The sequence below is a fragment of the Vicia villosa genome, unplaced genomic scaffold, assembly GCF_029867415.1.
Source record: "Vicia villosa cultivar HV-30 ecotype Madison, WI unplaced genomic scaffold, Vvil1.0 ctg.000077F_1_1, whole genome shotgun sequence".
Lineage (NCBI taxonomy): Eukaryota > Viridiplantae > Streptophyta > Magnoliopsida > Fabales > Fabaceae > Vicia > Vicia villosa.
In genome coordinates, this window is record NW_026705001.1 from 793,220 (window position 1) to 865,308 (window position 72,089).

General features: G+C 33.6%; 5 protein-coding genes, 1 long non-coding RNA gene and 1 pseudogene across 6 annotated transcripts; 3 read left to right on the plus strand and 4 right to left on the minus strand.

The window, feature by feature from the left end:
- Positions 1-4,031: 4,031 nt before the first annotated feature.
- LOC131623658 (uncharacterized) lies at positions 4,032-6,320 on the minus strand. Its single transcript, XR_009290281.1, has 3 exons — positions 5,940-6,320; positions 4,992-5,747; positions 4,032-4,323 (listed from the first exon to the last, which is right to left on the minus strand). It is a non-coding gene; the product is annotated as an uncharacterized LOC131623658 (long non-coding RNA).
- A 1,261-nt stretch (positions 6,321-7,581) lies between these two features.
- On the plus strand, positions 7,582-8,529 carry LOC131623747 (uncharacterized). Its single transcript, XM_058894769.1, has 2 exons — positions 7,582-7,587; positions 7,825-8,529. Exons 1-2 carry the CDS (start codon positions 7,582-7,584, stop codon positions 8,527-8,529), a joined length of 711 nt encoding a protein of 236 aa, XP_058750752.1.
- Positions 8,530-10,726: 2,197 nt separating this feature from the next.
- Positions 10,727-19,887, minus strand: LOC131623703 (uncharacterized; annotated as a pseudogene).
- Positions 19,888-37,321: 17,434 nt separating this feature from the next.
- Positions 37,322-38,764, minus strand: LOC131623659 (probable vacuolar amino acid transporter YPQ1). The gene is made up of 5 exons (XM_058894667.1): positions 38,326-38,764; positions 38,183-38,203; positions 37,942-38,000; positions 37,710-37,800; positions 37,322-37,606 (listed from the first exon to the last, which is right to left on the minus strand). Exons 1-5 carry the CDS (start codon positions 38,371-38,373, stop codon positions 37,556-37,558), a joined length of 270 nt encoding a protein of 89 aa, XP_058750650.1. The 5' UTR covers positions 38,374-38,764; the 3' UTR covers positions 37,322-37,555.
- Positions 38,765-40,988: 2,224 nt separating this feature from the next.
- On the minus strand, positions 40,989-50,602 carry LOC131623704 (uncharacterized). Its single transcript, XM_058894720.1, has 10 exons — positions 50,548-50,602; positions 50,317-50,374; positions 45,606-48,229; positions 44,729-45,487; positions 44,295-44,651; positions 43,718-44,203; positions 42,951-43,625; positions 42,078-42,865; positions 41,839-41,954; positions 40,989-41,312 (listed from the first exon to the last, which is right to left on the minus strand). Exons 3-8 carry the CDS (start codon positions 48,201-48,203, stop codon positions 42,122-42,124), a joined length of 5,619 nt encoding a protein of 1,872 aa, XP_058750703.1. The 5' UTR covers positions 48,204-48,229; positions 50,317-50,374; positions 50,548-50,602; the 3' UTR covers positions 40,989-41,312; positions 41,839-41,954; positions 42,078-42,121.
- Positions 50,603-60,345: 9,743 nt separating this feature from the next.
- Positions 60,346-63,693, plus strand: LOC131623748 (uncharacterized). Its single transcript, XM_058894771.1, has one exon. The coding sequence runs from the start codon at positions 60,346-60,348 to the stop codon at positions 63,691-63,693; it is 3,348 nt and encodes a 1,115-aa protein (XP_058750754.1).
- Positions 63,694-64,847: 1,154 nt separating this feature from the next.
- Positions 64,848-67,742, plus strand: LOC131623749 (uncharacterized). The gene is made up of 4 exons (XM_058894772.1): positions 64,848-65,448; positions 65,533-66,374; positions 66,531-67,460; positions 67,689-67,742. Exons 1-4 carry the CDS (start codon positions 64,848-64,850, stop codon positions 67,740-67,742), a joined length of 2,427 nt encoding a protein of 808 aa, XP_058750755.1.
- The last annotated feature ends 4,347 nt before the right edge of the window (positions 67,743-72,089 follow it).

The following is a 72,089-nucleotide window of genomic DNA, read 5'->3' on the forward strand; positions in this document are numbered from 1 at the left end:
TTGTATACAATTTTTTTTATTATTGATCTAAATATATATATTTTTCTTTTTTAACCTTTTATTTAAAATAAATATATTATGTAAACAAATGCGCATAACAGAGCAGAATCCGTGCGTAAGCACGGTACGCGTAGGTTTGTTACTAGATGAATTAATGAAGTTTTGTCATCAGAAGGAAAAAAAATCACATGCCAGAGAAAAGGTCGTGAAATTGAGTAGGGTATAAAAAAGTGATAGAGAGAAAAACATTGGGAAAAAATAACAAACATATAGAGGAAAAAAGCGAAATAAAATAATAAGACAAGATATTAACGTGGAAATTCCAAAATCGGAGAAAAACTTATGGTCGTTGTCGAATGGCAACCAGAGAATAACACTTTGAAAATTGTTACAACACATAATATACCCTCAACTATCTTAGGTCCCCAGTACACCCAAACTGTCAAAAATAAATATTTAACTACATCTCACAACACTCTAATACAAAAGGATAAGAGAACAAAGAAAACCAAATACAAACTTAAAGTGTTTTTGACTAGTGCATCTTTTAAAGAAAAACTATATATATATATATATATATATATATATATATATATATATATATATATATATATATATATATATATTCTTGGATTCTCACTTGTTAGACGACGAGATCTTATCTAGAGGATGGTGAATAAATCCCCTATTTTAAAATTACAAGATTGATTTTTTTAAAAAGAGTTTATACTTTGCCTAGCGGAAGTTTCGCGTTTAGATCGAAAGTCGTCTAAACCAAACAAATTATTGGAACTCAGATACGCACAACTGTATATGGTATGACAATGAGACCATTAATGTTAACAATTGAATTCTCAAATTAACAGCTCAAGTAGTCACAAGCCAATCAATATCCAACCAATTAAACACAAAAACATTAAAGTGTCAAATTATCGAACACTTGTTTTTTTTTCTTCTTATAAGCATCTCTCATACTTTAGTTATGTGTGGAATCCAATATGTGAAAGAAATGAAGTAATGTGATTAGTTTTTAGCATTTCCGTCAAGAAAAAAGAATACTTTTGTTTCTTTGTGATGTACATGTGGATAATATAAATAAAAAAGACTTTGCGACAAATCTGTCGAATGAAGCTAATTCTACTCAATTTTGTTCGTCTAGGTCGAACATATAACATCCTAAAATCTTAAAACTCTTTATTTATAAAAGATAAATAATTATTTGCTCAAAAACAGGTGTTACACATGCTCAACAAACAATATTTTTTTCAAATAAAACATAAAATAGCAACGAAATTCAACTTCAAAACATGCTTTATAATATCTCAATAAAATCAAATATTTGATTTATTAAATAATCCAACAATAACTCAAAAACGTCTATTAAAATATCCTAAACTCAGTGTTACAAATCAGAGTACTAACAAAAACTAAATAACGTGGAAAGCGGCAAAATAATAGAAGAGTCCTAAAGGCCCTCCTCTAGCTCAACACCACCTACTCCTCTACCTGATTATTTGTACTACACGAGAGTACATAACACCACAAAATAATAAACAGGGGTGAGAATAACTTTTCAGAAGTAAACGGTGCATTAAACAGCAAAAATAGTTTATAATAACATCAATTAGCATTCTCACGCAATAATTCACAACAACAATAACAACAACAATCACAATGTAAAAGTATAATGCAATATACTTTTCCTCCAAAATGCACGTGGTACCAAAGTTTTGGATGTCAAATTCATGATATTGAATTATCCACAACTCTCGTTCCTCTCTGGAACAGTGTTCTTTCTGAATATGAGACCATCATTGGTTCACTCTAAATCGTGACGTTTGAAGTCCACAACACAAAACATTGCCAACTGAGCCACGTGTGTGGCTTGTTTACTAAATGACTTCATTTTATTATATTTTTAAACGTTTCAGAGATTCAAAAAATAGCACCATGGTCGTCTTCAACCTCACGCTTCTTTCAAAGATTTGAATTTCTATCTCCCTCAATTCTCAACCAAATTAAATGATCCAAACATGATTTTCACTCGATTTTTAACAAGGAATATGATGGTGACCTTTGATTTCATTTATTTTAAGTGTATCTCAAGATTATTCGTATGAATAACTAAGAACCATAATTCTCAAAAGTAAAATTAAATGATGATCATGATGAATACATAGTAGATGGATTTCTGATTCCCAGAAGTCATAAGTTTTCTAAGAAGTTCAGTTTGAGGAGCAGAATCCTTTGAAATTCCGGTTTCTTTTTTTATTTTAGACTTGTGTTCTTCTTAGTGGGAGACATTGTTGAAGAAAGTTAAGTTAGCTGAAGTTCTTTGAAGGAAAATATGGGTTTTGCTCTGAGAATGCTTAAGGGTTTCAAATTTGCAGAAGCGAAAGTGATGAAGTGGGGAAGATGAGGTATTTATAACAGGTCTGTGGCAGTTGGAAAGTTACCTATCAAAGAGTTAGTGGGGAACGTGTTATCTCCCTATGGGGAAGAAAGAGAGGTTACTCTTTTCTATTTCTTGGAAACTGATTGTTTTGATAGAAATGATGGGAACTGCTGCACGCACGTCTAAATGGACGTTTTGGAAAAAGGTGTAATCATTACTCATAACGTCACAACAGTAAATGATTATAATAATAGGTTTCGCCTGTCGAAGTTCCATATGGTATTCAAAAATGAGCATTTCTCTGCGTAACAAAATACACATTTTTGATGGGCCAATTTGTTAACTGATAATTTCGACAGTAGTTGGGTCGAAGAGTAAGACAAAATATTCTTTGTGATTTGGGCTTCGATTGGATAGGATGATACAAAAGCCCAAGTTATCAGGATCGAATAGTCGTATCTGTTGACATATTTAAAATTTGAAGTTATTTGGATATAACGCGTCGAAGACTTGGCGCTCACAGGAAGAAAGAATTTGAAATTTGAAATCAATCAAACCCTTCTTCGAAGATGTGTGGATGTCTATTATTCAAAAGGATCATACAAATGACGAACGTGGCATGTTTTTGGATAAGGTCCGTTAGGGTCGAATTAGTATAAATAGAAGTTTTAATGTTAGGATTCGGGGTGTTCATTTTGTACAAATTACTCAAATACTCAAAGTATCAGCGTTAGAGAAAAGAGTTGCAGAGAACATACGTATAGAAAGACCGTTGTTTTTATTTCAAAGCCATTTACATTATCAGTACAAAGTCTTTTACACACTCTTTACATTTCCTTTATTTCCCAGTCGAAACCTTTATTATTCAGGATCATTTACTTTATTTAATTGAATTACTTTACATTATGTTCTTATCATTTATTGCTTTCAAGAAAAACTTTAGTATTCATTAAGAAGTAATATTGTCGAAACATGAATTATATTGTAACCTTAATCATAAACAAAAAAACTACGACACATGTCCTAGGATCAATCTATTCGATCATGTAAGTTATCGAAGTGTTTGATTTGGAAGACTAGCGTTTGTTTACCAAATATCACAATAAACAACACTATCATCGAATTGAGATTGATCAATCAGCTATATCATATAATTTTTTTTAAAATAACAGTATGACTTGGTGCTAAACATGGTTGTGATTGGTTGATAGTGTATAACTATTTTATATTGTCAATGTATATCATATTTTCTCTTTATCTTTTTCCATATATAATTATATATTTTTCTCTGAAATAATAATATATTGAATTAAATTTCATTCTTTGTTCATTTCTGTTAGATATTTTTAAAATATTATTTGGAACTTTAAATTGGTCTAGTGGTAAAGCAAGTATATTTTATTATAAAGCGCCCTTACCGCTGAACCGTTGCATTGCTTGTGATAACTTATGAACATTATAATATTATATACGTTCATTATTAGATGCAGAATTAAATTAAAATGATGTTTCTCTTCACCAAATGGCATCATTTTCTCTATAAAATAGAGACACTTGAAAAACATAAAAGGACATGAAAATATAACTATATACACCTATTTTTCCACCATTTCAATTACTTTAAAATCATCCTTTACTTTATTAATGCATGAGTAAAGTGTATGAAACATATTCTGTAACATATTATCAAAAGATACGTTTAGTGTGTTTGTGCAACTCACATTAAGAAATTCAAAGTATTCTGAAGGGAATTCGTCGTTAATCTCAATTGCATTCAATATACTATAATTGGTAAGGGTGTATTGCTCCTAAAGATTAGTGTGAAATTCACACACTTTGAATTTTTCAAATACAATCTTCATCAACACCTTCTTTATTCAAGAACTGCCACATATTCACCACCAACAACAATAAATATCCAACAATTCCTGTGATCAATGGCAGATATACTAGATCAAACATATTGAATATTTAATATATTTCAAAATTAATTTTCTTATATCACTTATCTTTTCCATATCTAATTAGTTATTTTTCTATAAAATATTCAGAATGTTGAATTAAATTTCATTCTTTGCTCACTTTCTGATATGTGTATGTAGTGAAGAAAGATATACCATGGTTTAAAATTGCGGTTGCGGATACGGTTGTGGGTGTTGCGATTGCGGCTATTGCGGTTGCTGCGATGCGCATTGCGGCCGTTGCGGCATGAGTTTAAATTAGGAAATATTTGAAATACACCATTAAAAAACACTTAATGTTAATATCTTACATTACAAATCACATGTAAATTGAGTTTATGGGTTCTCAAATGTTGAGTTATGATGAAAATATATGAATAAACATGAGTGAAGATGTTTGATACGAATTCTAGTGTTGTTGGACGTGTGATTATAAATCACACCGCAATTGCGGCTCGATGCGGAGGCTACCGCATCAGTAATATTGCGGCCGCAATTGCGGTTGCAGACCCGCAATTTAAAACCATGAGATATACAAAATATTTATCACTAAATGCTACAATTAGACACTCACCACAAAAAAAAAAAGTGAATGAAAATATGACTAAAAGAGAAAAAACTTAAGCTTTTCTCACCATTCATCGTCTATGGCTCTTCTTCCATCTTCTTTTTATTAACTTCCATTTGTTCAGTAGATGACTTTATTTGGATTATATTGATGTAATGAACTTAGAATCATAAAGGAGCTATGATGGAGTAAGGAGAGGGACTATGTAAACTTGATATCACTTGTTTTAAATTGGATTTGAGCAGGTAGCGATGGTATTTGTGTTGCAATGGGAGCATCAACCTCAAACAAAATTGTGGATTCAAATGAACATATAACCACTTGCTCTTGTTTTTCTAGCCATCTGGCCAATGATCTTACAGTTAAGTATGTGTCACCATTCACCAATTTAGCTTCAAGCCAACTTGGTGGAGAGATTGAAAGATTTCTATGAACATACATCATGTAAGTCAGCTTTATGAAATAATCCAGATCTGGTTGAAATTGGAGAAAATCACCAATAAATATGATCAACTGAAATGAAAATTAACCATGGAAGAAAACATAATTAATCAGAATATGATTTCACCATATGGAGAAATTCACAGTAATATGTGTATATTCTGTTTCATGAGCAATTAGTCTTAGCAGCCTCTACGCTAATACATGGTATGAATACACTGATAAACACATCATAACATGCCAGAGAAGCACATCTACATACATACAGGAGAGAGTACAGAACCTGAATATCCTTGTTTCCTCCTCAATAAGCAGTATGTTTTATATTTATTTACAGGTCCGGGGAGGTTCGGCAGCGGAAATATAAAATCTGCATCAAAATCTAAAATAGATATTAAGGTAGACATATGTTAGATCTCTTATTATTTTAACACTATGAAGCTACATAGATTTTCTAAATCATAGATTTCAAGGCTATCTTTGCTAATCCTACATATAACTTAAGCTATATAGAATCAAATTTTCTCTTGCAAGAATAATTTTATAAGATAAATATCTAAAATTAAAAGGATACAAAAAAAGTCAAGAAGGACGCATCCTCCTGCATCTACCAGCCATGGTAGATTAGGTCTGATTGTTGACCAATTAAAGCTGCTCACAAGTATGCCGCATAAAAAGATAAAGTATATGCTCATTAAATACAAAAGAATAAATACACACCTTTGCTGTATTTTCAATTCGCAAAAGTTAGTTTGGTGCCAATACTTAAAACAAAGAAGGTAGTATGAATTATGAATCAGAAGCTTACCTTGCAACATAAGTGGCATTCCCAATTAAAGCAAAGAGAAACATCAAAGGATTCAGGCCCTACAAATCATAAAAGACTTCAAACTCTTCCCTCTAAGCATGAACAATGCTTCATGCGACTAGAAATAAAATATCTTTTACTACTCTAATAAGGGTGAATCTGGTGAAGGGATTTACAGTTGCTAATGATTAACACAAACATAATTTATAAAGGATCGCAGCGTTAATAGTTAGAGCCTCTAACCTCAGCATGTCCCCTTCTTAGGGGTGTACAAAATATCTGGTTTTGATGTCCAAATCCATAACCAAACCTAAACCACTTTTAAATATCCGGATATAATTGAATGATTATTAACCGGTTTAGTTATTAATGGTTTGGTTATCCATTCATATAATCCGGATATAATTAAATGGTTATTAACCGGTTAAATTATTTTGGATTCGGTAATAATCCGGTTATTATCGACATCCAAATATTTTAATTCTCAAAATAATATTATTTTTTTGAAAAAAAATATTTTCGGAAAAAATAATTTTCAAAACTGGATTTTTTTAAAAAACCGGTTATATAATCATAACCAAATTTATAACCGGTTTTATAACCAGTTTTGATTAAAATGTGGTTATGGTTATAAATCCAAACCATTTAAATGGTTTTAAAATTGTTATAGTTTGGTTTTTGAAAATAACTAACCATGCACACCCCTACCCCTCTGATCTGCAAAATTGTTGAGATATGCATTAATATACACAACCAGTTGAAGGTTGTGATCCAACAAAGAATAGACTTATATCATGTAACCTTATATTAGGCTACTGGAAAGTAAATATATAACTCACATTTAACCAAATTTGAGGCATCCTTCCACTCAAATATAGAAATGTCATTGCCCAACCAAGGAAAGTCCCAATGCTACTGTTTCCTGATGCACCATTTTCCAACAACTGATCCTCACTAACCTGCAGGAATTCATGACAAATACCGCAAAGAATATTTCAGTTTATTTTTGCTTTAAAATGATTGAAAGTTTTAACATAAATAAAACAATCACGAACCAATAATTCCAAAAGATCAAGTTGTTGGTCTTTGTTTTGGTTAAAAGATGTTTCCTAAAAGTACCAATTAAATAAAAAAGGGTTAAATATATTTTTGGTCACTATAAATATCTCAATTTTGACTTTTAGTCCCTATAAAAAATATATTGACTTTTAGTCCCTATGAAAATACTTTTGCACTTACTTTTGGTCCCTCTACAGGGACTAAAACTGAGTGCAAAAATAATTTTATAGGGACTAAAAGTCAATATTTTTTTATAGGGACTAAAAGCCATTTTGAGTAATTTTACAGGAACTAAAAACATATTTAACCAAATAAAAAAATACATGATTTCGTCAACAAAATAATAAACATGCAGGTGAATATTCAAGTACAATGATCGATTTTGCAACACATGTAACTGAGCTGTGACTTGTACCTGAAAAAGCTTTCTTCCGACATAAACCACAAATTGCTGTCTTATGTTTGAGACCATGGGATTAATTCCTTTATCTAGTGATTTATAGAGACTGATAACACCAAAAAAAACTTAATGTGGATACCTGAATAAAGCCTTGATGCAATTAGATTTAAATGCTAACAATGTCATGATCAGGAGGTGGCGATTAATTGGGGCGTTTTTCGTGAATTATTGGAAGAATGTGGAGAGTTAGGTTCGGATAGAGATGGGGCGGAATGGCTTTCTTTGAGGGGTGATGATTTCTCGGTGGCCTCATGCTATGAAAAGTATGCTAGCTACCGTATTCCTTTCGGTCCGGTCGGTAGACATGATGTGGCAAAGACTTTGGTTTGGAAGTCGGAAGTTCCTTTCAAGATAAGGGCGTTTGGTTGGAGGCTTCTTGCAAATAGGCTCCCTACGAAAGATCTCCTCATGATTAGAGGTATTTCGTTATCTCCCGAAGCTTCCTTGTGTGCTTTATGTAAGATTGATCCGGAAAATCGGGATCACTCTTTCTTTTCTTGTTCTTTTGTAAAGGATATTTGGAGGGACATAGCGATGTGGATAGGTAAAGAGGGGTTAGAAGAGGAAGAGAGCCATTCAAGTTTTATGGAATGGCATTCCTTTTGTAAATCTAAGAAAGTTTTAGATAGGAAGGTAGACATTATTTGGTTAGCAACTTCATGGGCTTTATGGTTAAGTAGGAATGGGGTTTGTTTTAGGGAAGAGCTTTGGAGTTTAGACAATGTTGTTTGGAACATCAAAGCTTTGGTGTGGAGGTGGTCTTTTTGTGGAGAAAATACTCATTCCAATTTTTCTTATTATGATTTTGTCAAAGATCCGATCCGGTTCTTATCATAATTTCAATTGGTTTGTATTTTTTTCCTTTTCTGGCTTGTGCCCCCCTTTTGTATACAGGTTGGTGAACCCTTAGTTCGCCGGTTTATAATATCTTGTTTACTAAAAAAAAAAAAATATATAAAGTAGTAGTAGTAGTAGAACTAGATGTTAACCAAACATAGAGTAGACTTGATCTTCAAAGATGGGGCCGATTGTCAAGGAAAGGCTGAACCAAGCAAGTTCTCTTTCATAGAATCTAGAAAAAGAGAATTAGGTGTCATGCTTTGGGCTAAGATGGATCCTGATGTTGGTGTATGAGTCTTGCTGACCTAATGAACTCAAAATATAAATGAGTATACAAATAACTTTACTAGACATTTTGTGTAGCTTTATGCTTATTCTCCTCATATTACCATAAAAGAAGTCATCCGTAGCAAGACGCGCAACAGTATTAGAAAAGTAGAGAGGATGAAGAATTCATTCTAGAATATTCTTGAATAGAGAAAAAGAGAGAGAATTCTGTTAAGATTTGAGAAAATGTTACATTGGAATAGCTAGTACAATATTTTCAATAGAGACATCTAACTAATCTGTTTTGATTAACAAAACAGTCACGGACCCTAACGGATACACTAAGGCTTATTGCCAGTTTCAAGAGAACATGATAAGTTTGTCCTAGAACAGGAAGCCTGTATAAGCCAAACACTAACCATCATTGTTTCTAAGTAATCCTACAAGATTGAAGATAAATGATTCATTTTGAATATAAATAAATTTTGAACAGCTTTAAAGAGAAAGGTTTATTACTGGTAGAATAATTCTCTTCCAGTAGATATGCTTGGAAGGTGTGCTGGAAGAGGAACAGGAGAACTCATAACAACGCCTCTACTGAAATCATCAAATTCATGACTCTGTTCAGCATCACTGACTTTTTCAACATGTCCAGATTTTCTTGGTGCCTCAACCTGCTTATTCATGCAATGATATAAACATGTCCAAATTGTTTGCAAGAGAAACATTGAATTCGTCTCATATCACGACCTTTACCTCTATTTTGAGCAGTATATGCAACTGTAGCAGGCTCATAAATGACAGCATCATGAGACATGGGTCCTTGAGTAGCAAGGTGTTGTTCCTCTTTGAGAAGTTCATCAACACATCTATCTAAAGAAGGAACATGATTTCTATTCAGCAAAGCACCTTTGACAACCTCAAATTCTAGACGAAGATTCATGAGAAATTGATCTCGCCTACTAGTATTGTAGACCTCTTGGACATCCGCGAGAGAACTCTTGGGAACATCAACATGTATAACTGCAGAGTGTTCTGTCCACAAATTTAAAAAACCATAATAATATTCTTGAACAGAAAAATTACCTTGTATGTAATTGGCAATCTCTAGCTCCAACTCAAAATGTTTGGCCCATTGTCTAGGTTATAGATACGCTTCAAGTAGTTCCACATTTCTTGAACAGTGGAAAAAGATCGCAAATTATTAAAAATGTGACGATTAATAGTACCGAGAATCCAAGTGATAATTTGAGCATCTTCTATTTCCCATGCATCTAAGTCAGTTGTCTCTAACAGAGAGACGTCGTCCAAGTGACTCCATAATCCTTTCACTTTGACATACATTCGAAATTGAAATTCTCAAACAGAATAATTCTTCCGTTAAAATGAACACAAATAAGATCTAATTCGTTTTCGGAAACCGTAGAAGAAATATTGGCAATAACAAGGACTTGAACATAAAAATCAGAGGTGCAACACCTTAACGTAACAACCAATGGATTTTTTTTAATACTAATTCTTGATCAACGTGAAACCAAGAAATCAAAAGAAACGTAACAAACTACTTGCTTAAGAATACTAATGAAAGTTATGAAACAAAAAAAAAACGTGTGAGCCCTATCAAATACTTGTCGATACCGATACGAGATCACGACCAAACCAAACACGATTTGTAAACAAAGAGGAATAGCGAAATTGCAACTTGTGAGCACTCCCAAGAACGAATTTGAGAAACAATTGTAAGTATCAGAGATCACAATCACCAGCCTAGAAGAGATTATCTAGAACCGAGATTTGCCGAGATGATTTCTTGAGCGACCCAGTGGGGTGTCGCCCAATAAAGTCAAGATTAACTTAAAACTCACATATTAGATCGAAAACCTACTGATACCATGTCAGTAATTCTTGGTTTCATGTCTTTCTCAATATTATTTCTTGTATAAATAGAGTTTAAAGGTCTATACAAATCAATTTTTTCCCTTATTCTAGTAACAATCCCTTATTCTAGAAACAAACTAATTCTTATTCACAATAATTGTAAATACCATAGCATATCATTATCATCATTATTAAAACTAAAAAAGATTTAAATCTAAAATTTATTTGTTGGGAAGGTGGTTGATATTCATCTCCAAAGCATGATCTGTCGTCTTGCCCAAATTCAAATTCTGAAAGACACAATGAATAAAAAAAAAGTTAGTTTGATAATGTTTCTCTTCAGCTAACTTGTTGAATGACATCAAACTACAAGAAAGATTTGGTACATGAAGGACATATGTAAAAATTAGATTTGGAGACAATACAATTGAGCCTTTACACACGACACCTAAAAAAGAGTTATCTGCGACTTCTATTTTAGAACCTTAGCGCATGTGCCTTTTTGAACTATAGACCACGAGTTAGCTGATTCAAGAAGTTTTTACAATTTTTTTATTTGTTCCAATCCAAAGTGAATGGCAGCAGTTGTCATAATATAGCAATTTTTATAATTTTTTATTTGTTCCAGAATAGCTTGTAAAGTGAGAGGTGTCTCTATATAAATTATTTTAGGTTCTACGTGAGACTTGAATTTTTCCAATTATAGTCTAGTCATCATTTCTTTTTTTTCAACAACTAAGTAACACTGAGCTAACTAAAGAGGCATATGGCATGCTAAAAAAAATATTATAATGTAAGTTGTTACGCAGACCTTAACAAAAATCTACCACAAAGATAGATGAATGAGAACAATTAAACAACAACTCAAGTTATTATTCATCCATAAAGCAAAACAAATTACTATGTGCCACCACACAAAATAATAAGCCTCACCTCCAATCATGTATGAATGCAAGCTTAGTCACCAAATGTAAATTTTTATAACTAATCAAGAGTTTAGATCCAAGTCTGACACACTCATACCTGAATAAAAAATTAATGTGAGACTGTAAGAGCTACTTATATACTAACCTTATAATTGTGAATTTCAAACATCACACCAACATTTTCCTTCATTATGAATTACTGTGCTCGTATTCTTGTATAACCTTATTCACATCTGCAACATCATAAAATTTAGCATTGTCCACTGAGATGTTTTGAAGACTTGGTGTGTATAATATTCCATCAAGCCAAAAGGTTTTCATCTTTGGGCAATTTTGAATGAATAAGCAATCCAATACTTGAAGCTCAACATAGGAAGGGTAAGAGCTTCGACAGAAACATTTGAGGCTGGGAAGCTTTCTTAGTTCAATTATGGCCAATGATGGGAATATAATCTTCTCAGCCTTCTGTTGTTGTTGTGAACAATTGAGGCAATTAGAATTATTCTTTATGATGTCCTCTATCTCATCGCAATCAGACACTGTAATCGATAACAAATGTGGAAGGCTTGTGGCTATGGAAATATCCAAAAACACATATTTCAAAGCATTGCATTTTGTTATATCTATATATTTAACTCTCTGAAAGGCTAAACTCTGACCAAGATTTTTCCAAATGTACTTCAACTTTGGAAGAGAAAACAATTTTATAATCTCTAACTGGTATTGCATACCATCATCATTCGATTCAAATATCTCTTCTAAGAACTCACATTCTTGAAAGTAGAGATGCTTCGTGTGGGAGATTATGTGCATCATGTTTGATGGGATGAAATTCAATAGCTTGTGATTGTTTACAATACATAGCTCTGATACTCTTTTGATGTAGTCAACAAGCTTTGCGTCAATATCACTAAATGTTTCTAATTTTCCCAACTCCACCTGCACACAACATACAAGCACGTGATGTCGTATGTATTCAAAATAAATTATAATGTTCAAGTTGGGAGACTTCATGTGTGTATACCTTGAATTTCTCAGAATTTAGAAGATAATATATAGTCAAATTAAGGTCACCAAATGTGTGCATATTAGTCCACGTGCCATCAACTTGATGAAGGTTAGGTGTGTTTACAATAATATTTTCACGGGGAAGTGTTCCCATATTACAACACTCTTGAATTGAGGAGACCATGATGTTGTAGTCATATGTTCCAGAACAAAAACACTTGATCTTCGGAACATCAAAAAGAGCCAACACCCTTAATTTAGGAAATGTAATTTGAATCTTACTATTGATTTCATCCTCTCCAATGGTACACCATGGGAGATCATAGTCATAATCAATTGAACAAACACATTCCAAATTAGGAAGACGCCTAAGTATTAACACCTCCAAATTGGGAAATAAATTCTTGAACTTGTTTCCTCCTTCAATATTTCCATCTTCCTTTGTTATTATCTTCTCCATAATTTTACAATCCTTGACTATTAGATTATGAAGTTGCCCAAGACTTTTGGCCATAGAATGGGAGAACAAACTCTTCAAATTGTGGCAATATGAAACCCCAATATATGTTAGCTTATGGAAGCTTACAATCTCATTAAATGCGTTGATATTTATTTTTGAGATATTGAGGTATCCTTCAAAATACCGCACGGCCCCATTCAACATATTTGATCCTTGTGATTCCACCTACAAAATATTCATAAATGTATGTTCCAAAACGATTAGTGAAACAATTATGAACTAATGATAAAATTTAGATATTCTAAGATGTGACATACAAATGCTTTAAATCCTCGTATAGTGGAATTGATGTCTCTCTTATGCATATAGTCTATCCAAAGTGAACCAATCTCCATGGCGACCTTCTCAAGCTTTGGTGTATTTGAAAATCCTTGTGAAAAAACATCTACATTGGGACAATCTTTAATTTCCACATCTTGCAATGATGGGAAAAAGAAATTATAGGAACTTAGGCAAAAGGCCTTAAGGTTTGGTAGCTTCCAAAAAATGAGATGTTTTAACTTGCCCAACACAATCTTATTTGAAGTTGCTTCTATCTTTTCTTGAGATACTATTTCTTGCATGTTCTCGCAATTTCGTACTTCTAACTTCTCAAGTTGTTCAAGACTATTCAAGGATGAATGAGAAAACAATATGCTAATTTGGTTGCAAGTATGTATAAGCAAAGAAGTTAAGTTTGGAAACAAGGACTCATCCATGAATGGATGACTGCTTATCCTTTCGTGATCATCCACACATCCAACCTACAAAATTAAAATCAAAAAATCATTTTGCTAAATATGCAGTTTCCTTATATATGTTTGAGAAGGATAAATAATCAAGAAAAATAAAATCTCAAATCTCACAAGATTTGGAAGCTGTATCAAGTGAAGAACCTCTAGTTGATTAAAATAGTTTATCCTCTCTTTTCTTTTTGCCATAACGGATTTTAACTTGACACACTTTCTAATTTTGATGGTTTTCAGATGTGACAAAACTAGGAAATTGAATTTTTCTTCGTCAAAAAATATTACATCCAGCAAATCACATTCCACAATATTTAGTTCCTCAAGAGCAGGCATATGACTTTTTACTTTCTTGGTATTCATTTCAAAAAGGGAATGTGTAACATCCTGTAATTCTGGAATTACTGACGCCTCCTGCTAACATACCAAATATTAGTATGAATCCTTCTAGTCTTATATATAGGTCAAAAGAATTAACTTCTCACACCCTTTAAATAGTTAACATTTTTTAATATTTAAAACTATCAAACAATATTTTTTATACTCAAAATAATTGAGAATAATAATACTTTTACTACTATATATAAACACAACTTGGACTGAAACTTAGTCCATCCCAATATTATAGTGTTATTAGTTAAAAACAAATATTATATAGGATTAAAGACTAAATTCACAAGGGTTTAAAGATAATGCAAGGAAATTTCATACCTTATTAATTCTCTTATTTGTGGTTCTTTTACGACTCAACTTGGGTAGAAATGACGCACATTCTATAGGGGTCCAAGTAGAAGAGCTTGAATTATCTTCTATATTAAATGAATTTGTGACTTTGCGATTGTCTTGATTTTCAGGGATATAGGTTGGTAATAAAGATATCTCAAACATAGGACAACCACCAATCTCAAACTTCCTCAAGGATGGACATTCTAACTCAACAGAGTCTAAATAAACATTCACAAGTTTTGGAAGATTCAAAAGTGATAAATAACATAGTTTACCAAACCCGTTCATTATCACATGTTCTTTGATATTGTCATCCTCTTTATCATCTCTTCTCCAAACCACTATGTTCTCGATCATTTCACAATCTCTTACTTCTAACTTCTCAAGATTTGAAATTGCTTTAACAATGACAGAAGTAAATACATATTTCAAAGAGTTGCACCTTGAGATTTTTAGAAATCTTAAATTATGAAAACCTCTGACACTACACGGAACATTCCCCCAAACATATAGCAAATGATCCATGTATGATATATCAAGTTCTTTTAGCAGAGGAAACAAAATACCATTTTCGATGACTTCCGGATTACCTTCCAAGTCAAATACCATCTCAATGGAAACACAATCACGTAGCAGTATTGTTTCCAATTTTGGAAATTGTTTCATCCAATCAAAAGAAAACAACTTGGCACTAGCTGACAATGGTCCATGACCAACTGAATCTGAATGATTGGTGGTATAACTCAGTCCCTGGACACGTGTAACAAAATTTAACTTCAATTCTTCATTGCATTTTAAATGGCACAAATATTTAACAAAAAAAGTCATCAAAAAAATGAATAATAACTAACAAAATATATTTACTCACATGATGAATTGATTGAGAGTTACTGAATCCAATCAACTTTTGAAGACACTTCAACTCCATTTTTTCTAAATATGAGAATTCCATCATTGCTTCATTGGTTTCACAATGATCAGGTACCTGAATTACTGTCCTCATACTAACAAGATTCTCTAGACACATCGATTCGATCAATGGTAAGTTAGACCGTGGAGCATAGAAATCTATGACACACTCAAGATCGGAGCAGGAGCCAAGCCTTAAATCTTTCACACATTGGAGACCATGCTCATCTAATTCAGATATGACATTTTTCAAGTCCTTCACTTTCTCTAATATGAGAATTTCACATTTCTTGATGAGTTGCATGATCATCATACTACTCTTAACAGAGTTGTAACCTAAAGCTCTTAACTGTATCATATTTGACTCCAAATATCCATGGCGTTCATAAGGAGCAGAAGGAACTACATAAACCCAAAACTTTTTTAGGCTTCTAAAAATTAGACCGCCATGTAAAAAATCGAGTTTACTTAGTTTGATCTCAAGAACTTTTAACTGGACCGAAAGATTTCTTAAGTCTTCGAGAAATTCTTTGTTTAGCAACCAAGGAAAATTGTTTATGCTAAAATAAAGTTCTTCCAACAATGTTAGCCTTGTGAAAATATTTGTAGCAATGAAGTTAAGATGATTACATCCTGTCAAATCCAATAATTTGAGATATATCAGATTCCCAATTTCAGATGGAAGCTCTTTGATATTGGAGTTGGCAAAGCTTAGGATTTCTAGTCTCATGACCTCATTACCAATTACAGATATATCTCCAACGTGACATCCTTCAAGTTGCAACGTGCGAAGGTTTCTCGAGGCATGAAAAAATGATGATATTATTGGAATGCACAAATTTGTAATATTTACAACTTTGAGTTTAGTCATTCCGTGGATGAAGTTATCTGGCAATGAGATAATATCACATTCTTCCCCTTATGTTCGCACCTGTATAAGTTCTAGTGTTGGACATTCTAAGTTATCTTCTGAATCAATCTTTGCATCCAAAATGATCGACATTCTAAGCCATTTTCCTTGTTTTTGTTTAACCTGCTTCAATCTGGCATTACTCTGCACCCATATCCCATGTTCTTTTGTGGAAGAAATTTTGAGGACAACGTCACGCACAACATCATGCATCTTTACACACCCTTGCTTTTCACTGTCTAACAATAAGAAACATTTTTTCAGATTGTTCACTAAACAATTTACATGATTTCTTATTTTCCAAACTGCATCATTTTCCTCAAACAACCCTAAGCCCATCCCATGACGTAATAGATTTTCAACAGAAATGTCAAAGTCCTCTGGAAACAAACCACAAAGAAAAAGGAAAGACATGTGTTCTTCACTACCCAAAAATTTTAAGCTAACCTCAATACGTGAATATAAATATTCTTGTATGTCGTTAGAGAAGGGTGATGATTGGGAGTATCTCAATTGTTGAAGTGCGTCTTCCCAAGAAATCTTTTCCTCGGCGCGAAGAGCTCTCGCAACAGTTGCAATAGCAAGGGGCAAGCCACCACATTCATTTGCAACCTCTCTTGCTATTGGTTCGATATCATGTTTGTTTACAATATTTCCTGCCATTTCTTGAAATAGGCTCCAAGCTTCATCCTTTTGCAATACAGAGACTTGTACATTCTCTTGGCTTCCCATCTTTTCACACACTTTTACATTCCTCGATGTGAACAAGATTTTTATACCCTTCTGGTGACTTTGAGAAGAAAGTCCCATTAACTCAAAGTTAAGATCTTGCCACACATCATCAAGGACTATTAGCACCTTTACCTTCTCATTGTCAAATTCCTTCAACTTCTCATGTATTTCCCTACCCCTTCTATCTATATGACTCTGCGAGTTAAACTCCATTCTTAAACCATCAGCAATTTGTTTTTGGATTATTTCATAGTTAGGGTTTTGGGAAACTGAAGCCATTGCAACATTTTCAAATAATTTATTTTCTACAATTTTGATTAGTTCTTTTACCAATGTGGTTTTTCCCACTCCGGCCATCCCACAAATGCTAATCCTTTTGAATTGATCATCCTTCAGCTTCTCTATGACTTTATTCATAATTTGATTTCTGGACTCTAGACTCTTAACATCATTGTTTGTGAAGGTTGACCTAAGTGCTGGTGGAGGTTTAGGATATGATAAAGATGGAAGTTTGCTTCCTTCCTCTATCAATTTTGTAATATCTTCTATTTTTATAGTGGCTTGCTTACCTTGAGAGTAATTCAATGCCAAATCTGAACATTGTCCACCAAAGCATTTCTTGTTATTATTAACTCTATTTTTGTAGAAGCTTTGTAACTCAACTTCAATTTCTTCCACACGTGAAAGCCAATTTGAAATGTTAGGTGGAATTTGATTTCCTTTTGAGTTTTCTGCAACCATCCATGCTTGCCACGTTTGTTTCCAAGCCTTCAACTCCTCAAGTTTCTCCTTCAAATTGGCTGTAATTTTTTTGTGTTGGATCATATATTTAAATTGCTTCAAGGTAGACTCCACTCCCAGCTCTACAAGTTTCGAGATAGCTCCTTTTGCTGGATCAGTAACAAAATCCATCTTCTTTAGCCTTAAATGGCGGTGTTCCTAAATTATCATATCATGCATGTAAAATAATATCAAACAAGAAAAAATTAACATGCATATATAGACGTGCGAATGATAAATTTTGTGCGAAACAAATAAACATGCATGCATCTAAATAGATGTCAAGAAATAAAGTTGTATTTTTGAACAATAAATTAATTGAGTGTGTGAGAATATGGCAGATGAGATAAAAAAGACCGGTATGGAACTACAACCTGCATTGAGAGAAGACTTTAGAAGATTAATTTTGACAAGCTTCCAAGTCTTTTTTCACTCTCTTTAGCTTACACGCAAACAAAAAGAAACAATACTACTTATAAATGTATTTCTTCTCATCTACTAGGCCGAAAAACATTCTACAAAACAATATGAGGGAAGTGCTCTCAACAAAACCTAAAGGTAAAAACTTGCTCTCAATTTAACATTGATAAAAAAAAACACTGTTTTATTTACAAAGAAAAATCATTATTTTTTCTACACAAACAAATTGCAATTTTGTATCTTAGCAGTTAATAGGAGATCATACAACCTAGATTACAAGTCAGTATATTAATTTTAAAACGATCACATCCGTTGATTTAAGAATATTATTTCAAAATATTATATTATTGGAATATGCACATGTTATGTGATTTAGGGGTGTTAAAAAATATGGTTAACTAAATTCTATACTTGAACTGAACTGCATTACACCATAAAAAAAATTGAACCACTTGAATGGTTAATGAATTGAACCATTTAATATAAATAATTTATATTCAGTTTAAAACTAGTTCAGAACCAATTTTTTTTATAAACTGGTTTAATTAATTAAATTATTTTTTCATAAAAAGAAAAAAAATAATAATCTTTTTAAAAAATTTTAATTAAAAATCAGAACATAAATAAAAAATATTTTTCAAAAAAATGCGGAAATAAAAAAATTCCAAAATACAAAAATAGGGAAAGAAATGTTAAAATAAAAAAATTGAAAATAATTTGTTTCCTGAAAACTAATTAAAAAAAATGGGAAATTTTTTTCTAAAAAATTAAAAAAATTACTTTTTCTGAAAAATTAAATTTCAAAAATAAAAAAACTTATTTTGTTTAAAATAAATATTCTACAAATATTGTTTTTCAATATAAATTTTTTTATATTTTAAAATTTTGGCTTTAAAACTATGTTAGGTATATTAGGTGCTTAAATATGTCTACAAGAGATTAGGTGCTTAAACTCATTTGTTATAACGGGCCAAGCATAGAATCATTGTCAAAGGGAGGTAAGAAGAGTTTCTAAAATTCTCAAAGATGAATTTGACTTGGTATCTTGCAAAGTTTATTCAAAGTCTTATAAAGCTAATCAAACAAACAAAACATCCAAACTGCATATTATTATATTTTTTAAACAACTGTAGTCATGGGAGCGTGTAGAAATTAAACAAATAAAACATGAAAAACAAAACATTGACAACAATATGTTATTTCAGTATGAAATAAAGAATGTTAAAAAATCTTACCAGAAGAAGAAGCTCTTCAAGTTCAGAAATGAGAAATAATAGATGTTGCTTATTGCAGTAGTAGACAACTGATATTCAAAAAAAATTACTAATGATTAGATCTAACTGGCCCATAGTTTACTAATAATAATAATAATAATAATAATAATAATAATAATAATAATAATAATAATAATAATAATAATAATAATAATAATAATAATAATAATAATAATAATAATAATAATAATAATAATAATAATAATAATAAATATTTACCAATTAGAACAGATACTTCAAAGAAAGTATATATTATAGAAATTGTGAACTGTTATAATGATACAACTTGGGTGAAGAAGATAACATAAAGGTAAGATGATATATATAAATTTAATTAGATTCCAATACTTTGTCCAACACAGAAGTAAACTATGGCCAAAGTAAAACATCAGATGTGAATGAAATGTGTGGAATGGTATAATAAACTTTTGTGGAATCCAATTATGTGAAAGAAATGAAGTAATGTAGTTAGTTTTTAGCATTTCCTTCAAGAAAAGAAAGCATACTTTTGTTTCTTATTGATGTACATGTGAATTTTATGTTGCTTTATTTTGCAGTTTATATACTTTTCTTGACACCAAAACAATGGAATAAGAATCACTAGTATATGATATCTACAAGTGACATGAAACTAATTTCTATCATGAGCTAAAATCCTATCGGTGAATTTTCTAAACACACAAAAGGGTGAATTTTCTGTATATCCAACAAAACAAAAACATCCAAATTAAAACAAAAAATCAAATAAGAAACAAATTAGGAAGAAGAAAAAGAAGGGTAAGTATTGATATCATACACAATTTACCCGCCTTCCACAACAAAATTTTCTTCAATCTAACTCTCCTATCTTCAAAATAATAAATCATTTAAATCTTCAATAATAGAATCAAAATTGAAATTCAATAATCATGGTCCGTTTGTTTCAGTCTTTGTTAATGATTTTTATAATGTATATATTTTTTTATTGAAAATATTTACAAATTTTTATCCATAAAAAGTTCATTCGAAAATTTTGTTTAAATAGTTATTCTAAAAATAGATATTTTATCATATCATTGAAACTTTTTTTTGAAATTAAATTTTTTAAAAATCACTTATTTTTAAAACTATTTAAAATAGTGTTTTCGACTACGTTTTGATTTTTAATAACACGTGTTTATGATGTCAAAATTAGTCTTTTAATTTAAAAAAAAATTAAAAAAAAACCTTTATATTTTTAAATAATATAGATTATGATTTAGTTCATCTCTCTAAATATATTTTTAATCATATAGATTATGATTTTGTTTAAATAAAAATAATATTTGTATATGGAAGAAAATCTATTATTGATCTATATATTTTTATATACAAAAAATAATATTTATAATTCAAATATTTTTTATTCAAAAAGGTATATGAGAAAAAATCTATTATTGATCTAAATGTTTTTAATATACGAAAATTTACAATTGATCCAAATATTTTTGTAAATGATACCTAAATAAAAATAATGTTTGTATACGGATAAAATATTATTTATCTTTATATTTTTATATACGAAAAATGGTATTTATGATCTAAATTTTTGTATTCCAAAATGGTATACGAGAAAAAAATATTATTGATCTAAATATTTTTATATACAAAAATTTACTATTGATCCAAATATTTTTGCAAATGATATCTAAACAAAAATAATGTGAGAAAATGGGTGATGCATTGACAGTATAAAATAATTTTACACTGTCAACCAATCACAACCATGTATTCAATTGAATCACTCTTTTATTTTAAAAAAAAATTATGACATGACAGATGGATGGTTTTTTATTGGATGACAATGTAAAACTATTTTACACTAGCAGTGCATATCCATTAAACCCAAATAATATTTGTATATGGGAAAAAATCAATTATTTATCTATATATTTTTATATACGAAAAATGATATTTATGATCCAAATATTTTTTAATCAAAAATGGTATACGAGAAAAAATCTATTATTGATCTAAATATTTTTATATACGAAAATTACTATTGATCAAAATATTTTTGTAATTGATACCTAAACAAAATGATATTTGTATACGGGAAAAAAATCTATTATTGTTTTATATTTTTATATACGAAAATGGTATTTATGATCCAAATATTTTTGATTCAAAAATGGTATAAGATTAAAAAATTATTATTGATTTAAATATTTTTATATAAGAAAATTTACTATTGATCTAAATATATTTTTGTAAATGATACCTAAACAAAAATAATATTTATATACCGGAAAAAGTTATTATTGATCTAAATATTTTTACATACGAGAAATGCTATTTATAATCAAATATTTTTCATCAAAAAATGGTATACGAAAAAAAATTATTATTGATCTAGATATTTTTGTATACGAAATTTTTTATTATTGATCTAAATATTTTTTTTCTTTTTCAACCTTTTATTTAAAATAAATATATTATGTAAACAAATGTGTATAACAGACCAGAACCCGTGCGTATGCACGGTACGCGCAGGTTTGTTACTAGTTGAATTAATGAACTTTTGTCATCAGAAGGAAAAAAAATCACATGCCAGAGAAAAGGCCGTGAAATTGGGTAGGGTGTAAAAAAGTCATAGTGAGAAAAACATTGGGAAAAAATAACAAACATATAGAGGAAAAAAGAAAAATAAAATAATAAGACAAGATATTAACGTGGAAATTCCAAAATCAGAGAAAAACTCATGGTCATTGTCGAATGGCAACTAGAGAATAACTCTTTGAAAATTGTTACAATGCATAATATACCCTCAACTATCTTAGGTCCTAGTACACCCATACTTTCAAAAATAAATATTTAATTACATCTCACAACACTCTAATACAAAAGGATAAGAGAACAAAGAAAACCAAATACAAACTTAAAGTGCTTTTGACTAGTGCATCTTTTAAAGAAAAACTTATATATATATATATATATATATATATATATATATATATATATATATATATATATATATATATATATGTGGATTCTCTCTTGTTAGACGACGAGATCTTATCTAGAGGATGGTGAATAGATCCCCTATTTTAAAATTACAAGTTTGATTTTTTTTTTAAAAGAGTTTATACTTTGCCTAGCGTAAGTTTCGCGTTTAGATCGAAAGTCGTCTAAACCAAACAAATTATTGGAACTCAGATACACACAACTGTATATGGTATGACAATGTGACCATTAATATTAACAATTGAATTCTCAAATTAACAGCTCAAGTAGTCACAAGCCAATCAATTTCCAACCAATTAAACACAAAAACATTAAAGTGTCAAATTATCAAACACTTGGTTTTTTCTTTCTTCTTATAAGCCTCTCTCATACTTTAGTTATGTGTGGAAACCAATCATATGAAAGAAATGAAGTAATGTGATTAGTTTTTAGCATTTCCGTCAAGAAAAAAAAAACTTTTGTTTCTTTGTGTCATACCCCAAATTTGTCCTACCCTTCTAATGTTAACTGGCTTATACTCCGCATTCCTGTGCATATCATCATTAGGGCATTAACATAGATCATGCATCATTAACCAAATAACATGGCACTAGGATCAAGGATTTCGAAAGCCTAAGGCTTCATATTAAGTTTGAGGCGTTCATGGAAACTAAAGTCTTATTTTTCTGATGTTTCCAGCGGTGAAGTGGGGGGATCAGGGTTTATTTCCCTATGGTTGACCAAAGGTAATGTTTTCACCTGTTGTGTTTGGGCTTGAGGAAGCTTCCAACTAAGGATTGTCGAATTAGGTTTTGGGACCATTGATAAACCATGGTGCAAAAGGATGAACTTGAAGATTGCATGGTACTCATGGAGCCATTCGTGCTAACATTTGTTGCTTGATGCGCAAGTTTGGTTTGAATCGGTTAGCATGGAATTAAAGGGCTCATTAAAGATCAGGTTTATTGGAATTGACCACTGATGTGTGGAGTGGATAAGGTTCTTTAGTAGTTGCATGGGATTATTGATGAAAGTTACAAGATTCAAGTCCTTCATAACATTATTGCAATTATTTACCATTAATTCAAGATCTATCCATTTCATGAGTCATTGGTTTGCAAAAGAGATTGAAGTTCTAATTGAAAACCAATTCATAATCCAAGGACTATTCGAGCATCCACGGTTCAAATGTTATTCAGGTGTGTTCATGTTCAAAATTTTCATCTTTCACTCAACAATTATCCGAGACTCATTCAAAAGCCCATTCAAACTCATACAAGATTACAAAGAGGTTCAAGAGTCTCTATTCATTACAAATATCACATCCATACAAAATCCATCCATAAATCCAATACAAATTCACATTTCAATTCAAAGCCCGATTCCCATCACAAAATCCATATACAATTACATCATTTATCATTCAAACTCCATTACAAAATTACAAAATCGTAAACTCATCCTAAAACCCACTCCCCATGTTAATCTTCAAGTTCTCTTCATCTTTGAGACTTTGTTCCCATTTGTCCCATGCTGCCATTATTCCAAACCTGCATCATCATGAATAAAAACCATCATAAACCAGTGCACATGTTTATAAGCCATGCAACATTCAAAACAAAACCAAATTAACCACCTTCTAGTCGTTATGCATATGGCCATGAGAAAGAACTTCCAGCATCTATAACTAACATACTAACAACAAAAAACAGCACATACCAATACAAAAAACCACACTAACAGTCTCTCTAACTATCCTATTTCAAGCCTTACTAACAGTTTCACAACAGTTTGGTAACCAACCATAAGCCAATCCAATCTCACCTCAAATTACCTACATCCATACCATTACAAACATATCTAACACCCTGCATCAGTTCAAAAACAACAAACACATACACTAAACTCTTTCTTCACATCCCACCATCAATATCAAAATCACAATACACATACATATTCACATTATTCTGCAGCAAAACAGATTCAACCAACACAAATAACTAACATAACCGAAAATAGAAAATTCCCTAACTGCCCTAACAACCTCATAACAGAATATTAGAAAACTCCAACAGAATTTCTAACCTTCAAATCCAACTTGCTGCATAGTTCGAAACGGATACTAACATAAACCAAAATCCAGTCACAGCAGTAGCATACACATATATAGCACCAAAAAACCATATACATATCAATAAACCAAAACTGAAACAGTACCTAGTCCTTACCAAAAATAGAACTCCAACTGAAATAACCTTCCTAACAAACCCCTGTAACTAACTTGCCAGCTCACTAACTAACTTCATAACAGAAAAATAACGATAACTAACTTCAGAACCGATTCAAGACAGTTGTTCATTTGAAACCGCATCTAATTCATATCAGTTCACACTACTCTACTAACCTACAATACATTCAACCATACACAGGTTCATAGACCATTTACATCATCCAATAACATACACCAAAATTCTTGCAGAAAAAAAAACAACAAAATACCTACATCCATTGAGCTATTTCACTATTGAGCAACAACCAAAACCACAGCTTGCATTTGAATAAAAACCAAACTGGAAACACACATCAGAAGAAAAGAATTAGAAGAACTCCATAACCCTAAGCTAACTCCCAACAGTTTTAACCACCAACTAACATTCCTAACAGTTTTAACCAGCCTAACAGAATCACTAACTCAGTTCCAACTCAGTCTAACTAACTGAGTCAACAGTCATAACTAACTGAGTCAGTTCTAACCAATTCTAAACCTCTAACTAACTTTCATAACTACTAGCAACTAGTTCATAACAGAAAATGAAAAGAGAATTGAAACCTGAACCTCTATATAACTTGAACTTCACTTACTTCATGATCTCTCTCCATTCTTCTCCCACCTTCACTCTCCTCCACCACTCTCATTCATCTCCATCATCATCTTCTTCTCTCATCATCTTCTAGACGCTCATCTCCACACTGCAACTTCATCTCCACTCTCACTCTTTGCAAACACTCACGCCATCTCTTCCACCTTCAACATTCATCTTCACTCACCATCATATACTTCAATCTTCATCTTCCTCAGAGCACAATCATCACCTTCAATTCACCAACAATCTTCAGTCCTCACCATCACGAACCTCCAGAATTAACTACAACAACTTCACACATCATCTTCAATCTCCATCGAGAGCCTGCAGAAAATCGTAATAGAAACTCAGAAGAGGAGATCACAAACTTTATCATCTTCCATAACAATCATCACTTTCGGTAATCATCATCTTCGCTTCAATCCGCGGCAACAACGATTCAACCTTAACTGCGTAACATCACCATCATCCTCGCTAATTCTTCTTCCACTACCATCTCTGCAAATCTTCAATATCGCGGTTCATTCCTCAACAGGATTCGATCGAAGCGTCTTCGCCATTCTCGATGAACAGAAGAGATTGAGATAGGAAAGATCGAGGGTGAAACGGAGAGATGCGAGGTATTCTGAGAGCAAGCGAGTTGAGAGAGACGAAAGATACGGAGCAAGTTGAGAACCGTCGGTGATGGAGGTCGTCGAAGATTTCGCCGCCGCCGTTCGTTCTGAGAAGAGAGGAAGGATAATTTTGTCTTGAGAAGCTGAGGCGTCACCAGGTTACAACCCTAATCCCCTTTGTCATTTTGATTTTTCTTTTTATTTTTTTATTTTTTTATTAAAATCTGAATTGAAAATAAAAATCTAAAAATGGATCCATCCCATAGTCCCTGGGCCTGTACATGAAGCGCTATCCACACCCCACTCTGGCCCATGCGTTTTTTGGTTGAACATAGCTCTAAAAATCATCCATTTGGGCCCAGCGGAAATACTGGCTACATCCCCTGGCCCATTGTCTCTCCTTTTTTGTTAAACAAAAATCTGTAACAAAAAACCTCTTGGGCCATTGATTGGGCCCAGCGCCAATTACTGACTGCACCACCATATTTCTTTCACACCACCCTGTTTCTACTTTTTTTAATTACTAGAATTTAGGTTTAATTAGACTTTTTTCTATTTTCTTTTAGGTTATAAAATACTGATTTTTCTACTATCATTTTTAGGCTTTGATACAATTTTTGACATATAAAAATGTTCATAAAAAATATTAGTTTTTTAGGCTAATCATTTTAATTTCTTTTGTTCAAATTAGAATTCAATTCCTCTCATAAAAAAATCAATAAAAAATAGTAGTATTTTACTCCATTTTTTGCACTATATTTTGACTTGTTACTTCATGCTTGTGTGTAACTTTGTACCATTGTATCATTCTTCATTTTTGTTTCTCATTGTGGCTTTAACTTTCATGTTCCTTCATTCCTAACCTTTAGGTAGAAACCATGACAACATTAGGTAGAAATTCCTTTCATACGTAGGCTAGTTTCTTTTTCTTTTACAACACTAAAACATCTAAAAATATTCAAAATAAAATTCCCATTAAAAATACAAAGAAAACACTTAAAACACTAACAATCAAAGTGAAAATGCTTAAAAAGGGAATGGAAGCTTGAACGTCCCTTGCTTTAGGGAACGTTCGAGTGCTTGGATCTCCCTTGCTTTAGGGTCCCATTCAGGCGTAAGTTCCCAAATTCTAAAAAATACAAACCATAGAGTAACTCGAGTTTCCCTTGCTTTAGGGATTTCCTCGAAACACTCAAACTCTCTCTCTTTCTCTCCTTTCTTAAGGGCATTGTTATCTCCGCTCCATTGCATCCTAGGTCGATCCCTTATGCAAGAGCGCGAGCGTTAACTCCGCCCAACTAAAAAACACAAAAACAAACAGAAAACCTTTAGCCGAACTACGGCGCTCTGATTCCTGAAAAGGATACGTAGGCATCAAGTCGCGGGGCTTGAACGAGCACACTTGTAAATATTTCCTTCTTTTCCCCGTATTTCTTTTTGCATGCATTCGCATTTAGACATAGACATAGTACACACCCTTTAGATAGAAACAAACATAGGTGGATACCATTGAGTACGATGGGCGCGAGGGGTGCTAATACCTTCCCCTTGCGTAACCGACTCCCGTACCTTGATTCTCTGGTCGCAAGACCCTGTTCCTTCCTTTGTTAGGTTTTCTGATATTCCTTTCCCTTATGGGATAAATATATTGGTGGCGACTCTGTTCATTTTTCGCGAGCGTGCGACACTTTGTGATGTACATGTGGATAATATAAATAAAAAAGACTTTGCGACAAATCTGTCGAATGCAACTAATTCTATTCAATTTTGTTCGTCTAGGTCGAACATATAACACCCTAAAATCTTAAAACTCTTTATTTATAAAAGATAAATCATTATTTGCTCAAAAACAGGTGTTACACATGCTCAACAAACAATATTTTTTTCAAATAAAACATAAAATAGCAACGAAATTCAACTTCAAAACATGCTTTATAATATCTCAATAAAATCAAATATTTGATTTATTAAATAATCCAACAATAACTCAAAAACATCTATTAAAATATCCTAAACTCAGTGTTACAGACCAGAGTACTAACAAAAATTAAATAACGTGGAAAGCAGCAAAATAATAGAAGAGGCCTAAAAGCCCCCCTCCAGCTCAACACCAGCTACTCCTCTACCTGATTATTTGTACTACACGAGAGTACATAACACCACAAAATGATAAACAGGGGTGAGAATAACTTTACAGAAGTTAACGGTGCATTAAACAGCAAAAATAGTTTATAATAACATCAACTAGCATTCTCACGCAATAATTCACAACAACAACTGCAACAATCACAATGTAAAAGTATAATGCAATATACTTTTCCTCCAAAATACACGTGGTACCAAAGTTTTGGATGTCAAATGCATGATATTGAATTATCCACAACTCTCGTTCCTCTCTGGAACAGTATTCTCTCTGAACATGAGACCATCATTGGTTCACTCTAAAACATGACATTGTCGGACTGAAGTTCTAGCTATCTCCAATATACATGAATGCATAAATCATAACAATAATATTCAATATCTCATACTTAACAACAAATAACTTTCATATCTCGTACTCAACAAGGTTCTCTATGAACCCACAAATTTGCCAATGCAAGGCCAACACGGTAGTTCTCTATGAACAACTCAACTCCGCATATTATACAATTATATCTCAATACATAATCATATAATATTCCACAACTCTCATCAATAAAGAAAAATTATTAACGTTTTAGCTCAATAATACTCATCAACATAGTAAAACTCATCATTACTTGAGTAAAGCCACCAACAGGATAATAATAAAATTCTACAACCTTTATAGGTTTATTAGGGTCAAGTCAAAAAATGTCAGAGTTCATAGGTGAAGTGTAAAACAACTCAAACATAACTCTAAACACCTTGAACATAACTTATACAACTCTATAACAACTATAACAACTCAAATGTAATAAATATGACTCTTAAACTTATTTAAAGGCAACGAAAGGCCACCAAACTCAAAATTATTCAATTATATCTCAATTAGCCCTAAAGATCATCAACTGGGTAAAAATAAAAATTACGCACAAGCCACTATGATGTCAAATTACTTAAATCTTCACTCAAACAACTTAATAATATTCTTATAAGTTATCTGTCTTCTCAATTTTAACTCTTTTTTTGCGTATCAACCTTAGATAAATAAAATCTAAATCTTAATTAGCTATATAATATCATAAGCCTACAACTTCATTCAAAATATATCAAACTCATCTCTTTAAATCAACTCTAAAACACATCAACTAACTCAAATAAAGTTATTTATAAACATATTTAATTCCTTAAATTGCTAAAGGGTTTCCCAAAACTCTGGACTTAACTCTAAAATTGTCTAACTTCAAGATAGAACATAAAATTATGAAACTCTCCATTTAAAATATCTTTAAACCCTCTTTAAAATGCAACTGAAGACACCTCAAACAGACTCACGAAACTCAACTTACGCATGAAATAAGACGGTCAATCTCCTTTTATGTCTAGTTGCAATTTTTTTTGCGTTTTTCTCTCTAATTTAATTAATTAATTAATTAACAATATATTCCATAAATCACATATACCAATCAAATAAATAAAATTAATTAATATAAATTCAATTAAAATTAAATAACTAAATTTGGGGGTTTACAAAACACACCATAGTCGAACACCGAATTGAAACACTAAATCATTAGCTTCTAACACACCTTCTCATTCATGCTTTCAAGGCTTTTCATCCCGATGCTTCTGTTCAACTCATCAAACCGACTTTCTTCAAAGGCTTAGTGAGTATGTATGCTAGTTTTAGTTTTGACTTGCAATACTCAAGTTCAAGCTTTCATTTATTTATTTGAACTCTAAGAAAATGATACCTCCTTTCTATATGATAACTTCGACCATGACACATTGGATGTTATCTACAAACAACTTCATTTTCTTAGGTTACATGTAGCGGGGAAAATTGAGATCAAAGCCATTGATTGACTTAACTCGTTATGTTATTGAAAGTCGCCATCGCGTTTTATTGATTCCAAAAAAAAAGGGAAAAGAGCGAAATAAACCCAAAGAAATTTTTCAAACCAAAACTAATAAAAAGAAGAGATCTTAGGTACGGGGTTGATTATGCAAGGGAAAGGTATTAGCACCCCTTACATCTATGGTACTCCACAGGAACATTTTTGTAAATCTGTGTTAAAAAAAAAAGAGAGCAAAAGAGAGTTTGTTTTATTTTTAAAACTATTCTTGGCAAGACATAACATCTTGTGCCTATATACCTATCACGCGCTTTTTGGGTGTTACCACCTTTTTGCGGTACATTATAACTTTTAATTTATCCTAAACAAAGGAAGGGGGAAAATCTAAATAAACCCTGGGTATTTAGGTGTGTGCAGCACCTAGGAGAGATCTAAGGGCCCGAGAGGTTAGTTATATAGAGGGAAGGTATTATCACCATAAGTATCCGTAGTACTCAACGGGAGCCATTTACTGTTTATGTTTATGCTTTGGGTTGTTTGCTATTTGGTTACTGGGAAAGTTTCTCCTTTGTGATAGGAGAGAGAATTGAAAGAAGACAGGGAAACTGGTTGTTTTTTGGTTTTTTGTTCGCTCGCAAAGATTTCTTGTGAATCTCATGCCTACATATCCCTAATGAAAGTCAGAGATTTTTGTAGTTCGGGGAACTAATAGGGAAATGGGTTGAATTTTCTGTCTTGTTCAAAGCCCAAGATTGAAGCTAAAATTGATCTCTATTTTAGAGAAAAGAGACAAGTCGTCATCTTAATAGGGAGATATCTCATCTATTCCACCACAAACATTTTTTGAGGAAAAAAGAGGTTTTCTATTCAGAGTAAGAGAGGAACCTTACTTGGAATGTTCCAAGTATGCCAGTTGCGTCTCTGTACGGGAAAGAAGTAATCATAAGGGAAGGACAACAAGTCTGGATTTTTTAATCAACAAAGCATGCCACTTACATCACCTAAATGAGAAATGATTTATAATGTTTGTATTATTTAAATGTGGTGTAATAGAAGGAATATCTCTTCTGTAGAAATGAATCATGTCTCACTTCTGTATAGAAGATATGAATTTTTCATTGTCTTGCAAAAGGCCCAAGATTGAGGGTTAAATGGAGATTTGAGACTGACTCTGTTGGAGATGTCTTCACTGGGAATGATTTTGACTGAAAGATTTGTATGTGTTTTGTAATAAACCCAGAATTAAGGCTAACTCAGAGGGGATACTCTATCTAGTGGAGACTGGTGAATTTTGTCTGTTCTGTACTAAGCCCAGAATTGAGGCTGACTCACTGAGGAATGGACTTTGAATTATTTCTGTCTTGTATGAAGCCCAAGACCGAGGCTTTCTTTGAAAGGATTATATGAGTATGATTTATTTCTGTCTTGTAAGAAGCCTAAGATTGAGGCTAACTCTTTTGGGGAGTGGAATACTTCTTGCTTAAAGCCCATGATTAAGGTTGACTCTTCTGGGGAAAGAGTTTTGACAGACTGTATTTTGAAAGATTGTATGATAGTTTGTTTTGGTGTCTTGACAAATCCCAAAATTGAGGCTGACTCAACTGAGGAAAGATGGGTGACTGCGATTTTCCATATATCTTGGTCCCAAGGATTGATACAGTGAAAGGGTTTGAATACTTTAATGATTGTGATTATGTATTTGAAGGATTTGATTCTCACATGAGTTTGGATAAAGGTGACTAAAGACATCTCCTATGCTTTTAAGAAGCCTGAGGGTCCTTGTATACAAGCTCAAGAGGAAGCTAAAGGGAACTGCTTATAAGAAGCTTGTGGGTCCTTGTATTGTGAGCCTAAGAGGAGGTTGATCGAGGGTCATCGAGGGTCCTTGTTGTAGCATAAGAGAAATCTATGTTGGCTTGCCTAAATTGGCTCTAAGCAAAAGGGATAAGAGGTTTCACCGAGAATAATTCTTCTTCAGGTGGGTGTGCCCAATTGTTTGATCTAGGGGTTTAAAGATTTTTCACCGGGAATGATTCATCTTGTGGCAAGAATATATGTTGTCTTATTAGGAGAGGCTTCACCGGGAAGTAATCCTCAATCCTGGTCATAGTCCTATATATAATTTATCTTTCTCCGGTTTTTCTCTGAAGGGGATCTAAGCAGTATATATAAACACATTTTATATTTGCCAAGGTATTAAAGCAATAAATGAAACCATAAAAACTTACAGTTTGAAGAGGAGTCCCGGGAATGATGTGTGTATATGGCCTTATTAAACAGTTGAATGTTTTGATGAAAACAGTGAAGTGTTTTATTTTAAAGGAAAGGTGTTGGGTCTTATAACTCAAGGAGAGGCCCAAAATGTTTATTTAATGTATGGACAAAAAGGTGTTGGGTTTTATACTGTAATAGAGGCCCAAGAATATGAGATGAGAAAGAAGGGATGAGATTTATACTCAAGGAGGAGACCAAAGGTTTGAATTGCAAACAATTAAAGTTTTAGTTGAAAAACAGTTGAAGGTTTTGAAAAAGAAGAATAGAAGTTTGAGGTTTATAGCTCAGAAGAGAGGCCCAAAGGTCTAAGAGTTGTTTCACCGGGAATAATGCCCCTCTTAGTACAAGAGTTTTGTTTTAAAAAACAAATGAAAATATTGACAAAAGGGAAGATTTAGGGCTTATAACTCAAAAGAGAGGCCCAAATGTCTAAGAGCAGTTTCACCAGGAATAATGTCCCTCTTAGTACCAGAGATTAAAAGAGGATGAGAAAGTTATACAGAAAGCAAGGTTTTAAAATAAACAAATATTTACAGAGGATGGGGCTTATACTCAGAGAGATGCCCAATTGTATTTGAAATTGAATTGTATATTTGAAAGTTGAAGATGAATAAAAAAAAGGGCTGCGTCTTACACTCTTTAAAAATCAAGAGGCCCAAATGATTTGAAAGTAGTTTTAAAACATGAAGAGTTTTGTTGACTGAAAACTCTGAGCGTTTGATCAATCGATACTAAAAAATAGTTTGACTTAAAGTGTTAAAGGCAATCAAATCAAGGTGAACATGGTATATACATCAAACGTTGTTTAAAAAAATAATGTTTAATCACATGGGGTTTAAGAATGGTTAGATAAGAAAAGAAGTCAAAACTATAATTTTTATAAGTATTAGAATACTTAAAAATATGACTTTTTCACCTAATTAAAAATATATCAAATAAATATTATTTTTGTGATTTTTTTTTTGAATATTCATATATATATATATATATATATATATATATATATATATATACACACACACACACACACATATATATATATATATATATATATATATATATATATATATATATATATATATATATATATATATATAATGAGGAGTGTGTAAAAAATCAATTGAAAATAATTAATTTTGATAGGTGAATTAATTAAGTGTAGTTGTAAAAGAAAATAGTTAAAAATAGTGGTACAAAAAAGTTTTGGTCTTACAAGGGCTTGAACCCATGCCCTTGAAGTCCACAACACAAAACATTGCCAACTGAGCCACGTGTGTGGCTTGTTTACCAAATAACTTCATTTTATTATATTTTTAAATGTTTCAGAGATTCAAAAAATAGTGCCATGGTCGTCTTCAACCTCACGCTTCTTTCAAAGATTTGAATTTCTATCTCCCTCAATTCTCAACCAAATTAAATGATCCAAACATGATTTTCACTCGATTTTTAACAATGAATATGATGGTGACCTTTGATTTCATTTATTTTAAGTGTATCTCAAGATTATTCGTATGAATAACTAAGAACCATAATTCTCAAAAGTAAAATTAAATGATGATCATGATGAATACATGAATGCTAATAGATGGCTTTCTGATTCCCAGAAGTCATAAGTTTGCTAAGAAGTTTAGTTTGAGGAGCAGAATCCTTTGAAATTCCGGTTTCATTTTTGATTTTAGACTTGTGTTCTTCTTAGTGGGAGACATTGTTGAAGAAAGTTAAGTTAACTGGAGTTCTTAGAAGGAAAATATGGGTTTTGCTATGAGAATGCTTAAGGGTTTCAAATTTGCAGAAGCGAAAGTAATGAAGTGGGGAGGATGAGGTATTTATAACAGGTTTGTGGCAGTTGGAAAGTTACCTATCAAAGAGTTTGTGGGGAACGTGTTATCTCCCTATGGGGAATAAAGAAAGGTTACTCTTTTCTTTTTCTTGGAAACTGATTGTTTTGATAGAAATGATGGGAACTGCTGCACGCACGTCTAAATGGACGTTTTGGAAAAAGGTGTAATCATTACTCATAACGTCACAACAGTAAATGATTATAATAATAGGTTTAGCCTGTCGAAGTTCCATATGGTATTCAAAAATGGGCATTTCTCTGCGTAACAAAATACACATTTTTGATGGCCAATTTGTTAACTGATAATTTCGACAGTAGTTGGGTCGAAGAGTAAGACAAAATATTCTTTGTGATTTGGGCTTCGATTGGATAGGATGATACAAAAGCCCAAGTTATTAGAATCGAATAGTCGTATCCGTTGACAGATTTAAAATTTGAAGTTATTTGGATATAACGCGTTGAAAACTTGGCGCTCACAGGAAGAAAGAATTTGAAATTTGAAATCGATCAAACCCTTCGTCGAAGATGTGTGGATGTCTATTATTCAAAAGGATCATACAAATGACGAACGTGGCATGTTTTTGGATAAGGGCCGTTAGGGTTGGATTAGTATAAATAGGAGTTTTAATGTTAGGATTCGGGGTGTTCATTTTGTACAAATTACTCAAATATTCAAAGTACCAGCGTTAGAGAAAAGAGTTGCAGAGAACATACGTATAGAAAGACCGTTGTTTTTATTTCAAAGCCATTTACATTATCAGTACAAAGTCTTTTACACACTCTTTACATTTCCTTTATTTCCCAGTCGAAACCTTTATTATTCAGGATCATTTACTTTATTTAATTGAATTACTTTACTTTATGTTCTTATCATTTATTGCTTTCAAGAAAAGCTTTAGTATTCATTAAGAAGTAATATTGTCGAAACATGAATTCTATTGTAACCTTAATCATAAACAAAAAAACTATGACACATGTCCTAGGATCAATCTAGTCGATCCTGTAAGTTATCAAAATGTTTGATTTGGAAGACTAGTGTTTGTTTAGCAAAGATCACAATAAACAACACTATCATCGAATTGGGATTTATCAATCAGCCATATCATATAATTTTTTTAAAAATAACAGTATGACTTGGCGCTAAACATGATTGTGATTGGTTGATAGTGTACAACTTATATTGTCAATGTATATCATATTTTCTCTTTATCTTTTTCCATATATAATTATATATTTTTCTCTAAAATAATAATATATTGAATTAAATTTCATTCATTGTTCATTTCTGTTAGATATTTTCAAAATATTATTTGGAACTTTAAATTGGTCTGGTGGTAAAGCAAGTCTATTTTATTATAAAGCGCCCCGTTGCATTGCTTGTGATAACTTATGAATGTTATAATATTATATTCGTTCATTATTAGATGCGGAATTAAATTAAAATGGTGTTTCTCTTCACCAAATGACATCATTTTCTCTATAAAATAGAGACACTTGAAAAACATAAAAGGACACGAAAATAGAAATATATACACCCATTTTTCCACCATTTCAATTACTTTAAAATCATCCTTTACTTTATTAATGCATGAGTAAAGTGTATGAAACATATTCTGTAACATATTATCAATAGATACGTTTAGTGTGTTTGTGCAATTCACATTAAGAAATTCAAAGTATCCTGAAGGGAATTCGCCGTTAATCTCAATTGCATTCAATATACTATAATTGGTGAGAGTGTATTGCTCCTAAAGATTAGTGTGAAATTCACACACTTTGAATTTTTCAAGTACAATCTTCATCAACACCTTCTTTATTCAAGAACTGCCACATATTCACCAACAGCAACAACAAATATCCAACAGTTTTTGTGATCAATGGCAGATATACTAGATCAAACATATTGAATATTTAATATATTTCAAAATTAATTTTCTTATATCACTTATCTTTTCCATATCTATTTAGTTATTTTTCTTTAAAATATTCAGAATGTTGAATTAAATTTCATTCTTTGCTCACTTTCTGATTTGTGTATGTAGTGAAGAAAGATATACCATAGTTTTGAATTGCGGTTGTGGGTGTTGCAATTGTGGTTGCTGCGATGCGCATTGCGGCCGTTGCGACGTGAGTTTAAATTATGAAATATTTGAAATACACCATTAAAAAACACTTAATGTTAATATTTTACATTACAAATCACATGTAAATTGAGTTTATGGGTTCTCAAATGTTGAGTTATGATGAAAATATATGAATAAACATGAGTGAAGGTGTTTGGTACAAATTTTAGTGTTGTTGGACATGTGATTATAAATCACACCGCAATTGCGGCTCGATATGGAGGCTACCGCATCAGTAATATTGCGGCCGCAACTGCGGTTGCAGACCGCAATTTAAAACCATGAGATATACAAAATATTTATTCAATGCTACAATTAGACACTCTCACCACAAAAAAAAGTGAATGAAAATAGGACTAAAAGAGAAAAAACTCAAGCTTTTCTCACTGTCATACCCCAAAATTTTCCCATCTCATTTCTCTTTTTCAAGCTCAAGACTCAAAGACACATTCTCCTAAACAATTGCTCAAGGAATTAGGGTTTTGACTTCCCTGAAGAAAATCAATGAATTAAAATATCCAATGGATCTCATATGGATTATGATGTTTCAAACTATCTCCATGACAAAGTTAAGGTTTCAATTCAAAGGATTGATCACTCAATTGCTTAGAAAGTCAACAGTCGACTAGTTTGACCTAAAAGTCAATTGTGGTCATAGTACAGTCAAAACTCCTGATTTTTTGTCAACGACTTTATTTTGAAGTATCATTCATCATTTGATCAAGGATTGATCATGATTCATCAAGAAAAGATCAGAAATCAATAGAACCAAAAGTTTCTAAATTAGGATTTTCATAGGTCAACTGAACTTTGACAACCCATATATATGATCAACTGAAATGAAAATTAAGGATTGACTGAACTTTGACAACCCATATATAAAGGATTTTCATCATTTGATCAAAGATTGATCATGCATCATGTCAGTCATCTTTATGAAATAATCCAGATCTGGTTGAAATTGGAGAAAATCACCAATATATATGATCAACTGAAATGAAAATTAACCATGGAAGAAAACATAATTAATCAGAATATGATTGCACCATAGGGAGAAATTCAAAGTAATATGTGTATATTCTGTTTCATGAGCAATTAGTCTTAGCAGCCTCTACGCCAATACATGGTATGAATACACTGATAAACACATCATAACATGTCACAGAAGCACATGTACATACATATCATAACATGTCACAGAAGCACATGTACATACATACATACAGGAGAGAGTACGGAACCTGAATATCCTTGTTTCCTGCTCAATAAGCAGTATGATGTTTTATATTTATTTATAGGTCTGGGGAGGTTCGGCAGCGAAAATATAAAAACTGCATCAAAATCTAAAACAGATATTAAGGTAGACATATGTTAGATCTCTTATTATTTTAATATTATGAAGCTACATAGATTTTCTAAGATAAATATCTAAAATTAAAAGGATACAAAAAAATCAAGAAGGACGCATCCTCCTGCATCTACCAGCCATGGTAGATTGGGTCTGATTGTTGACCAATTCAAGCTGCTCACAAGTATGCTGCATAAAAAGATAAAGTATATGCTCATTAAATACAAATGATAATTTCACACCTTTGCTGTATTTTCAATTGGCAAAAGTTAGTTTGATGCCAATACTTAAAACAGAGAAGGTAGTATGAATTATGAAGCAGAAGCTTACCTTGCAACATAAGTGGCATTCCCAATTATAGCAAAGAGAAACATCAAAGGATTCAGGCCCTACAAATCATAAAAGACTTCAAACTCTTCCCTGAGCATGAATAATGGTTCGTGCAACTAGAAATAAAATATATTTTACTGCTCTCATAAGGGTGAATCTGGTGAAGGGATTTACAGTTGCTAATAATAAATACAAACAGAATTTATAAGGGATCACAGCGTTAATAGTTAGAGCCTCTGACCTCCGCATGTCCCCTTCTGATCTGCAAAATTGTTGAGATATGCATTAGTATACACAACCAGTTGAAGTGTGTGATCCAACAATGAATAGACTTATATCATGTAACCACATTTTTATGTGTAGTACATGCTAAGCATAACTCACATTTAACCAAATTTGAGGCATCCTTCCACTCAAATATCGGAATGTCATTGCCCAACCAAGGAAAGTCCCAATGCTACTGTTTCCTGATGCACCATTTTCCAACAACTGATCCCCACTATCCTGCAGGAATTCATGACAAATACCACAAAGAATATTTCATTTTATTTTTGCTTTAAAATGATTGAAAGTTCTAACATAAATAAAACAGTCATGAACCAATAATTCCAAAAGATGAAGTCGTTGGTCTTTGTTTAATACACGAATTGCTTTTATCTAACATGCCCCCTAATGCATAGGTGATTTGTGCTTGAGGCATGAACTACGCACGGAGCCATCCTACCTTATGCCAAAGTTTAACTCTTCTGCATAAGAATGAAGGTAACGAGGATCAAGCTTTGGACAAAGGAGTCAAAGAGGCTGGATATCATCCTAAAGTAACTTAGATTATCTCATAGGATTATATTCTTATCTTGATATCTTAGATTATCCTTTCTGATTAGTTATCATCACTATTTGTGTAGGTTACATGGACCAAAGCTTTTCCTCATTAGATGGCATCAAAGCTTTATTCTCAGGAGGTGGTGTAGGTTACATGGATTAGACGATGTCATAATATTTTGTAGTGGAACATATCTTAGATAGACCGGTTAATTATATATCTCTCTCTCTCAATGGTTTGACCTATAGTTTTCTTTGGTCTCCATAATGGTTCTTCCACGAGTCTTCCCCATGCATGAATAAACCAAAGATTACCATTTTCCTATACAGACAGTTATCCTAACTTTATCTCTAATTACTTATTTCTAATCATGTCTTGTCTTGCCTGCCTCACTCATCCAACATTACATTCTCATAATTGCATACCTCATTTTCTTGTTTCTTTTACACCAAACAACTAATACCATACAAGAAGTTACAAAATCATGCATTCATCCGGAAAGGAAAGGTAACTAAGAGAGGGTTAGTTTTCATTTTGTAATTGAACAAAAAAGAACCAATGAAATAGAAAAAAATATAGCTGCTAATCAAGTTATCCCAATTTCTTACAAGATACATTCAAGTACAATGATCAATTTCTTACTAGATGTTTACCAAACATAGAGTAGACTTGATCTTCAAAGATGGGGCAGATTGTCTGGCAAAGGCTGAACCAAGCAAGTTCTCTTTCATAGAATCTAGAAAAGGAATATTAGGTGTCATTCTTTGGGCTAAGATGGATCCGGATGTTGGTGTATGAGTCTTGGTCAGAGATCTTGCTGACCTAATGAATTCAAAACATAAATACAAAGAACTTTACAAAATATTGAGAGAGCAAGGCTAACTCGATATTTTGTGTAGCTTTATGCTTATTCTCCTCATAGTACCAGCTTTTGTTAGTGTCTCAACCTGCTTATTCATGCAATGATAGAAACATGTCCAAATTGTTTGCAAGAGAAACATTGAATTCGTCTCATATCACAACTTTTACCTCTACTTTGAGCAGTATATACAATTGTAGCAGGCTCAGAAATGACAGCATCATGAGATATGGATCCTTGAGTAGCAACGTGTTGTTCCTCTCTGAGAAATTCATCAACATATGTATCTAAAGAAGGAACATGATTTCTACTCAGCAAAGCACCTCTGACAACCTCAAATTCAGGACGAAGATTCATGAGAAATTGATCTCACCTACTAGTATTATAGACTTCTTGGACACCCGCAAGAGAACTCTTGGGAACATCAACATGTATAATCGCAGAGTGTTCTATCCACAAATTTAAAAAACCATAATAATATTCTTGAACAGAAAAATTACCTTGTATGTAATTGGCAATCTCTAGATCCAACTGAAAATGTTTGACCCATTGTCTAGGTTATAGATACGTTTCAAGTAGTTCCACATTTCTTGAACAGTGGAAAAAACTCGCAAATTATTAATCAAGTGAGGATTAAAAGTACCGAGAATCCAACTGAGCATCTTCTATTTTCCATGCATCTAAGTCAGTTGTCTCTAACGGAGAGACATCATCCAAGTGACTCCATAATCCTTTCACTTTGACATACATCCGAAACTGAAATTCTCAAGCAGGATAATTCTTTCTGTTAAATAGATCTATTTCGTTTCCGGAAGCCATAAAAGAAATATTGACAATAACAAAGACTTCAACATAAAAAACAGAGGTGCAGCACCTTCACGTAATAACCATTGGATTTTTTTTAATACTAATTCTTGATCAAGATGAAAACCAAACAAACTGCAGCTACACGTAACACTTGCTTAAGAATACTAATGAAACAAAAAACCGTGTAAGACCTACCAAATGCTTGCCGACACCGATACAAGAGCACAATCAAACTGAACACGATTTGCAAACAAGGAAGAACAATAACATTGCAACTTGTGAGCACTACCAATAACGAATTCGAGAAACGATTGTAAGATTCACAAATCAGAATCACCAACTTAATAGAGATTATCGACAAATCAGAACCACCAACTTAATAGAGATTATCGACAAATCAGAATCACCAACTTAATAGAGATTATCGAGAATCAAGATCTGCTAAGATGATTTTCAGAGCGACCCGGTGTCGCCGAATAAAGCCAATATTAACCTAAAACTCATAAGTTTGATCTAAAACCTAATAATACCATGTCAATAATTCTTGGTTTCATGCCTTTCTCAATGTTATTTCTTGTATAAATAGAGTTTACAGGGTTATACATGTATTTACACTAAATAATTACATTTAACGAGAACAAATCAATTTCTGATTTGTTTCCCTTATTCTAAGAACAAACCCTTATTCTAGGAACAAACTAATTCTTATTCACACTAACCGTAAATACCATAGCATATCATTATCATCATTATTAAAACTAAAAAAGATTTAAATCTAAAACTTATTTGTTTGGAAGGTCGTAAATATTCATCTCCAAGGTCGAAGTCATGAAGTCCTTCACTCTCTTAAGCATTGCCCGCCGTCTTGCCCAAATTCAAATTCTGAAAGACAAAATGAATAAAAAAGTTAGTTTAATAATGTTTCTCTTGAGCTAACTTATTGACTGACATCAAACTACAAGAAAGATTTGGGACATGAAGGACAAATGTAAAATTAGACTTGGAGACAACACAATTGAACCTTTACACGTGATACCTAAAAAGGAGCTATCTACGACTTCTATTTTAGAACCTTAGTGCATGTTCCTTTTTGAGCTATAGACCACGAATGAGCTAAGTCGAGAAGTTTTTACAATTTTTTTCCAAAGTGAATAGCAGCAGGCAGTTGTCATAATATAGCAGTTTTTACAATTTTTTTATTTGTTCCGAAGTGAATGGCTTGTAAAGTGAGAGGTGTGTCTCTATATAAACTATATTTTTTTTTGCTTTCGTATATAAAATATTTTAGATTCTATGTGATACTTGAATTTTTCCAATTATAGTATATTCATCATTTCTTTTTTTTTTGGTTCTATGTGAAAGAACAAGTAAGATTAATAAATCAAATGAGAAAAATAATAAACCTTACCTCCAATCATGTATGAATGTAGTGTCATTGTTTCTTCTAAACTTTTGATCTCTCGTAAATAGAATGAAGGGGATGAATGCAAGCTTAGTCACCAAACGCTCTTTTTGGGCTTCATTCTACAGTCAAGAATAAAAACTCACATATTTTATAACTAATCAAGAGTGTAGATCCAAGTCTTACACACTCATACCTGAATAAAATAATTAATGTGAGACTGTATGAGCTACTTATATACTAACCTTATAATTGTGAATTTCAAACTTCACACCAACATTTGCCTTCATTATGATTTATTGTATTCTTGTATAACCTCATTCACATCTGCAACATCGGAAAATTTGACATTGTCCACTGAAATGTTTTGAAGCCTTGGTGTGTATAATATTCCATCAGGCCAAAAGGTTTTCATCTTTGGGCAATTTTGAATGAATAAATTTTCCCATTTTGGAAGTTCAACATAGGAAGGGTAAGAGCTTCGACAAAAATGTTTGAGGCTGGGCAGCTTTCTTAGTTCAATTGTGACCAATGATGGGAATATGATCTTCTCAGCCTTCTTTTGTTGTTGCGAACAATTGAGAGAATTAGAATTATTCTTAATGATGCCCTCAATCTGATCGCATTCATACACTCTAATCAAATACAAATCTGGAAGGCTTGTGGCTATGGAAATATCCACAAACACATATTTCAAAGCATTGCATTTTTCTATACCAATATATTGAAGTCTCTGAAAGGCTAAACTCTGACCAAGATTTTTCCAAATGTACCTCAATTTTGGAAGAGAAAACAAGCATATGGTCTCTAACTCGTATAGCATACCATCATCATTCAATTCAAATATCTCTTCTAAGAACTCACATTCATGAAAGTAGATATGCTTCGTGTGGGAGATTATGTGCATCATGTTTGATGGGATGAAATTCAATAGCTTGTGATTGTTTACAATACCTAGATTTGATACTCTTTTGATGTAGTCAACAAGCTCTGCCTCAATATTGCTAAATGTTTCTAATTTTCCCAACTCCACCTGCACATAACATACGAGCACGTCATGTCGTCTAATTTCGAAATAAATTATAATGTTCAAGTTGGGGGACTTCATGTGTGTATACCTTGAATTTCTCTGAATTTAGAAGATAATATATAGTCAAATTAAGGTCACCAAATGTGTTCATATCAGTCCACGTGCCTTCAACTTGATGAAGGTTAGGTGTGTTTACAATAATATTTCCATGGGGAAATGTTCCCATATTACAACACTCTTGAATTGAGGAGACCATGATGTTGTAGTCATATGTTCCGGAACAAAAACACTTGAGCTTCGGAACTTCAGAAAGAATCAACATCCCTAATTTAGGAAATGTAATTTGAATCTTGCTAATGATTTCATCCTCTCCATTGGTACACCATGGGAGATCATAGTCATAGTCAATTGAACAAACACATTCCAAATTAGGAAGACACCTAAGTATTAACACCACCAAATTGGGAAATAAATTCTTGAACTTGTTTCCTCCTTCAATATTTCCATCTTCCTTTGTTATTATCTTCTCCATAATTTTACAATCCTTGACTATTAGAGTAAGAAGTTGCCCAAGACTTTTGGCCATAGAATGGGAGAACAAACTCTTTAAATTGTGGCAATATGAAACCCCAATAGATGTTAGCTTATGGAAGCTTACAATCTCATTAAATGTGTTGATATTTATATTTATATTTGAGATATCGAGGTTTCCTCCATAATACCACACGGCCCCATTCAACATATTTGATCCTTGTGATTCCACCTACAAAATATTCATAAATGTATTTTCCAAAACGATTAGTGAAACAATTATTAACTAATGATAAAATTTAGATATTCTAAGATGTGACATACAAATGCTTTAAATCCTCGTATAGTGGAATTGATGTCTCTCTTATGCATATACTCTATGTAAATGAAACCAATCATCATGGTGACCTTCTCAAGCTTTGGTATATTTGAAAATCCTTGTGAAAAAACATCTACATTGGGACAATCTTTAATTTCCACATCTTGCAATGATGGGAAAAAGAAATTATAGGAACTTAGGCAAAAGGCCTTAAGGTTTGGTAGCTTCCAAAAAATGAGATGTTTTAACTTGCCCAACACAATCTTATTTGAAGTTGCTTCTATCTTTTCTTGAGATACTATTTCTTGCATGTTCTGGCAATTTCGTACTTCTAACTTCTCAAGTTGTTCAAGACTACTCAAGGATGAATGAGAGAACAATATGCTAATTTTGTTACAAGTATCTATGAGCAAAGAAGTTAAGTTTGGAAACAAGGACTCATCCATGAATGGATGGCTGCTTATCCTTTCGTGATCATCCACACATCCAACCTACAAAATTAAAATCAAAAAATCATTTTGCTAAATATGCATGCAGTTTCCTTCTATATGTTTGAGAAGGGTAAATAATTCCACTACGCACCTTGTGTTGTTGTTTGTCTTGGGATTCATATAATCCCGAAAAATAAAATCTCATGAGATTTGGAAGCTCTTCCAAGTGAAGAACCTCTAGTTGAGTAAAATATTTTATCGTGTCCCGCCTCTCTTCTCTTTTAGCCATAATGGATTTTAACTTGTCACACTTTCCAATTTTGATGGTTTTCAGGTATGACAAAACTAGGAAATTGAATTTTTCTTCGTCAAAAAATATTACATCCAACAAATCACATTTCTCAATGTTTAGTTCTTCAAGAGCACGCATATGACATTTTACTTTCTTGGGATTCATTTCAAAAAGGGAATGTATATCATCCTCTAATGCTCGAATTACTGATGCTTCCTGCTAACAAACAAATATTAATTAGGATTAAAGACTAAATGCACAAGGGTTAAATGTAATGCAAGGAAATTTCATACCTTATTAATTCTCTTATTTGTGGTTCTTTTACGAGTAAACTTGGGTAGAAATGGCGCACATTCTATAGGGGTCCAAGTAGAAGAGCTTGAATTATCTTCTATATTCAATGAATTTGTGTCTTTGTCTTGATTTGCAGGGATATAGGTTGGTAATAAAGATATCTCTAACATAGGACAACCAACAATCTCAAAATTCCTCAAGGATGGACATTCTAACTCAACAGAGTCTAAATAAACATTCACAAGTTTTGGAAGATTCAAAAGTGATAAATAACATAGTTTACCAAACCCGTTCATTATCACATGTTCTTTGATATTGTCATCCTCTTTATCATCTCTTCTCCAAACCACTATGTTCTCGATCATTTCACAATCTCTTACTTCTAACTTCTCAAGATTTGAAATTGCTTTAACAATGACAGAGGTAAATACATATTTCAAAGAGTTGCACCTTGAGATTTTTAGAAATCTTAAATTATGAAAACCTCTGACACTACACGGAACATTCCCCCAAACATATAGCAAATGATCCATGTTTGATATATCAAGTTCTTTTAGCAGAGGAAACAAAATACCATTTTCGATGACTTCCGGATTACCTTCCAAGTCAAATACCATCTCAATGGAAACACAATCACGTAGCAGTATTGTTTCCAATTTTGGAAATTGTTTCATCCAATCAAAAGAAAACAACTTGGCACTAGCTGACAATGGTCCATGACCAACTGAATCTGAATGATTGGTGGTATAACTCAGTCCCTGGACACGTGTAACAAAATTTAACTTCAATTCTTCATTGCATTTTAAATGGCACAAATATTTAACAAAAAAAGTCATCAAAAAAATGAATAATAACTAACAAAATATATTTACTCACATGATGAATTGATTGAGAGTTACTGAATCCAATCAACTTTTGAAGGCACTTCAACTCCATTTTTTCTAAATATGAGAATTCCATCATTGCTTCATTGGTTTCACAATGATCAGGTACCTGAATTACTGTCCTCATACTAACAAGATTCTCTAGACACATCGATTCGATCAATGGTAAGTTAGACCGTGGAGCATAGAAATCTATGACACACTCAAGATCGGAGCAGGAGCCAAGCCTTAAATCTTTCACACATTGGAGACCATGCTCATCTAATTCAGATATGACATTTTTCAAGTCCTTCACTTTCTCTAATATGAGAATTTCACATTTCTTGATGAGTTGCATGATCATCATACTACTCTTAACAGAGTTGTAACCTAAAGCTCTTAACTGTATCATATTTGACTCCAAATATCCATGGCGTTCATAAGGAGCAGAAGGAACTACATAAACCCAAAACTTTTTTAGGCTTCTAAAAATTAGATCGCCATGTAAAAAATCGAGTTTACTTAGTTTGATCTCAAGAACTTTTAACTGGACCGAAAGATTTCTTAAGTCTTCGAGAAATTCTTTGTTTAGCAACCAAGGAAAATTGTTTATGCTAAAATAAAGTTCTTCCAACAATGTTAGCCTTGTGAAAATATTTGTAGCAATGAAGTTAAGATGATTACATCCTGTCAAATCCAATAATTTGAGATATATCAGATTCCCAATTTCAGATGGAAGCTCTTTGATATTGGAGTTGGCAAAGCTTAGGATTTCTAGTCTCATGACCTCATTACCAATTACAGATATATCTCCAACGTGACATCCTTCAAGTTGCAACGTGCGAAGGTTTCTCGAGGCATGAAAAAATGATGATATTATTGGAATGCACAAATTTGTAATATTTACAACTTTGAGTTTAGTCATTCCGTGGATGAAGTTATCTGGCAATGAGATAATATCACATTCTTCCCCTTGTGTTCGCACCTGTATAAGTTCTAGTGTTGGACATTCTAAGTTATCTTCTGAATCAATCTTTGCATCCAAAATGATCGACATTCTAAGCCATTTTCCTTGTTTTTGTTTAACCTGCTTCAATCTGGCATTACTCTGCACCCATATCCCATGTTCTTTTGTGGAAGAAATTTTGAGGACAACGTCACGCACAACATCATGCATCTTTACACACCCTTGCTTTTCACTGTCTAACAATAAGAAACATTTTTTCAGATTGTTCACTAAACAATTTACATGATTTCTTATTTTCCAAACTGCATCATTTTCCTCAAACAACCCCAAGCCCATCCCATGACGTAATAGATTTTCAACAGAAATGTCAAAGTCCTCTGGAAACAAACCACAAAGAAAAAGGAAAGACATGTGTTCTTCACTACCCAAAAATTTTAAGCTAACCTCAATACGTGAATATAAATATTCTTGTATGTCGTTAGAGAAGGGTGATGATTGGGAGTATCTCAATTGTTGAAGTGCGTCTTCCCAAGAAATCTTTTCCTCGGCGCGAAGAGCTCTCGCAACAGTTGCAATAGCAAGGGGCAAGCCACCACATTCATTTGCAACCTCTCTTGCTATTGGTTCGATATCATGTTTGTTTACAATATTTCCTGCCATTTCTTGAAATAGGCTCCAAGCTTCATCCTTTTGCAATACAGAGACTTGTACATTCTCTTGGCTTCCCATCTTTTCACACACTTTTACATTCCTCGATGTGAATAAGATTTTTATACCCTTCTGGTGACTTTGAGAAGAAAGTCCCATTAACTCAAAGTTAAGATCTTGCCACACATCATCTAGGACTATTAGAACCTTTACCTTCTCATTGTCAAATTCCTTCAACTTCTCATGTATTTCCCTACCCCTTCTATCTATATGACTCTGCGAGTTAAACTCCATTCTTAAACCATCAGCAATTTGTTTTTGGATTATTTCATAGTTAGGGTTTTGGGAAACTGAAGCCATTGCAACATTATCAAATAATTTATTTTCTACAATTTTGATTAGTTCTTTTACCAATGTGGTTTTTCCCACTCCGGCCATCCCACAAATGCTAATCCTTTTGAATTGATCATCCTTCAGCTTCTCTATGACTTTATTCATAATTTGATTTCTGGACTCTAGACTCTTAACATCATTGTTTGTGAAGGTTGACCTAAGTGCTGGTGGAGGTTTAGGATATGATAAAGATGGAAGTTTGCTTCCTTCCTCTATCAATTTTGTAATATCTTCTATTTTTATAGTGGCTTGCTTACCTTGAGAGTAATTCAATGCCAAATCTGAACATTGTCCACCAAAGCATTTCTTGTTATTATTATTAACTCTATTTTTGTAGAAGCTTTGTAACTCAACTTCAATTTCTTCCACACGTGAAAGCCAATTTGAAATGTTAGGTGGAATTTGATTTCCTTTTGAGTTTTCTGCAACCATCCATGCTTGCCACGTTTGTTTCCAAGCCTTCAACTCCTCGAGTTTCTCCTTCAAATTGGCTGTAATTTTTTTGTGTTGGACCAAATATTTAAATTGCTTCAAGGTAGACTCCACTCCCAGCTCTACAAGTTTCGAGATAGCTCCTTTTGCTGGATCAGTAACAAAATCCATCTTCTTTAGCCTTAAATGGCGGTGTTCTTAAATTATCATATCATGCATGTAAAATAATATCAAACAAGAAAAAATTAGAAGGAACTAGTGTATGAATATATAGACGCCGAGAATGATAAATTTTGTGCGAAAAAATGCATGCATCTAAATAGATGTCAAGAAATAAAGTTGTACTTTCGAACAATAAATTAATTGAGTGTGAAAGAATATGGCATAAGAGATAAAAAGACCGGTATGGAACTACAACATGCATTGAGAGAAGACTTTAGAAAATTAATTTTGACAAGCTTCCAAGTCTTTTTTCACTCTCTTTAGCTTACACGCAAACAAAAAAAAAAAACAATACTACTTATAAATGTAATTCTTCTCATCTTCTAGGCTGAAAAACATTCTACAAAACAATATGAGGGAATTGCTCTCAACAAAACCTAAAGGTAAAAACTTGCTCTCAATTTAACATTGATAAAAACCACAGTTTTTTCTACACAAACAAATCGCAATTTTGTATCTCAACATATAATAGAAGATCATACAATCCAGATTACAAGTCAGTATATAAATTATAAATAATCACATTTGTTGATTTGAGGTTGGACGACCCAAATCTGTAACTGCGTATAGGAAATCCAAAGTTGAGTGCGTGAACACAAATTTGACTCCATTTTAACTTTTAAGAATATTATTTCTAAATATTAGGGGTGTTCAAAAATATGGTTAACTGAATTTTATACTTGAACTGAACTACATTGCATCATGAAAAAATTTAACCATTTAAATGGTTAATGAATTGAACCATTTAATATAAACAATTTAAATCCAGTTTAAAACTCGTTCAGAACAAATTTCCTTTTATAAACTGATTTAATTATATAAATTATTTATTCATAAAAAATAAAAAATAATAATAGTTTTTTTCAAAAATTTTAATCCAAAAAAGAAAAATATAAATTTAGGGGAAAATCTGAAAATAATGAAAAATTGAAAATAATTTGTTTCCTGAAAACTATAAAAAAAGGGAAAATGTTATTTTTAAATAAAAAAATTGAAAAATTAAATTTCAACGATAAAAAAAAATAACTTAATTTTTTAGAATAAATATTCTACATATATTTATTTTCAGTATACAATTTTTTAAATTTAAAAAAATTGGTATTAAAACTATTTTAGATATATTTGGTGCTTAAACTCATCTGTTATACGAGGCCAAGCATAGGATCATTGTCAAAGAGAGGCCTTAAGAAGAGTTTCTAAGATTCTCAAAGATGAACTTGACTTGGTATTTGCAATGTTTATTCAAAGTCTACTTACTAAGATGTTTTATTTATAAGAATATTTTTTTACGATCAAATATGTAAACCACTTTTACCATAACTTTTTAAGTGATTAATGCACTTTAAATAAATTGTTCATCGCTTATCAAAAAAATAATACTAATAAATTGACTATCATGTTGTATAGTAGATAGATATATGGTGCCGAAACTCAATAACTACTAACATTTCTAAATTTCATTAACCATAAATTTAAAATTTATAAATTGTAAATTTCAGATACGACAAGTAGATTTAAAAGTTATAACAAATGAGTCTAAGCGCACTTATATACAAAATGGCACCAAAAAATTCTAATAATGGAAAAAGGAATATGCACTGACAGTGTAAAATATTTTTACACTGTCAACCAATCACAACCATGTATTCAATTAAATTACAATTTTAATTAAAAAAATTAATATGACATGACAAGTGTAACGATTTTGATTGGATGTATATGTAAAGTTTGTTTACACTGTCACTGCAATACCTTTAATATATATATATATATATATATATATATATATATATATATATATATATATATATATATATATATATATATATATATATATATATATATATATATATATATATATATATATATATATATATATATATATATATATATATATATATATCATTACTTTTGTAGAAAATAAACAAATAAAACATTGACAACAATATGTTATTTTAGTATCATTACTTTTGTAGAAAATAAACAAATAAAACATGAAAAATAAAACATTGACAACAATATGTTATTTTAGTATGAAATAAAGAATGTTAGAAAATCTTACCGGAAGAAGCTCTTTGTGTTTGGAAAAGACGGATGTTGGTTATCACAGTTGTAGACAACTGATATTCAAGAAAAATTACTAATGATTAGATCAAACTGGTCTGTAGTTTAATAATAATAATAATAATAATAATAATAATAATAATAATAATAATAATAATAATAATAATAATAATAATAATAATAATAATAATAATAATAATAATAATAATAATAATTACCAAACACTTACCAATTAGAACAAATACTTCAAAGAAAGTATATATTATAGAACTTTTGAACAAATGATACAACTTGGATGATTAACATAAGAGAAAGGTAAGATGATATATATAAACTTAATTAGATTCCAATACTTTGTCCATCATAGAAGTAAATTATGGCCAAAGAAAAACATCATATGTGAATGAAATGTGTGAAATGGTATACATAAATTTAATCAGATTCCAATACTTTATAAAACACACAGGCAAAGTACGACCAAAGAAAACATCAATAAGTTAAGCATATACAATCTCTCGTACTATGGTTTTTTTCTTTCTTATAAGCCTCTTTCATACTTTAGTTATATGTGGAATCTAATCATGTGAAAGAAATGAAGTAATGTTCTTAGTTTTTAGCATTTTCTTTAAGAAAAAAAAGCATACTTTTGTTTGTACATTTGAATCTTATCGTTGCTTTATTTTGCATTTTATATGCTTTTCTTGACACCAAAATAATGGAATAAGAGTCATTAGTATTTGATCTACAAGTGACATGAATGGGATAGTTTTATGGTAATATCATGAGCTAAAATCCTGTCAGTACATTTTCTAATCCGCTTGATTCTTTTCTGTGTATCCAACAAAACAAAAACATCAAAATTTAAACAAAATAACAATAAGAAAATAAATTAGGAAGAAGAAAAAGAAGGGTAAGTATTGATCTCATACACAATTTACCCGCGTTCCACAACAAAATTTCCTTCCATCTTACTCTCCCATCATTAAATAATAAATTCTTACTATATACGCATGGTTGATCCATAATATATTATTATTATTGTATATAATAATTTTAAACTTCAAAATTTTAGATTATTGATTTTTTTTTTGGAATTTTTTTAAATGATTTTATTTAAGTAATTATTATATTTAGTTTTATAAACAGATATTTGAGAAAAAGTTAAATTTTAAGAATAATATAAGGATCACTTTATTATGTTTATAGGATTTTTTTCTAATGAGTTTATTCAAATATTATTTTATATACGAGTTTATTACCATATTCAAATATTATTATAGAGTTTTCATCGATTGATAATGTCCTTAATATAGTAAAATGAAGTTTTCATTTCTTTTAGAGTTACAATTTGAAATGATAAATAATTATAAATAGTGAGAAAAATATTTTAATATTTTTAATAAGTCATTAATGGTTTAATAGGAATGTAGGTTAGTATTACAATCAGAAAGAAATAAATAAGAAACAAAACTTCATACAAATTAAAATGATGATTAAATATTGTCAATATGCACTAATTATAGTGTAAGAATCTTGATTGTTAGAAATAATTTGTCATAAACGAATAGAATTTGTTTATAAAGAATAACAACACCAACGATTGGATGTTGCTATACCACAAAATTGAAATTAACATAAACATATATATTATTGTTTTTAGAATTTAGATTCTCTAGATGATTGCAAGAGACGTATATTTCAAAATTGATGCTACAATTTTTGTTTGTAGGAGCTTGTGCCAATTAGACTCTCATTCAAATTGCAAAACCTGCAAAATTATAATTAAAAATTATATTACAAAATATATTTGAATATGATCGAAATAATATATATATCGTATGAGAATGCCTTTTTTATATGAGAATAGGAGAATGAATCTGAACCATTGAATTTTAAAATAAATGGTGGAGATTATGGGTGAATATTTTTTTTTCTCTCTCCTACATTTTGAAATAAATGATGTAGGAGAGAGAGAAAAAGATATATATATATATATATATATATATATATATATATATATATATATTAATTTTTGCAATAATTATAATGATTATAACTAATTTTTGTTTCAAAAATAAATTGTAATTAAAATACAATGATGATAATATTAAAAACTAAAAAAGAAAAAAATTATATAAGTTAGTAATTATTATTGAAATACATTTTCAATGAAATAAATCGAGTAAGAATATAATGATTTGTTAATTTATATAAATTTTGAATTACTACATTTTCTAAAAATATGTGTAATGCGGATATTAAAAACTTTATTGATATTAACTGAAAAATATTGTTTGTAAATTGTAAAAATAATATTAGATCAAAATATAACTTTAAACATTTTTTTATCACTTCAAAATTCAATATCTCTAATTTCTTTACTAATAAAACTTATATTTGTGGAATAATAAAGTTATCTATTCTCTAAAAATAACATATATTAAAATACAATGATTAAAAAATATTTTATATCATATTATAAAATATTAAAATAAAATGTTAATAAATTTTAAATTATTATATCAGTTAATCTTTAGTTCTTTTTCAAATTATCACTTTTATAATATTTTTTCTACTTCAATTCTTTAACACACACACACAAAGTTCTTTCAAAGTGTTCGTTTTGGTGGAAGGATGTTTTAAAAAAAAATCTTCTTCTTCTCTTGACCCTATTGTTGATTTGTGTAGGTTTTTCGTTCATAATGGTTATTCTACTCCGTTTTGCGAGGCTAGGTGGTTGTATGATTTTACTTTGAAAGATATGTTCCCGGATTTATATGACATTTCTCGGTTGAAGTTTGTTTCGGTGGCGGCCATGGGAGGGTGGAATGGTGGAGTGTGGATTTAGGGAGATTTCGGTATATCCGAGGTAGAGGTGGAAGAATTTTGTTTGGAGGAGGTGTATGCGGACTTTAAAGGGAGGGTGGTGGGGTTTAGAGGTTGGTTGGAGGGAAATGATTCCGTTGTGTGGAATAACTCCGAGGATAAGGTTTTTTCGGTAGCTTCTTGTTACAATTTCTATAACAAACTTCGCATTCATTATGGCCCCCTAATAGGAATGATGGAGCTTTTGGGTTGTTGTGGAAATTGGAAGTACCTTTCAAAATCAAGGCCTTCGGTTGGAGATTATTCCTTAATAGGCTACCGGTGAAAGATTTGTTGAAGATCCGAGGTATTTCTATCTCTTTGGATGATTCAAAGTGCTTGTTTTGTGGTTATATTTGGAAACTTGTAATCATTTATTTTTTAGTTGTTTGGTGGTGAAAAATATTTGGAGTGAGGTAGCTATTTGGGTTGGTAAAAGGGATACGGTAGATGATGAGTGTTTGTCGAATTTTATTGATTGGCACTTATTTTTTTCATAGAAAAAAAGTAAAAGATAGGAAGTTGGGTGTGGTATGGCTAGCTACTGTCATACCCCAATTTTTGACCATACATTTCGGTCCACTAGATCGTTTGCATATCATTCATTCATTCCCTAAGATATGAGTTCAAATAATTGACATTTTGTACAAAATCAGGGTTTTTGCATGGTTTAAGCTGGGTATATTAATTAAGCGTGATTCAAAGGTCGGCTCTAGTGGAAATAAATTAGGGTTTTCTATTTCATCGATATGGTGATCCAATTATCAATTCAATAATCATTTTGGTCATAATCGTTGGTCTTGAGTGAGTTTGTGTTTCTTCGCATTGAGAATACAAGAATAAATGTCAAATTTGCAAATGCTTGATTCAAGAATTACAAAGGATAAAGAATTACAAAGGTATCATGATAATACAAAAATCAATTCTCATTCAAGTTATCCAAAATGGAAATTTTTATTCAAGTGTTAGTTTACAAAAAAGGCTTATTTAAAATACAAGTTCCAAGTTCTAAGACCTATGCTTGAGTTACAAAATTCCATTATGCCATTCCAAAAATTACATGACAAATGTATGCTTTCGCAACAAAGGTCTTCAAGAATTCTTGAGCATCAAGTTTTGGTCAAGCTTCAATCACTTCCATCACCTTCCATGAAACAACCTTGAGTCAAAAAAGAGTAAAAAGTCATTATACAGGCCCATTTATGTTGTTCAAGCAAGATAAAAATCTGCAAAGCCCAAAACTTATGGCTCACCCAAGACTTTGATGTCCAAAAAAAAAACAACAAGAATGAGCTGCTGAGATGCCACGCTGCACCCTGTATGGGCAAAAGAAATTCAAATTCTTGAAGGACAAAACATATCACATGGGAAGAATCAGGAAATAGCATGAAAATGGCAAAAAGCAAAAGCACTGCAGTTTGAGAAAATGCTGCATTTTTCCAGATTTGTTTCCAAACCTAAACAATTTCTATCCAACCCTAAAATCAATCCCAGACCTAATGTACTATATATACATATATACTGTTTCATTGAGGGGATTCAGATCGGCAGCCACAAAAAAAAAAGACTCAGAAAACTCTTCACTCACCTCACCAAAGGCTCTCTACTCTCAATGAATCAATAGAGTTTCACACTGAAACTCTTTTTTTGATTGAGCCTAAACCCCTGCACTTGACCAAACACATAGAGCTAGAAGAAGAAGCATTCGGAAACAACACACACCAGAAGAAGGTATAAAAACTTATCTGAAATGCCTTATTATTGTTGTTCTGATGTAAGCATATGAACCGAGCATCATAGTAGATTTAGAGTTGACTGTAAGATAAAGTTTCTCATCGTTGTTGTAACTTGCTTATGCATTTCTTGTTGTCATACCATGGCTGAGGTCTCTTTGTGCTCATTAATGAAAAGCCCTAAGGAGATACTAGCTAGCTAGAACTCCATGGTGCTGAGGTGATGTTGCATAATCTTGATTTATGATGCTTCTGTTTTGTACTGCTATTTGCCTTACATCATTTCATTTTGTTTTTCCTACATAAACCATTTTCAGTTTGTACAAATGTTAATATTCAGAAACTTGAATCAGGCAATATGATTTGGACTCTTTTTTCAGTTTACCAGTAGTATTTGATGGATAGAGGAAGGTTCTGCTTTGTTTAAATGTTGACAATATGTAGCTTAACCATCGACCATCAATTTCCTGCATAAACAAAAAACTGAACATAAGATGTTTTTTTTAAAAAAAGAAAACCCATTAGAAGAACTCGGTACTATTTCTTACAGAAAGAAAATCGGAATGATCCAAGCATGATCGTGAATATTAGAGTTCATATGATCTGTAAAGGAGACCGAATGAGAATCACTAACCTTGTACATAATCTCCGCGCCTTGTGATCGCGCTCCACTTGCTCGAACATATCTGTTGTGATCGATTCGGAGTCTCTCCGATTTCTCATATATTCGGTTGTCCATTTGATATCGACGCTGAGATTGTTCGTTCGTGTGGGATCTGGGCGTGTCTCTTTGAATGTTGCTTTATTTTCTTCATCTTGAATTCATTTGTGGTTGTGTCGTTTCGTGTTGGTACGAACCGCAAGTGAGAGAAACAGTGAGAGGTGAGATTAAAGGTTTATATATATTGTTGTTGTTTCTGAGAATAGTAAGAATTGAGAGAGAAAAAGCAGAGATGAGAGTGTGAAAACATTTGAGAAAGATAGAGGCACCGATGGCTTCTTTTCTTTGTCCTTTTTTTTTTGTGTCTGTTAGGATCTAGGGTTTTCTAACCCAAGTGTGTGTTAAGAGAGACGCGGATCCGGGTCATCCCTTGCCCGACCCGGTCCGATCCAAACATAAAAACCTTTTTTTGTCCAAGTTATAACTGTTTGGGCCATGTTGCATGGGCCAGCACTTCTTTACACCCCCATTTTATTTCTAACACTAGAGTTTTATTTCACTTTTGTTGTTTCTATGTTTTTTTTAATACTAGCTTTTATCTTCTAATATATATTTAAACTTCCAGAAAAAATGTGTTATATATTAAAAATTCCAAAAATATTATATTCATTTCAATCAAAAAAAAAAAACTTTGGTCCAATGCCAAATCGTTTCAAATAATTTTTCGATCCAACATCAAGTTTCCTTTTCTTCAAAAACCTTTTTAAAATTATTTCTTAATTAAATCGAAGCGATCAAGTGACAAGAAGTGCACACCTCTTGAATACCTTTGATCCTTTGAATCAAACTTTAAAATATTTCCTTAATTAAATCGAAGCGATCAAGTGACAAGAAGTGCACACCTCTTGAATACCTTTGATCCTTCGAATCAAAAACTTTTAAAATTATTTCTTAATTAAATCGAAGCGATCAAGTGACAAGAAGTGCACACCTCTTGAATACCTTTGATCCTTTGAATCAAACTTTAAAAATTCTTTCTTAATTAAATCGAAGTGATCGAGTGACAAGAAGTGCACACCTCTTGAATACCTTTGATCCTTTGAACCAAACACTAAACATCCTTCATAAAATTAACCAACAAACTCGTAGTTTTTTATTCGAACCACGATTGCTCTGACTTTCCCATTGCACGAGGGAATACGTAGGCACAAGATACAAGCGTCTTGGCGAGCACAATAATAAAAAATAAAAACCCCTTTTCTTTTATTGATTAATAAACTAAAGAACGCAAACATTACGCAAACACTCATTCATAAAACTAGCTAAATGGGTCCCATCGAGTACGATGGAGGTGAGGGGTGCTAATACCTTCCCCTTGCCTAACCGACTCCCGAACCCTAATTTGGTTGCGATGACCGTCTTATCCATTTGTTTTTATCCATGGGTTTTATTCGACATTTTCCCTTTCCTCTTTGGAATAAATAAAGATCGGTGGCGACTCTGTTCCTTTTCGAGTGTGTAGACACCTCGAGTAATTTTTAGCGCTACAGAATTGGCGACTCTGCTGGGGACAGTTAGAAATCTTAAGAGAGTCGACCCTAGTTTAGTTTGTTTTATGTTTAAGTGTTTGCCTTTGTTTGTTTACTCTTGTGTTCTTTATGTTTATTCTTATGTTCTTTATGCTTATTCTTGTGCTCATGTGTTATTTATGTTTACTCTTGTATTGTTTATGTTTCTTTACTCTTGCTTTATTGCTTGTATTTATATTGCTATATATATTCATCTGTGGGAATGGGAATGATGCTTGAGTGAAGCTCTCAACCCGAGCTTTTGAAAAACAAGAGAAAAAACATAAGTTAGGAGGTGGTTGTGTAGTGTTAGCCCCCGAAGTGCACACCTTGAATGGCTAACACGAAAACCCCACTTGGAGGAGGCCTATTCATGAGATTTTTTTCATAAGACGGTTCGCCCGTCGCATGACGAAAATCTGATTTGGCCGTTAACTCCAAGGACCTTTAGAACCCGTTTCATCTATAGAGGTTATGTATCGATCCCCAAGGTGCACTCCTTGTATGATCGGTACAATAACCTCACCTAGAGGATGCGTATTCATGAATTTGTCATAAGATGGCTCGCCTGTCGCATGGCAATATTCTGATTATGCTTGGGTGCCTCTAGGAACCATTATATCCAAAAACTGCTAGAACCAACCTTGTGAGTGGGTTTTATGGGTAGACAAAAATATAGAACTACCCTTGTTATAGAAAACCTACCCGATTAAGTTGTTATGTTACCATCCTATACCTTTATTCATACATGACATATGCATCATATCATCATATCTTTTACAAACATCAATTTTGCTTTCAGGGATTTTTTTTTACTTGAAGTTATTTGCATAGCAAGAGAAAGTAAGAATGAATTCAAACAAAAGGAAAACTCTACAATTCAAAGTCAAGTTACCAAATGTGGAAAACTTACAAGAAATTGCAAGCAAGTTATCCAATCGTTTCCAAACATCTTTAGAAGAGAAGTATGGGAAGGTTCTAGATCTTATGGCTACCACAGTTTATCCAGAGGCGATCACCGCTTTAGCACAGTTCTATGATCCTGAACTTCGTTGTTTCTTGTTCCAAGACTTTCAGTTGACCCCGACCGTAGAAGAGTTTGGGAAGATTTTTGGTATGCCTTTGAAAGGGAAAATGCCTTACACTAGTCTGGGATTTGTTCCTAAACTTGAAAACCTTGCTTCCGCTCTTCACATTGAATCTTCTGATATGAGTTCAAACTGGAAAAACAAGGGAGTTTCCTCTGGATTTTGGAGGACTTACTTGGAAAAAGAGGCAAGCAGATTAGAGAAGGCTCGTGATTGGGGTGCTCTTCGGGATGTCCTAGCCCTCCTTGTATATGGGTTAGTATTGTTCCCGACATATGAGAACTTCATTGATTCCACTGCTGTGAGTGTCTTTTGGGCTGTATTCAAAGAAGAAGCAAATCCGGTTCCTGCATTATTGGCCGATGTCTTTTTCTCCCTTTATTTGCGCCACCAACAAAAGATTGGTACTTTGAATTTTTGTTTCCCGTTGCTCTATAAATGGATGACTTCACATATGTTTAAATCAGACACTTACATTGGAGATTTGGGTAGCGATGAGTGGGCTAAGACTTTGGTGTCACAAACCGAAAAGTCCATCATTTGGTATTCCCGGAAATTAAATGTTGAAGAAATTATTTTCAAGTGTGGAAGTTTTCCAAATGTACCACTGATTGGGTCCAAAGGTTGTATAAGTTATAATCCTACTTTAGCTTTAAGACAATTGGGGTATCCAATGCTGGACAAGCCGAGTGACCAAGAGTTGGAAGAAATGATCTTATTGGACATGGGAAAAGAAGACCCATCTTTGTTACATAAGATTGTTAGGGCTTGGCATAAAGTTCATATCAGAAAGGATGACTTGGGCAAGAAAGATGCTACTGCAAGGGAATCCTATACAACATGGGTTAAGAAAAGGGTGGAGAAGATTAAGCTTCCTTTCCTAGTTGAGGCTCCCTCTCAGCCCATCACTCCTGCTCCTATCCCTATATCATACGAGGAAGCTGAAGAGTTGAGAGCAACGATTGCGAGATTAACAATAGAAAATGAAGAAATGCAATCAAATCTCAACAAAACCATTGGTGAAAATATGAGGCTTAAGAGAAAGGTTGAGAAGGATAAGGAATCTTTGGAAGAAAGTAACAAAAAAGCTAGGATGGAGGAAGATTCAAAGGAGAAGTATCAAGAGGGTTTAATGGGAGCGCATGGCAGCATAACCAACCTACAGAAACAACTCAAGGAAACTCAAATACAAAGAGGAAATGCTTATCATTGGAGAGATCTCGCTATTCGACAAAAGGGGGAAGAAAGAAGGAAGTTTGAGACACGAATACGAGAGCTTAAGAGTCGCTTAAAAGATGTGGTGGCAAAGCTGGAAGAAGAAATTCGTTGCAAGAGAGAAGCTCTAGATGCTTGTAATGTGGATCCAGAGGTACTGCGCCAGAAGAATGAAGATTTGTCTCATGCTAGAGGACAAGTAGATCTATGGAGGACCAGGTATGAGGAGTTGAGAGAGCAATGTGATAAAATGTTGAGCCACGTTGGGCATTTGGATCAGAAGATTCACGAGCGTGAAGACACCATTGAGATGTTGGAGTCTGAAAGTAAAAGGCGTCATGAGAGGTTTTGTGATCTAGTAGAGTTTTGTAACCGACTAATTGTGGACATTCCTTGGAGGCTAGAGTTAGCTAGAAATGACATGGAAGAAGATAATACTCCCCGCGCTGTGCACTATTTTGTTTGCCTCTGTGAAGATATGGTGAAGAGGTTCAAGGCTGAGATGAAGGCACTTAGGCCACATAGAGGAAAGCCAACTTGAGCATTTATTATTGTTCTGTTATGTATTCATTTCAATTTTATGTTTTAGGCAAGATTTTGGTTGTACTTGGTACTCTGCCTTTTCGGCCTTGCTCTGTTATGATTGACTTTGAAATTTGAATGAATGAAGTTTATTTTGTTTTATTAGACTTATCTTCTTAAACGCTTGCAAATTCGCTAAAAAAATTTCCCTGAAAGCAAAAAAAAAAAAAAGAAAAGCATAAGCATAACAATTATCGCACATGCACATCATTTTGCATCATCGTTTTTACCTCTTTAGTCTTATCTCTTTCGTTTGTCCTCCCGAAGGTCAAGCTGCCGCATCATTATAACACTCGAGCCAGTTACAAGAGGAAGATGGAAGACCTTGAGCAAGAAAATCATGAACTCCGCGATGAAGTGACTACTCTCCGCGCAGGGGTAGAAAGATTAACTGCTTTGGTAGAAACCTTGATGGCTGCTCAGAATACTCAAGCTCAGACTAGAGAACAAACCACTGTGATTTCAGAAATTCTCACTACTACCATTGCCATGGCTCAAAACACTGGTCATTCCTTTTATCAAACGACCCATGGTTTCCCTTGGGGCATGTCTCACGGCTTTACGCCCGAAGGATATCAGCATACCAGTGGAGCTATTCAAACCACTGCTACAATGAATGGGACTCATTTCGTTCCTGGAGCCACTCAAGCCATTCCCACGATGGTCTTCACCCCACCTATCCCTGGAGCTGCTAAATTTACCCCTGTAATGACTATGACTCCAACTCTGGTACATACTGTGCCACAAACTGAGGAAGCTATTTACCATGTCGAGCCAAGTGAAGGAAATGGAGTCCATGACGATTTCCAAGATCAGTTCCAAGAGATGCGAAAGGAGATCAAGGCACTCAAAGGGAAAAATTCATTTGGAAAGAATGCTTATGATATGTGTCTTGTGCCGAATGTGCGAATTCCGGCCAAATTCAAGGTGCCTGATTTTGAAAAGTATAAAGGGAATTCGTGTCCTCAGAGTCATTTGACTATGTACTGTAGAAAGATGGCTACTCACACTGATGATGACAAATTGTTGATCCATTACTTTCAAGATAGCTTAACTGGTGCTGCCTTAAGATGGTACATGGGATTGGATAGTTCCCATATCAGTTCTTTTGATGACCTTGTAGAAGCGTTTGTCCGACAATACAAGTATAATATTGACATGGCTCCTGATAGAGATCAACTTCGTGCCATGGCACAGAAAGAGAGAGAATCTTTCAAAGAATATGCACAAAGATGGCGTGAAGTTGCCGCCCAAATTTCTCCCCCCATGGAGGAAAAAGAAATGACAAAAGTTTTCTTGAAGACTCTTAGCTCGTTTTATTACGAGAGGATGGTTGCAAGTGCCCCAACAGACTTTACTGAGATGGTGAATATGGGAATGCGACTTGAGGAAGGTGTTCGCGAAGGAAGATTAGCCAAGGAAGGAAGTTCTAGTGGTGTCAAAAAGTTTGGGGGCGGTTTTTTCAAGAAGAAGGAACAAGAAGTTAGTGCTGTCTCATACGGAATGCCTGGAAGAAAGAGCAACTATCAGTCACAACACGTCGCGGTTGTGTCCAATACAGCTCCAACGGCTCCAGCCTATCAACCCCAATTTCCTCAACAAAATATACAACAACAACCTCAGCAACAGACTCGCCAACCACAAAATTATCAGCAGAATAGAGCGCAAAGAAAGATAGAGTTTGACCCGATACCCATGACTTATACTGAGTTGCTTCCCGCTCTCATAAAGAAGAATCTCGTGCAGACTAGGACTCCCCCACCTGTCCCGGAAAACATCCCATGGTGGTACAAGGCTGACGACTTTTGTGCTTTCCACCAAGGTGCACCTGGTCATAGCACAGAAAGATGTTACCCATTGAAGTTGGAAGTGCAGAAGCTGGTTAAAAGTGGTATGCTGACTTTCAAAGATGTCAATCCAAATGTTCAGGCTAACCCTTTGCCTCAACATGGAGCGGCTTCTGTGAATATGGTGCACGGATGTCCTGGGAGATACCAAGTTTTCAACATTCGCTATATCAGAGGATCATTGGTTAGGATGCATGCTGGTTTATGCAGACTTGCTTATTTTCAACATGACCACGCCGCATGTACAATTTGTTCCAGAAGTTCACGTGGATGTCTCACTGTGAGAAGAGACTTGCAAAAGCTGTTGGATCAAAGGCTCATAACCATTACTTACGACAGAAATGAGGATGATAATGTCAATGTTGTGACTCCTCATTTTAATATGCCTGAGCCCATGGAGATGATTTATGATAGCCAGAATTTCTCTGTTTCTCCTTTGGTGATTTATCCATCTGGCCCGGTTCCTTACACTTCAGACAAAGCAATACCCTACAAGTACAACGCCACTATGCTCGAAGAGGGAAGAGAAGTTCCAGTACCCAATGTGCCTTCTGTTGATAATATTGCTGGTGTGAGCAGAGTGACGAGAAGTGGACGCGTGTTTGCACCATCGCCTCAGAAAAGGGTCGAAATCCCAGTTGGTGAACAAGTGCCAGTGAGAAATCCAATTGTGGGTGTTGAACCAAGTTTTGTTGAAGGGCAGTCTAGTGGGACAAACGCTGATACAAGTGACGATGAGATCCTGAAGTTGATCAAGAAGAGCGAATACAAGGTTGTCGATCAACTATTGCAAACTCCTTCTAAGATTTCTGTGCTTTCTTTGCTGGCATATTCCCCAGTGCATAGGGAAGCTTTGATGAGGATTCTGGATCAAGCCTTTGTCGACAATGACGTGACGATTGACCAATTTGGTGGGATTGTGGGAAATATAACTGCTTGCAATAACCTGAGTTTCAGTGATGAAGAGCTTCCTGGAGAAGGCAGAAATCATAACTTGGCGTTGCACATTTCAATGAACTGCCAGTTAGATGCTCTGTCTAATGTATTGGTAGACACTGGTTCGTCTTTGAACGTTATGCCCAAATCCACTTTATCCAGGCTTTCATATCAAGGTGCTCCAATGAGATACAGTGGGGTTATTGTCAAGGCTTTTGATGGGTCAAGAAAGAGTGTTATTGGAGAAGTGGACCTTCCAATGAAGATTGGCCCGCATACCTTTCAAATCAAATTCCAGGTAATGGATATCCATGCTGCGTATAGCTGCTTATTGGGTCGCCCATGGATCCACGAGGCAGGGGCAGTTACCTCTACACTCCATCAGAAATTGAAGTTCGTAAGCAATGGAAAGTTGGTTACAGTGGATGGAGAGCAGGCATTAGTGGTCAGTCATCTTTCGTCATTTTCCTACATTGACGCTGGTGAAGCTGTTGGAACTCAATTCCAAGCACTTTCTGTGGCTGGCAAGGATGTTGAAAAGAATGGGACATCTATCTCTTCTTTGAAAGATGCACGCCAAGTGGTTCAAGATGGTTCCGCTGTGGGTTGGGGTCAAGTTTTGAGTCTGCCCGATAACAAGTTTCGTGAAGGTCTTGGTTTTTCTCCTACATCTGCAAGATATAGTAAGCAAGACACTGTTACCCGCCCGATGCAAGAGATATTTCACAGTGGAGGTTTTGATCATCTTACACCTCCTGAAGTAGATGCTGTTATTGAAAATGATTCTGAAGAGGATTCGTCAAGCTTCGTGGTGCGTGGAGTAGTTTGCCAGAATTGGAGTGTTGTTGATGTCCCGTCGGTGGTTCACATTTCTAAGTAATGCCTTTTGTTGTTGTTTCTTTTGAAAACCCTTCCGCTCTGCCCAAGGCGGAAGAATATGCTATGTTAGGGTTTCATTAAAATAACTCCTTTTGCTCTGCCCAAGGCAAAAGAGAATGTGTGTCGGGCTTGGTTTCAAATTTTTGATATCATCAATAAAAATGTTATTTTGTTTCCTATATTTTATTTTACTTTTCGCTTTTCTGGAAAATGGTAACCTAAAAAACCTGGAAAAAAAAAGAGAGAAAATAATCACTTTCATTATCTGCATAAAATTCTCGCATTTATCAGTTTCTAAAATCAAGCATAAATCATATGTGCAGATTAATTCGTGATAAACCCATTGAAAATTATGACCCTATGCCCTCTCCCAACTTTGATTTCCCTGTGTTCGAAGCTGAAGAAGAAAGTATTGAAGAAATTCCTGATGAGATCTCCCGTTTGCTTGAACAAGAACAGAGGACTATTCAACCTCACGAAGAACCAATAGAAGTGATTAATTTGGGTTCTGAAGAAGACAAGAAAGAAGTTAAGATTGGGGCACTGCTCGCTGAAGACGTCAAGAAAGGATTGATAGAGTTGTTGAGAGAGTACGCTGATGTTTTCGCCTGGTCTTATCAAGATATGCCAGGGTTAGACACAGATATTGTGGAACATCGCTTGCCGTTGAAGCCGGAGTGTCCACCAGTTAAACAGAAATTGAGAAGAACTCACCCGAACATGGCAGTGTTAATCAAAGAGGAAGTTCAAAAGCAGATTGACGCAGGTTTCCTTGTTACATCAGAATACCCTCAATGGTTAGCCAACATAGTACCTGTTCCTAAGAAGGGTGGCAAGGTTCGAATGTGTGTTGATTATCGAGATTTGAACAAAGCCAGCCCTAAAGATGATTTCCCTTTGCCCCACATTGATATACTGGTAGATAGTACGGCTAAGTACAATGTTTTCTCCTTTATGGACGGTTTCTCTGGTTACAACCAGATCAAGATGGCACCTGAGGACATGGAAAAGACCGCATTTATTACACCTTGGGGTACGTTCTGCTATAGAGTGATGCCTTTCGGTTTGAAGAACGCCGGTGCTACTTACCAAAGAGCCATGACAACCCTCTTCCATGATATGATGCATAAAGAGATTGAAGTTTATGTTGATGATATGATTGCCAAGTCTAACACCGAAGAAGATCACGTGGTATACTTATTGAAGTTGTTTGAGCGTCTGAGAAAATACAAGCTCCGCTTGAACCCAAACAAATGCACTTTTGGTGTTAGATCTGGAAAGCTGTTGGGTTTCATTGTCAGCCAGAAGGGCATTGAGGTCGATCCGGACAAAGTTAGAGCTATTCGTGACATGCCCGCACCGAGAACTGAGAAACAAGTCAGAGGTTTCCTTGGGCGTTTGAACTACATCTCCAGGTTTATATCTCACATGACTGCCACATGTGGGCCAATCTTCAAGTTGCTTCGGAAAGATCAGAGCATTGTATGGAATGATGATTGCCAGAAAGCTTTTGACAGTATCAAAGAGTATTTACTTGAGCCTCCTATCTTGATCCCACCAGTGGAGGGTAGACCCCTAATCATGTACCTAACTGTTTTGGAAGAGTCTATGGGTTGTGTCCTTGGACAACAAGATGATACTGGAAGGAAAGAACACGCCATCTATTATTTGAGCAAGAAGTTTACTGATTGTGAATCCCGCTATACGTTACTTGAGAAGACCTGTTGCGCTTTGGCTTGGGCAGCAAAGCGTCTCCGTCAATATATGCTGAATCATACCACTTGGTTAATATCCAAAATGGATCCGATCAAATATATCTTTGAAAAGCCCGCTTTAACAGGAAGGATTGCTCGCTGGCAGATGTTACTGTCTGAATATGACATAGAGTACCGTGCGCAGAAAGCTATCAAGGGAAGCGTCTTAGCTGATCACTTGGCTCACCAGCCTATTGAAGATTATCAAACAGTTAAATTTGATTTCCCCGATGAAGATGTCATGTATCTGAGGATGAAAGATTGTGAAGAGCCAGGCCCTGAGGAGGGACCTGAACCTGGATCCCGGTGGGGTTTGGTATTTGATGGAGCTTCTAATTCTTTTGGCCATGGAGTTGGGGCAGTCATCATTACTCCCCATGGTTCTCATGTTCCATTTACCGCTAGAATTTGTTTTGAGTGCACGAACAATATAGCAGAGTACGAGGCTTGTATCATGGGTCTTGAAGAAGCTATTGATTTGAGAATTAAAATTCTCGACGTGTATGGAGATTCGTCATTGGTAATCAATCAGATTAAAGGTGAATGGGAAACTCGTCATCCGGGGTTGATCCCATACAGAGACTATGCTAGACGTTTGCTACCGTTCTTCAACAAAGTCACTTTTCATCATATACCTAGAGACGAAAACCAGATGGCAGATGCTCTGGCCACCTTGGCTTCCATGTACAAAGTGAATGCCCATAATGAAGCGCCTCGCATCACAATTAGACGCCTCGATAGGCCTGCCCATGTCTTCACAACGGAAACTGAGATAGATAACAAACCATGGTATCATGATATAAAGTGTTTCCTCAAAAACCATGAATACCCACCTGAGGCATCAAGTAAAGACAAGAAGACTTTAAGGAGATTAGCATTCAACTTTTTCCTCAATGGGGATGTTTTGTACAAAAGGAACTATGACATGGTCTTGCTCAGATGCGTGGATAGACACGAGGCAAACACGTTAATGAAAGAAGTTCACGAAGGTTCTTTTGGTACTCATGCCAATGGTCATTCCATGGCTAAGAAGATGCTTCGGGCAGGCTATTATTGGTTGACAATGGAGTCTGATTGTTTTCAGTTTGTGAAGAGGTGCCACAAATGTCAAATTTATGCCGATAAGATACACGTGCCCCCAACTTTGCTCAACGTCATTTCTTCCCCATGGCCATTCTCTATGTGGGGAATTGATATGATTGGCATGATTCAACCCAAAGCTTCGAATGGTCATCGTTTTATATTGGTCGCCATTGATTACTTCACCAAGTGGGTTGAAGCAGCTTCGTACGCCAATGTGACCAAACAAGTAGTTGTCAAGTTCATCAAAAACCAAATCATCTGCAGATATGGTATTCCGAATAAGATTATCACTGATAATGGCTCTAACTTGAACAACAATATGATGAGGGAACTCTGTGAAAGCTTCAAGATCGAGCATCACAACTCTTCTCCATACAGACCTAAGATGAATGGTGCTGTTGAAGCTGCTAACAAAAATGTTAAGAAGATCTTGCAAAAAATGGTGGTTACATATAAGGATTGGCATGAGATGCTTCCTTTTGCCTTACATGGATACCGTACGTCTGTCCGAACTTCAACAGGGGCAACTCCTTTCTCTTTGGTCTATGGGATGGAAGCAGTACTCCCGGTAGAAGTAGAGATCCCGTCAATGAGAGTCTTGATGGAAGCCAAGTTGACTGAGGCTGAATGGTGTCAAAACAGGTTTGATCAGTTGAATCTAATTGAGGAAAAGAGATTGACAGCCCTATGTCATGGTCAGCTATATCAGAAGAGACTAAAAAAGGCATTTGACAAGAAGGTCAAACCTCGAGAGTTTAGAGAAGGTGATCTTGTACTCAAGAAGGTCTTGTCCTTTCAACCTGATCCTAGGGGCAAGTGGGCGCCAAATTATGAAGGTCCATATGTTGTTAAGAAGGCTTTCTCTGGAGGCGCCATGATCCTAGCAACCATGGATGGTGAGGAGCTCCCACGACCTATGAATGCTGATGCAGTCAAGAAATACTTCGCCTAAAAAATAAAAGAACAGCTCGCTAAGTCGAAAACCTGAAAGGGCGACTTAGGCAAAAATGAGCGTCTCGGTGGACTGAAAACCCGAAAGGGTGGTCCAGGCAAAAATTAGAGACATAAAATAGAAAATAGTCATCCTGGTAGATTGAAAACCTAAAAGGGCGGTCTACGCAAAAGTTAAGGATTACGGCAAGTAACTGCATTTAACCAGATTCGATCACTTGGAAGCGACCAAGGATTCCTCATCAAATACGATTTCGACTAAAGTGAGAGCACGGATAGAATTCAAAGTTGTTAGGGGAAATAGTGATCATTGTATTTCAATGTAGTCTTTTCCAATTTATACCATTTTCCAAGCTTTGTAACGATCTATGGAGTCATGCCTTTTGTGGACTACCATTCTATTAAATAAAATTTGAGCCTTTGCCCAATTGTTTGTTATTCCCATTTATTTCCATTTCATGCAAAATTTCGTTTATTTTTGATGATATGTATTTGAAACTTATGTTTTAATAATAAACTTGTTTTTTTCAAAATAATAATGAAGAGGTTTTTCCTTGGGTTTGTGAACACAAAAGGGGATGTCAACAAATCACTTCAAGAATGGTTTAATATCCAAGTACATGGCTGAGCGGTCGCTCAAGAGAGGTTGTCATTGTTGCATGATTTACGAATATTTGCATGTGGTGGTCTTTGGATGTGTGGTTTATGGTTCCCCAAGTGAACACGGAATTTGAATGACCCCCACTCTTTCGAGGCGGAGTTTATGATTATGTTCCCATTGCTCCCAAAGTGTGCTGCCTTCCCACCAAGAGATTTAAATGTTATAGCAAAATCTTGCTCCATCAGTGATCTTTGTCATCCCCAATAAGGCTTGCCGAGTACTTGACGTGTGCTATGAAATTTTGGTCGTGCTAGTATATCTATCTTTGTTTCGTTTTGTCAGCATGTGCATGGCATTCATACATTCATACTTACACCTTTCATGCACATTTGCATTTCCTAATGATCCTAAATCCATTTTGGTTGTGTTTATCACCAAGTAGTATATTCCGTCTTTCCAATAGAGTGTCAGCCCTAAGCAAAAAAGTGTGTATCCTCTCTAAATCCCCCACTGAGTTTATCCCTCGTGGGAGTGTTTGCTTTAGCTTTCCTTGCCATTTTGGATAGGATAAATCCTTAGATGAGCTTATTCCTCATCAGCAAGAGTCTTGGTTGATCATTTCTCTCCCGTTTGTTCCTGGATTGATTTTTGCCTCTAATCACTCGGGCCTCTCAAATTAATGAAACTTGGATCAAGAGTGTATCTTTTTCACTTTTGATAACATTATTCCTACACCTTCAATAAACGTTGGTGTACCCTTTATTTCTCTACCATCAGTAAACGTTGGTAGTTCACCTTCAGTAAACGTCGGTGTATCTTTCATTTCTCTACCTTCAGTAAACGTTGGTAGTTCACCTTCAGTAAACGTCGGTGTATCTTTCATTTCTCTACCTTCAGTAAACGTTGGTAGTTCTTTTGTTTCTCTACCTTCAGTAAACGTTGGTAGTTCACCTTCAGTAAACGTCGGTGATTCTTTTGTTTCTCTACCTTCAGTAAAAGTTGGTAGTTCACCTTCAGTAAACGTCGGTGATTCTTTTGTTTCTCTACCTTCAGTAAAAGTCGGTAGTTCACCTTCAGTAAACGTCGGTGTATCTTTTGTTTCTCTACCTTCAGTAAACGTTGGTAGTTCACCTTCAGTAAACGTCGGTGTATCTTTTATTTCTCTACCTTCAGTAAAAGTCGGTAGTTCACCTTCAGTAAACGTCGGTGATTCTTTTGTTTCTCTACCTTCAGTAAAAGTTGGTAGTTCACCTTCAGTAAACGTCGGTGATTCTTTTGTTTCTCTACCTTCAGTAAAAGTCGGTAGTTCACCTTCAGTAAACGTCGGTGTATCTTTCATTCCTCTACCTTCAGTAAAAGTTGGTAGTTCACCTTCAGTAAACGTCGGTGTATCTTTCATTTCTCTACCTTCAGTAAAAGTTGGTAGTTCACCTTCAGTAAACGTCGGTGATTCTTTTGTTTCTCCACCTTGAGTAAAAGTCGGTGCATTTTTTGTTTCTCTACCAGTGGGGTATTTTCCCTTGCAGATTTGTAATCTCTTCTCCAGTAGAGTTAGATTCCATTTCCTGGCGGACTTGGATATCCCTTTGTTGTAATCCCTTCCCTAGTTGGGTTGCTTTGTCGATATTCCCTTGTGAAATTCATTTGTCTTTACTTTGTTTCTCTAGTGGTAGTTTATCTCTTGTGACACCTTGTACCAATAATTTCCCTCATTTGCATTCATACATATCATATCAACATGCATATTTGCAGTTCTTAAGGCCAAAAATTGTGTATTTTTGTATTTAAGTCCCTTCAATCACGTCGAGACGAAGATTTCAATCTTCATATCTCTAGATTGAAGACACTTAAATAGGGGCATCTGTCATACCCCAATTTTTGACCATACATTTCGGTCCACTAGATCGTTTGCATATCATTCATTCATTCCCTAAGATATGAGTTCAAATAATTGACATTTTGTACAAAATCAGGGTTTTTGCATGGTTTAAGCTGGGTATATTAATTAAGCGTGATTCAAAGGTCGGCTCTAGTGGAAATAAATTAGGGTTTTCTATTTCATCGATATGGTGATCCAATTATCAATTCAATAATCATTTTGGTCATAATCGTTGGTCTTGAGTGAGTTTGTGTTTCTTCGCATTGAGAATACAAGAATAAATGTCAAATTTGCAAATGCTTGATTCAAGAATTACAAAGGATAAAGAATTACAAAGGTATCATGATAATACAAAAATCAATTCTCATTCAAGTTATCCAAAATGGAAATTTTTATTCAAGTGTTAGTTTACAAAAAAGGCTTATTTAAAATACAAGTTCCAAGTTCTAAGACCTATGCTTGAGTTACAAAATTCCATTATGCCATTCCAAAAATTACATGACAAATGTATGCTTTCGCAACAAAGGTCTTCAAGAATTCTTGAGCATCAAGTTTTGGTCAAGCTTCAATCACTTCCATCACCTTCCATGAAACAACCTTGAGTCAAAAAAGAGTAAAAAGTCATTATACAGGCCCATTTATGTTGTTCAAGCAAGATAAAAATCTGCAAAGCCCAAAACTTATGGCTCACCCAAGACTTTGATGTCCAAAAAAAAAACAACAAGAATGAGCTGCTGAGATGCCACGCTGCACCCTGTATGGGCAAAAGAAATTCAAATTCTTGAAGGACAAAACATATCACATGGGAAGAATCAGGAAATAGCATGAAAATGGCAAAAAGCAAAAGCACTGCAGTTTGAGAAAATGCTGCATTTTTCCAGATTTGTTTCCAAACCTAAACAATTTCTATCCAACCCTAAAATCAATCCCAGACCTAATGTACTATATATACATATATACTGTTTCATTGAGGGGATTCAGATCGGCAGCCACAAAAAAAAAAGACTCAGAAAACTCTTCACTCACCTCACCAAAGGCTCTCTACTCTCAATGAATCAATAGAGTTTCACACTGAAACTCTTTTTTTGATTGAGCCTAAACCCCTGCACTTGACCAAACACATAGAGCTAGAAGAAGAAGCATTCGGAAACAACACACACCAGAAGAAGGTATAAAAACTTATCTGAAATGCCTTATTATTGTTGTTCTGATGTAAGCATATGAACCGAGCATCATAGTAGATTTAGAGTTGACTGTAAGATAAAGTTTCTCATCGTTGTTGTAACTTGCTTATGCATTTCTTGTTGTCATACCATGGCTGAGGTCTCTTTGTGCTCATTAATGAAAAGCCCTAAGGAGATACTAGCTAGCTAGAACTCCATGGTGCTGAGGTGATGTTGCATAATCTTGATTTATGATGCTTCTGTTTTGTACTGCTATTTGCCTTACATCATTTCATTTTGTTTTTCCTACATAAACCATTTTCAGTTTGTACAAATGTTAATATTCAGAAACTTGAATCAGGCAATATGATTTGGACTCTTTTTTCAGTTTACCAGTAGTATTTGATGGATAGAGGAAGGTTCTGCTTTGTTTAAATGTTGACAATATGTAGCTTAACCATCGACCATCAATTTCCTGCATAAACAAAAAACTGAACATAAGATGTTTTTTTTAAAAAAAGAAAACCCATTAGAAGAACTCGGTACTATTTCTTACAGAAAGAAAATCGGAATGATCCAAGCATGATCGTGAATATTAGAGTTCATATGATCTGTAAAGGAGACCGAATGAGAATCACTAACCTTGTACATAATCTCCGCGCCTTGTGATCGCGCTCCACTTGCTCGAACATATCTGTTGTGATCGATTCGGAGTCTCTCCGATTTCTCATATATTCGGTTGTCCATTTGATATCGACGCTGAGATTGTTCGTTCGTGTGGGATCTGGGCGTGTCTCTTTGAATGTTGCTTTATTTTCTTCATCTTGAATTCATTTGTGGTTGTGTCGTTTCGTGTTGGTACGAACCGCAAGTGAGAGAAACAGTGAGAGGTGAGATTAAAGGTTTATATATATTGTTGTTGTTTCTGAGAATAGTAAGAATTGAGAGAGAAAAAGCAGAGATGAG

Coding starts and splice junctions, on each gene's coding strand:
- LOC131623659 (XM_058894667.1), bottom strand. CDS start 38,373: ATGACATTCCGATATTTGAGTGGAAGGATGCCTCAAATTTGGTTAAAT. Junction 37,801..37,941: donor AATGCCACTTATGTTGCAAG/GTAAGCTTCTGC, acceptor CTTTTTATGCAG/CATACTTGTGAGCAGCTTGA. Junction 37,607..37,709: donor GCGTCCTTCTTGATTTTTTT/GTATCCTTTTAA, acceptor TATCTGTTTTAG/ATTTTGATGCAGTTTTTATA.
- LOC131623704 (XM_058894720.1), bottom strand. CDS start 48,203: ATGGATTTTGTTACTGATCCAGCAAAAGGAGCTATCTCGAAACTTGTA. Junction 44,652..44,728: donor CAAATAAGAGAATTAATAAG/GTATGAAATTTC, acceptor GTTTGTTAGCAG/GAAGCATCAGTAATTCGAGC. Junction 44,204..44,294: donor AAGACAAACAACAACACAAG/GTGCGTAGTGGA, acceptor TTAATTTTGTAG/GTTGGATGTGTGGATGATCA.
- LOC131623748 (XM_058894771.1), top strand. CDS start 60,346: ATGGAAGACCTTGAGCAAGAAAATCATGAACTCCGCGATGAAGTGACT.
- LOC131623749 (XM_058894772.1), top strand. CDS start 64,848: ATGATTGCCAAGTCTAACACCGAAGAAGATCACGTGGTATACTTATTG. Junction 65,449..65,532: donor TTGGGCAGCAAAGCGTCTCC/GTCAATATATGC, acceptor CCGCTTTAACAG/GAAGGATTGCTCGCTGGCAG. Junction 67,461..67,688: donor GACCTATGAATGCTGATGCA/GTCAAGAAATAC, acceptor GCATTTAACCAG/ATTCGATCACTTGGAAGCGA.